Consider the following 72,089-nt stretch of genomic DNA (forward strand, 5'->3'; position numbering starts at 1 on the left):
GCAGACGCTTAACGACTGAGCCACCCAAGAGCCCCTATGGTGCATTTTCATGTAAAAGAATTTTAAAATTTATCTCTTTGTTTATATTCGTTCATTTAAATATACTCATATATCTCCTTGTACTATTTGTTTATTTTTAAAATTTAAACACTTAGGGGCGCCTGGGTGGCTCAGTCGTTAAGCGACTGCCTTCGGCTCAGGTCATGGTCCCAGGGTCCTGGGATCGAGCCCCGCATCGGGCTCCCTGCTCGGCGGGAATCCTGCTTCTCCCTCTCCCACTCCCCCTGCTTGTGTTCCCTCTCTCACTGTATCTCTCTCTGTCAAATAAATAAAATCTTTAAAAAAAAAATTTAAACACTTAGCATACTTAAAGATTTTTAAATTTTTAGTTAACATTAGAAACTGGAGCTCTCAAACTATTATTTATTTATTTATTTATTTATTTATTTATTTATTTTTAAAGATTTTGTTTATTTATTTGAGAGAGAGAGAATGAGAGACAGAGAGCATGAGAGGGGATAGGGTCAGAGGGAGAAGCAGGCTCCCCGCTGAGCGGGAAGCCCGATGCGGGACTCGATCCCGGGACTCCAGGACCATGACCTCAGCCGAAGGCAGTTGTTTAACCAACTGAGCCACCCAGGCGCCCCAAACTATTATTTTTTTAAATATCATGCCAGTCTTCCAACATTAATTATTGAATTTTTCACTAATCTGAAAAGCCAGTTTATTTTTTCCTAAATTTTATTTATGTTTGACTCTATCTATTTGAATTCATGGATCTGTCCCATTGCTTTATTATTTAATATTTAATAAAATGTTTTTAAATGAAAGGAAAATGATTTCCTGCCCCATTTTCTTCTTTCTTTAAAATTACATGGTCTTCTCTTTCAGATTCACCTTAAAATCATTTTTATATTTTAACAAAATTTTATTTTAGAATATAATCCAATCTGCATTAAGTATATTGACTAAGATGGATTCCAATCACATTTTTCTGGCATTAAGTTTTCACATTCAAGAAAGCAGTGTGTCTTTTTTTTTTTTTTAAAGATTTTATTTATTTATTTGACAGAGAGAGGGAACACAAGCAGGGGGAGTGGGAGAGGGAGAAGCAGGCTTCTCGCTGAGCAGGGAGCCTGATGTGGGGCTCCATCCCAGGACCCTGGGATCATGACCTGAGCCAAAGGCAGATATGCTTAACAACTGAGCCACCCAGGCACCCTACAGTATGTCTTTTTTTTTTTTAAAAGATTTTATTTATTTATCTGAGAGAGAGAATGAGCTAGAGAGAGCGAGCACATGAGAGGGGGGAGGGTCAGAGGGAGAAGCAGACTCCCCGCCGAGCAGGGAGCCCGATGCGGGACTCGATCCCGGGACTCCAGGACCATGACCTCAGCCGAAGGCAGTCGCCCAACCAACTGAGCCACCCAGGCGCCCCCAGTATGTCTTTTTTATTCATTCAAATTTCCTCCTTCATGTTCGTTAGTAAAGCTTTGTTTTTTTCATAAATATCTTTTAAGTTCTTTGTTAAATTCATCCATATATATTTGATATTTTTCCAACTATTGGGAATGGAACTGTTTCATTTATTTGTTTTCACCAATTTTCATACATGTTCCAGGTACTTGCTTCTTTCTGGAAAATTTTAAACCAATTGCAAAGATTTATTGACGTACATTCTCCAGCCTGACTAAATTACTTGAAATCGACTGTTAGCACTCGTTGCTGAAATTCAGCCATGACAACTTCTTCATTTTCAGGTGGTTTGTGATGTTACTGAAGATCCCACCCAACTGGGTCTGGGGGAGCCTGGTGAGCGTGTCCCTTGTTTTGGGGAGGCTCCCATCCTTTCCCAGCCACTCATTTCAAACAGCTCCATATTCACTTTTACTCTGTTCCCAGGACAGTGCCAAATGATTCCACTTGCCTTACCTTACCTTCTCCCAACAATAGTCCTGTTGTTGCAGGATCACAGAGTTCTTGTCTCATGGAGTGGAGGAATGAATCTTGCGGACACAAAAGGGTGAAGTAGAGTGAAAGTTTATTAAGTAAAGGTGAGAGCAGAAAGGAAAGGAAAAGCTCTCTAGAGTGAGAGGGGTCCCGAATGGGTTGCCACTGAGGGTTTTTAGGCTGGTCCTTTATTGAAAACTTGACTAGAGAGCTTGTGACCTTGAGATTCTTGTGCCATCTTGGTTTGAGCAAGAACTATTGATAACACCTTTAATGACTTATTTCTTTGAGGTTTGGTCATTTTCTGATTACATTGTAGCCGTCGAAGAAAATTTCTCCCCAATATCCCCAGCCAGGTGGTCTGCTCTATTCCGTCATCTCCGGTTCACTCTGGCTAGTGCTTCAGCCTGCCAGGAAGAGTCTCAGAGCCTAGTTAGGGGCCCCCTATCTCTCCCTGCCTATACCTTAACCCTTTCCTTACTCACTGTGAGGCTAGAAACATTTTTATTACTCTGAGGAGATCAATCTGTGGCTCAGCATGTATATCAGGGTCAGGCTGATCTTGTCACATAAGATATTTTGGCAATTTCATCCATTGCTTCAAAGAATTGGGAGGAAATAAAAAGGATAGTTTGAGTTCTTTCATGGGGTTAAGCCTAGCTTTATGCAGCTAATTTACTCCCACAAGAAACTTGGGAATTAGAGAATCTAACCTTAGCATGTGTGCTCACAGAAAATATGCAGCATAAATACTGCCACTAAACACAGCGTGTTGCTCCAGCCCATATGAGGAGGTCTCTTAGTCCATTCTGAACAACTGATGCTCTGTTCCCAATTATGCTATTTGCTTATTGAATAAATAAGCATTAAAGTCTGTTGATCTTCAATTAAGAACCATTCTTATTTTCCTAAGTGGCAAATTATACTCGTATATTCTCTTTTTTTTCTCCAAAGCTAATTGCTGAGTGAATGTGATTTTTTGTAAAAGAACTCTGTTTTATGTGTATCATATTTTAATGAGAATTGCCAGGGCCTGACCTATAAGGGCTTGAAGAAATAATCATTAGTTTAGAAATAGAAAAGCTTAAAATGACATAAATCCATGAGTATATAACAGAAGAAATTGAGTAAGGGTCAGTTTGGGTTTTGTTTTTATTTTTTTTAGCAATATTCTCATCTAAAGATATTATTAGTGAAAATTTAAAAGTCTTTTAAAAAACAGAAGAATCGGGTCAGCCTATATGATTTATTTTCAGTGGGATGGAGATAGCTTTTCAGTTTTAAAAAGAAAATGTTACTACTCAACTGTTAATACCTGTCATTTCTGTCACTATGATGAAGTAAAATAACATAACTGAACAGCTCTGTGTACCAGATGCTTCCAACATGAATTTCCTCACCAAAACTTCAGGATCTAAGCCTCATATATTCTGCTTTTGGGAGCGGAGAAGGAGAGAGAAAGGGATTCCTCTTTGGTCTTGACAACAAATCAGTCTCAAATGGAAGATTGTACAGTACATGGGGAGAAATTCTATTCTCTGTCCAGGAGTCAATCTCCTCTCCCAGACCCTTTTGGAACAGTGTAAGCCTTTTGTTCAAACCCCAGATATGCTGGAAGTGACACAGAGAAACCAAGCCCTAAAAGACAAATTCTGAAATTTAAGGCAGAGACAAGCTGAGTTCACATCGGGAGCTTAAGAGCCTGCCCCACAGAAAGCTCAAAGTCAAAGTATGGGGACTCATATGCTTACCCAAGGTCAGAAACTCCCAAGGCCTGGGCTCCTCCTAGCAGTTCATTCCCTAACCACTCTGAAGGAGTCTGGAACTAAGGTGAAAGGGGAAGGGTGGGAAGGGGAGGTAGAGCCTGAGAGAACCATCCATACCTCTCTGGGTTTCCCTGGGCTCCCCTGGGATGAAGGGATGTTTTAAATGGTACCCACAAGCCTAGGTCAGCAGGGAAGATGGCTAAGAACTGACAGCTAGAGAACTCACCGAAAGGATATTTTAATAGAAGCCCAAGATCCCTGTAGCAGAAACTACAGAGTTGGGAGTTCCAGTCAGGGTCCAGAGAGGAAAAGGCTGAGCCTTAGAAAAACAACACAAACTGCATGCTGAGATAGGGCTGAGCCCAGAGAGAGACCAGCAAGCTCCCTGGAGAGGTCCCCACAGTTGCCTATGTGGCAAGGGTTTACTTTCCTTTCAGGAGCTACCTTAACCAGGAACCCAGGGATTCCTCCCTCAACCCTGGGGCCACACACAAAGAAGTAGGGGAGAGGTGAGAGAGAGCCTGTGGATTTAACAGAGAATTTACCCCATAGAGACCTTTAAACTAGAAGTGGATTGAGTTATCTCAAGGTGGCAAGATTAAGAGTTTTGCCGTGAAAGAAAATGGAAGCTTCTGAGCTAAATTAAGTTCAGTGACAAAGAAATAACAAATGTTAGACATTTGCCCTGACAAGTCCAGGAAATCATACAGAACGTACCAGATAAGAAAGCTCTTTCTTTAGTAAAAACAAGTTTTATGGTCTTTCTAGCTCATCAAAACCACATGGCAAGCCTCAAATATTTCTTCCATTTCTTTTTTCAAAAAATATTTATTGAGCAGCTAATATGGATGATAGTTTGTGTCCTCAAGAAGACTAGTGAGAGATTGGCAGAGGAATAGTGGATTCTGATAGGTCTTCCAGAAGAGAGTGCTATTTGAGCATAAAGGAAAGGGTAGTTAAACCCTAAGGGAAGAGGTGTTATTCAGGGAAACCATTTAAAAAGATGTGACATCACTTAAGTTGGGACGAAGGAGAAGGAGATGAAGCAGAAGAAGAAGAAGAAAAAGAAGAAGGAGGAGGAGAAGGAAGGGAAGAAGAAGAAGAAGAGGAAGAAGAAAGAGGAGGAGGAGGAAGAAAAAGGAAGGGGGAGGGAAGGAGAGGGGGAGAAGAAAGGCAGGAGAAGAAGAAGAAGGGCAGAGGAAGAGGAAGAAGGCAGGGGAGGAGGGGAGGGCTAGAGGAAGAAAAGAGTTAGTGGTTAGCCAGCCAAATTGAGGAGCAGTGGGGACTCATTCCAAAAAGAAGAAATGGCACATACAAGCAATGAGAGGCAGGCAAAGGAGAAGCGGAGGCTGTCTGTGGGTGGGAGGTGGGTGATGGAGACCCGGGACAGAGCCCAGCAATCAAAGGCTGAGTGTGATGTCCACAGAGAAGACACGGCTGTGGACTGTGAGAGGCCGGGGGGAGAAAGCTGTAAGAAGGTGGACTGGTAAGCACAGCCCAGATCATATGTATAAGCTAGATTTGGGGGACCGGGACTTAAATGGAGGAATGATGAGACCAAGAGCAAATCTCAGGCATTGCAGAGCTGGTCATGGCAGGCGTGCTACCTTCCATCTGGTATTCTTTTTTTTTTTTTTTCCTGAAGATTTTATTCATTTATTCGAGAGAAAGAGCAAGCACAAGAGGGTGGAGGGGGCAGAGGGAGAAGCAGGCTTCCCACTGAGCCGGGAGCCCGATGGAGGGCTCGATCCCAGGACCCTGGGATCATGGCCTGAGCCGAAGGCAGACGCTTAACCAACTGAGCCACCCAGGTGTCTGTCCGTATGGTATTCTTGCTACTGGGCAGGAGGCGTCACCTTTGCAACAAGTACAGACCTCAATATGCTTTCACAGTTCACTTGGTCCTTCACTGATTTTGACATGAGTCTTTTGCAGATAGACCTTGCTTTTTTTCTGAAAATGGCCTTTCTAAGGAACTTCTAGCTAATTACAATTTATACTGAACAATTATGCAGGGTTTTGTTGTATGTGTTTGATTTTGATTTTTTTTTTCTAGTGTTCAGCTTTAAGAGATTTCAACCTGCTTCTTAGCCTTTGAGTGGTTTTGAGACTCTAAAGATTTGGCTTCCTATTTTCTACAGAGTAGGGAAAAGATTCCCCAAATTAGGAACACAGTGGATAGAAAGGTCTAGTTTCTAAAAGAGAGACCAGTTGGAAAATTGTCAAAAATGCTAGTGGAAAGTTCATCCTGTTCTCATATTTCAGAAACAAACATTTACTAACTGCAGTATGTGGGCTACAAGGTGCTTGGAGACTCTTAGAATGTTCGGAGTTTTCTTCTTCACATCTCGTTTCCTTGAGAAACACATAATCTTAGCTAAAGGGAAGGCAGACTAGAACAGATGAAGGTTAAATACAAAAATAAATGTTCTCAATGCCCCCAAAGGAGGGAGGGAGTTGTTGAGAGCAACAAAGACATTGTCTTGTCTGGTGTGGTACAAATCCAAATAAAAGTGCAACTTGGTTTCTCTTAAGTACAGCAGGCAGAAAACTTCATTTGTTTTTGATATTCCTCTAAATCAGAATTGGAAAGAACTCTGGTTAACAGGCCTAACATGTACCTTTGTACTTTCCGTGGAATAAGAGCTTACAAAGCAATCTAAAACTGTAAGCAAAGGAAATGCTAAAAGCTCAAAAGTATTTTAGGGCAACCTAGAAAACCACTTTATATGTAAATTTTGTTCTGAAACACGAACATACTCATAAATTATCCATTTTTCAAAGTATTTACTTACGTAGGGGGTTCTCTTTCCTACCCAACAGCATTTGCAGTGTACTTAATGTATTTCAAAGAAATTAAATAAAATGTCTTAATGCTTTAAAGTCAAAATTTTTACCTTATCAAATTGATCGTTACCAAACTTTGCTCTACAAAGGATTTGCAGACTAGGCTGTAGAGAGATAAGCGAAATCTGTTAAGTGAAAAAGTATACAGCCCACCAAAGGACTCCCCAGCATGTGTGGGTCACAGACACACCAACCACCGTAAGGCATGTGACAGTCTGGAGAAAAATTAACGCCACCTGTATATAAGCTATTCTTGATGCAGATACATTCTCCTTTAGTCTGACAATTATTCCGAACTTGTGCTAAATAATAGTAGAGTTTCCTATGTTATCAGTTGATTGGTGAATCATTAAATTTCAGCACGTTTGACCTGAGTGTCTACCAGTTTATTGGTCATGCGTTGAATGGCGGTCCCCCAAAAAGATATGCCCTCGTCCTCAGAAGCTGTGAATATGGTTTTAAAAAAAGTGAGTATTACCTCATGTGGTCCAAAACTGTGATTAAGTTAAGGATTTTGAGAGGGGTCAAAGCTGGATTTTCAGGGTGGCCCCTAAATCCAATGACAAGTGTGTTCATTAGAGGGAGGTAGAGGAATATTAGACAGATGAAGAGAAGGCAGTGGGACCCCATGGCAGGGATTGGAGTGATGCAGACACAAGCCAAGGAATGCTGGCAGCTGCTAGAAGCTTGAAGAGGCAAGAACAGATTCTCCTCTACAGCTTCCGGAAAGTGGAGGCCCAGGCAGCACCTTCATATTGGACTTCTGGCCTCCAGAACTGGGACAGAGTAAATCCGTGTTGCTTTACGCCACACGGTTTGTGGTAATTTGTTATAGTAACCCTAGGAAACGAATGCAGGGTCTCACTTTAGAGGTGAGGAAACCAAGACCCAGGGAGGTCTCTGCCTCCAGTCACACAACTACTTATGATGGAGGCAGAGCTCAAAGCCAGCCACCTCTTCCCACAGCACTCACATCAACACCAGAAGCCACCCCCTGCTACTTGACCTTTCTACCACGTTGAACAGGATTGGTGTTTTGCTCCCATGTACCGAGCTCTCCAGTTTGCCTCCTTTCTCTGACCTCGTCTTGTCTCTCCCTGCTTCTCCCTCTCCCTCTGCTTCTGCTTGTGTTCCCTCTCTTGCTGTGTCTCTCTCTGTCAAATAAATAAATAAAATCTAAAAAAACAAAAAAACACTTACTCCATAGTACTGTGGCCATTGGGTTATGTGTTTTTCTCTCTAAGTTTGACAGTGAGCACAATGTTGACCCATTCATCCATCCATTCTACATGTCTGTTGAGCACCCACCATTTGCTAAAATTAGGAACCATATGAATGGATACAATGGATCCTGGCCTTCAAGGAGAATATAGTCTCTTGGAGGAGGTAGACCAGTGATCAGACAAAATTCCTCATTCCTGTCTTAAAATATGGAAATATATTGTTGGTAGCACAGAATACAGAGCAAGTAATTCTGTGAGGGGACTTAAGGAAGGCTTCATAAATGGTGCTATTTAATCTGGTTCCTACGTTAGAAAAAGAAAAGAAAAGAAAAAGAAATAGTAGACATAATTGAAGTAAAAGGGTATGTTTCTCCCCAAGAACTAGGAGGTATTTGTTAAATTGAATGTTGAATGGAGAGAGTTTGGAGACTCAAATGGAATGCCAGGGGTGGCTATTAAGTGGGAAATAAGCCTGGAATGGAATAGCAGGTGAAGAAGGGAGCTTTTCAAAAGGCAAGACTCAGAACCACTCAAAATGCAGCCTGCAGACCACCCCCGTAATGTGTATGTGGCGGGGGGTGGGGGGCAGCTGAAGTGCAGGATCGTGGCCTCAGAGATCAGAATTTCTGCAGGTGAGGCTCTTGAATGGGGTTGTGTGCTAAGCTTCAGCACATTTCAGTTCTACAGCCCCTGAACTAAGCTGAGAAGACAAGGTTGAGAATGCAGAGTGAAATGAAAAGGAGGATTAATTAGGCCTAACGGAAAGATACCTGAGGTGCTCATGTTTGTAAAAATTCCTTCAGCAAATATTTACTGAGCAAGGATTATGTCTTGGGCACTCTGCCAGGTGAATAAAGAACAAAAAGGCTCTAATCGCTGGAAGTGTCCCTTCCAAGGGGGCATTGCCTAAAGCAGGCACATAGAGAGTGGGATCCGCTTATGAGGCAGGGGTTCCGTAAAGGACCATGGAGATGACAAAGCCAGCATGTGACTGCTGGGGGAGAAGAGTTAACACTAGAAAGAGCAGGGACAGCAGCCTGAGGTCAAGAAGAGCTCAGCCTACTGGAGGGTCAACGTGGAGGTCAGCGTGGCTCAAACCTAGAGAGTATGTAGCAAAGTGAAGTGGGATGCACCTGGAGAAGTAGGGAGGAGATGAAGTCATCAGAGTTTTGGGTGACCGACCATCCTGGTCTGTGGGGATAAGGGGTGTCCTGGGACACAGGACTTCCCTAAAACCAATTAAGTCCCAGGCAACCCAGGACAGGGTCTAGGGACTTTTAGGAGTGGTCATTGTAAGACATTTGCATTACAAGAGCAATGGGCTTAAATTAAAGGGTTTTAAGTAGGTCCAGCATAGGCTATGATTTACATTTCCAAGGACCCGACAGAGTTTTGGGTGGAAGATGGATTGGGGAGGGGGCAGCCAGAGAGGACAGTCTTCCTGGATTTGCACTCGATTGTTATGGGACTTGGTGGTAGTAACAGAGATGAAGAGAGGTCAACAGGATCAAGGAGCACGTTGAAAGTAGAAAGCAAAGTTGCCAATCACAGGAGAGAATGAGGAAAAAGGGAAGAATCCCGAAGGGCTATGGAGCTGGAGTGGGGAGCCCTCAGGATGCCACAATGTTAACGGGAAGATACACCTTCAAGGGGGTGTCTCGGATAGGCAGCTGTGTTTATGGGTCTGCAGCCATAATTCTTGTCAGAAGCCAAGTCTGGCCTGATGAAATGTCACGGAGTTGAGGAACTCACCGGATTTACCCGCAGGCAACCCCTCTGGCTGCACCCATGGTCCAGTACCCTCTGGCTGCACATCACCTCGGCTCTGGTCAACTGTAGCCACGTGTTCACCCACCCACATGACAGGGCTGAGGCTGACAGAGCGCCTTGCCCGCCCAGCCCCACACCCTGCAGGCAGGTCAGCTGACAGGGCGACTCTATCCTGAGTGAACATACACACCACTGAGGGAGGACGCCATCAATGCCATTCAGCGCCCAGCATCTGCCTTAAAAACCCTCCTTCGTGTTCCACCTTCCAGCCTGGAGGGAGAGGAAGGGGATGCACCGAGAATTCCTGCCTTCCTGCAAAAAGTAGCCTTTTCTGCGTGACTCGAGGCCACAGCTGAATGACAGAACATGGAACCTGCATCCATGCATGTTTTATGGAGCCTCAAAGCATCGCTCTTCTGTCCGATTTTCTACCTGAGAGTGCAGAGGAGTAAGATTTGGTCAGTTTGCATAGAGACAAAATAGAAGGACGTCCAAAACTGTCAGCCTTTTCAAAGGCCAGCCTCATAATACCCAATAAAAAATAAAAATAAGCTCTTTCCGCTTCTGAAACAGCTTGCATTGTCAATAGCAGTTCGAATGATCCAAATGTTTCCAAAATGATTCCTCCAGGTGAAGTGGTTTTTCAGTTTAAAGTGATTCTTTAAGATTGCCTACTGCTTTTGCTGCTTAGACACAGCAGTCTTCCAAATCCATTTTGTTTCCTCAAAGGCTTCTTGTTTCTCTCCCCCTCTGCCCCTGAATTGAGATATCCTGGTGAATTTTGCTAGAAGCTGTGGGCATTCTGATCTCCTGGACTGGAATGAAATTAATCAGTGCCCCACTCCTGCTGCACCATCTCCTCCCTCTTAACTGCCCTGTCAAAAGACAGGTCGGGCCAGACACAGTCCTCACAAAGACACACCAGCTGCTCCCCCTAAAAACAGTTTACCTCAAACATGATTCTTCAAGCAAACTCTTAAGTTAGAAAGTATACCTGGGAAGTTCAACCAGCCGAAGAGGGTTATGACTAGCGAGACAATTTCTGTTGTTTTCAATTCTGACTTCAAGATTTTGGAAATTCAGACCCAAACTCGAAATAGGGCTTTTTTTGCTCATCGGTGTAGAAAGAGTGATGCTCTGCTTCCCCTATGTGGTAGAGCTTGATACTTCACTCTCTAGAAACCAGATTAACAGCCAAGACAAAAGGAGGAAGCGGGCGCAGTCAGGAGGTTTATTTATTTTTATTTTAAATGACCCATATCACGAGTTCCTTTATGAACAAAAGAAGCCAATAGCGATTTCATAATATCCTTAGAGGAATTTCCTTCTTATTTTCCTTCTCAATTTTGAAAGTCAGCCAGGAGCCCTCTCTAACTGTGAAGATGGAGAGTGTTATTTAAGGTTTTTTTTTTAGCTCGTGCGACACTTAGGGGGAAGCCAATGGTAAGTTCAAATATCTCTCCAGATCCTCTACTTTGTAAAATAACAACAATAATAATATCTATATAAATAAAGTCAAGTTCCTATTCATCTGAAAATGACATATATGACATGCATAAAATGGAAGTTTAAGTATCCTGGGAGTTGGGACGGTACCACCCGCTTTGGGAATCTCTCTCTGGAGCCCGTGAAGCTGAGGGCAGGCAGCAGGGTCTCTTGGGTGATGTAGCCTGAGATACAGGCTCTGTGGCAGGAGCAACACCTACTGTGGGGGATCCAGGGAGAACCACACAGAGATACACCATTTTCTTGAGCCTCGAGTCTCTTGGGTGTGCTTCCTTTATGGGCAGCACAGCGGATCCCTGGGAGCATTTTGGAAATTCGGCCTCTCCACCCACCCCAGACCCAACCGATCCAGAGTTGGCACTTCAGGGAGATTCCCAGGTGATTCACATGGACTTTAATGGGTGAGAACCGCTGGGCTAGAACAACTGGAACAACCAAGACCCACAAACTGGGAAAGCGGGTGGTGGGAGAAAACATCTGTGGTTAGAATGTGAGCCCCAGACTAAAAAGGGACCTTTGGGTAGGCGTCCAAACTGCAGGGGGTGGTTTGCAATCTGTCTCCGAGGGCCAGTGCAGAAAATTCCAGGGGGACTAGAAGCAGGAATTTGTTTATTTAGCAGTGATGATGAATTCTCCTGAGCTATCCCACCCAACTCAAAGCAGTAGAAGTCATGGTAAGAACAGGAATGGTGGTGATAAGGATGATGGTAGAATTAATACTGATAAATACCTAGTGAGCACTCCGCATTGCTGAGCTCTGTGCTGAGGGCTTAATGTGCATTGTTTAGTTGGACACTCGCAACAACATTTGAGGTAGTGAAACTGGGGTGCACACTGGTACTATTGAGCCCAGATCAAGGAACTAAGAAGTGGACCAAGTAGGATTTGAACCCAGATTCTTAGTTTAACGTGGATTAAGCCAAATTTGTGCCAGAACATAATATTAAGCTAAAGAAAGAAGCAACTCTCAAACTTTAGTGCATATGTGAGAAATCCTTGGAAGTATGTTCAAATGCAGATTCCTGGGCCCTGAAGCTAAACCACAGGATCTGGGAGTGTACCGCCGGCCCATGAATCTACCACTTCAAGTATCTCCAGGTGATGCTGAGGCGAGTGATACAAAGACAACATTCAACAAAACACTGCTCCGGTGACAGTGGAGAATGTTGGCTGCAATCCCTTTTATAGACTACATGTAAGATATTATTTTCACACAAAGATTCTGCAGTTAAAAGATATTTGAAAATTAGTCTTAGCTAAACATTCAAAGTCCCTCACAACCCACCTCCCAGACCCAGCGCCTGCCATGCTCAGCCTAGAACGTGGCATTCTGCAGTGTGGCTCTTGTCTTTACTGAGAGGCTGGGAAATGGGCAGAGACAGTTGTGAGTTTCAGGATACTCCATATCAGATTCTTTGCTGCAGCCTCCTACTAACAGATTCATGAGTATCTGCTGGACTCTCTTTCCTGAAGATGGCTGCTCACTACTATTTTTCTAATATTCAATTTCTCGTTTTGGATTAAATATTCATCTAAATATGCTCATAGTCCTTACATAAAAAAATACACCAAGGTCTATGAATTTAATAAATTGAGTATCTCAAAGCATTTAAACGCTAATTGAAGCTTAAAGTTTTCAAAAACTGAGTATGTCAGATCCTTTGAAATACTTTTAATTCCTTAAAAATTAATCAAAAAACTCATAAAGGATTACAATCATGGAAAACTCTTTCTGGCACTAGAAATGCTACTTCCATGGTTTTAGAGTACTTCTACATAATCTCTATCTCATTTTTACCATTATCCTAGTTCTTCCCAGGTGTATTATTATGAGGTGCATTGCCTCTATACCAAAATTCCTAATACCTCATGATGTTGACCTTATTTGGAAATAATGTCTTTGCAGATGTAATTAGTTATGATGAGGTGATACTAGAGCAGGGTGGGTCCCTAATCCAATATGGCTGGTGTCCTTATAAAAGGGAGAAATTCGGACACACACAAGGAGAATGCCATGTGAAGTTGAAGGTAGAGATCAGAGTGATGTTCTACAAGCCAAGGAACGCCAAAGATTGCCAGCAAACACCAGATACTAGGGGAGAGCTGAGGAACAGACTTCCGTTCACATCTCTTAGGAGGGACCAACCCTGCTGACACATTGGTTTTGGACTTTTGGCCTCCAGAACCATGAGACAATACATTTCTGTTGTTGAAGACACCTAGTCTGTGGAACTTTGTCATGGCAACCCAAAGCAAACTAATGCAGGTGTAATTTTATTCCCTGGACCAGAAGAGTCAGGGCAAAGACTCCAACTAATCAGGGCTGTGGGTTCAGGTTGGCATAGAACAACTGAGTTCAGAATTGAACAAAATATTTATTTCTAAGGATAAGGAGTACCTCCCTGGAATTTTTACAATCTTAGAAATTGCTAACACAGAAGTCAAGAATATTAAATAAACAAATTTATAACCAAGTTTTTAAAAATGCCTTTTTATTTGCCCATTATAATAAAGAATTCTTAGGATGTAGGCCATTTTTAAAAAATCACTTCTAAATGTTAGTGCTTTGAAAGCATAGAACCTTTAATGTCTTAACCCCTAAAGGACTGTTTTCTGGTTCCCTCTTAACTCTTGTGGTTGGCTTTTATCAGAAATATCATCTCTGTTCCCACAGTACTTCACCATGGACTCAAGTCCTCCCAAAGGAGGGCTGATGTTGACTCCAGGGCATTCCTGTCTTCATCTGTTACCCATTTCACAGGGCTCTTTCATGCTTACTCTTTGCGTGTTAGATTAAGAATTATTAGATCTGACAAATCTGGAGTATTTCATTTTTTTACAACCTCAATCTTTACTAATACTTCATCTGAGTTCATCCGCCCTATTGAAAGCCCACAAGAGGACTTGGGACTCACATTCTCCTCTTGTCAGAATGAGGCCAACCCTTCATGCCAACATTAGGGATAAGCGGGAAAGAAGGGGAATCTGGCCTCTGGGCACCCAGTACTCAGCACACTCAAACCTGCAGTGTTCACTGTTTTCCACTTGCATTCCGCCTGGTCCACTGATCTCCACACCGGTTTCTACATACCAGCAGGGGGCACAACCACTCAGACCAACATAGTAGTAATGACTTTTTGCCTCGACTCCAGGAAATCTACAGAAAAAGGATCAGAGATCTTGGAGAGGGATATAAATTCTGAGCATAAATACAAGGGTGCAGGCCAATCTGTGTATCTTCTGCCTCTCCCCAGCCCAATCCCTCACATAAGAGCAAGGTGCCAGGAAATTGGCTGTAAGGCTTTAGGCAATGGAGGACACAGCCTGCTGCTGCAGAGTTGGGGTGTTGTTGAGACCTGGGCCTCCAATCAGGAAAGAACAAGTGAGAGATCTGAGGGGACAACAGTGGTCAGCTGCTCTTTGCAGATGGGCACTGGCTGAGGATGAGTGGAGTTCCTTCACCTCATCCTCACGGATAAATCCTTGATGAGATTTTAGTAGCCACTGTTTTCTCTGTCAGATTTTCTTCCTTTTCTTAACAGACCCTGGCTTGTCCCTTGGACAGAGAGTTTAGGACAGGCGAGGGCATGTGTCCCAACCAAACCTACCACCGTCCTTTCCAGGACGTTCCTGTGAAGTTAGTATAGAAGACTGTTGCATGCATGTGGGGACTGCTGGAATAATGTGGATCTGGGCTCCCTGACAGCCATGTTCCCCACTGTGTGGAGCAAGACAGTCTTTAGAGGTGGATGGGCACAACACACTAGCAGATAGGGAGAGCCGAGGGAGAGGGAGAGAAATGACCACATCATCTAAACGGTCCATCTTCTCATCCCTAACTTTGTCTTTCTCAGACACTTGAGCCAATAAATCATTTTTGGCTTAGGTTAATTTGAGTTAATTTTTGTTTCTAGAGAGCAAGAGAGTCTTGCCAAATAAATACAGCATGGAGCAGAAGCCTTCAGATCAGACAATCATAAAAAAACTCAGGGGGCCAGGCGGGGGTAGTGTGCATCCTTTAGGGCTTGCATTAACTATTCTCTGATTGTTCTGTATTTTACTTCATTTGCTGTTATGCCCCTTCATGTCTGACTGCCTTGCCCAAGACCCTATGAGAGCTAATGAGAGACAGAAGGGTATTGAAAGGCAGGCGCCACTGCACCAGGGTCCCGGCGGTGACCTTCCCTACTCAACACTCTCGTCGCCGGGGGTTCCCAACTCCTGTCTCTCACGCTGCTCGATAACCCATTTGTTGCATGAAACATGGGCCACAAGTTTCGCAGATCTACCCTGTCACTTTCCAGGGGTCCGGGGCTGAGGGTGACTTATCACTACTGGAAATTCAGCTCTTACTGTTAGTGCAGTGTCATTTTGTTGTCTGACATAGTTTACAATTTTAAATGTTTCCTTTTGTTGAGATATTTAATCTGCTGAGGTTTCCAGGACCTTTGGCTTGCTGTCCAAAACAACCATTTGACACACCGAAGAATGTTTTATCACTTCTCCAGAGAATGAAAAGTGTATTTGAGAAAGATCATTTTCCTCCTGCCCCATGACACTCCGCTGCTTACCTACTAACAGCTGCTTTAGGCAAAATTACATCCACTTTTTAAAATATTTTCCATGACAATGTTCTCTTTGAAAAATTAGGTCTGGTCTTCTGCCAGTTGGAGATTTGATGTAACCAAAGATCTTAATCCAGCTAGAGAACTAAATTCACTGAAAACAGAAAGAAAAACTTTCACAAATGTGCTGTTTGCATTCCTACTGTGAAATAAGATCTGACCCAGTACTTATCTGGGAAGAACTCCCACCAGAGCTGTGGAAATCTTGTTTTATGATCAGAAATCTTGTTTGGGAAAGAAACCACTCTGCTCTCTGTCCAACAAGATGGACTCCTTCGTTTCCCAATGTTCTCATGTTGATTCCCAAAGCACGATTGGCTGGTAAACAGCACTGGCTGGGAGGAAGGGATAGAAGTTCTAGAGAGTAAATGGAGACCATGTGAGGTGCTGGACTCCATCAGTGAATTCACTGTGAATCATGTTTTTTTGTCATTGTTTTTCCTCCATGGTCTGAGTTCCAAACTGAGCGAGACAAGTTAAAATTCTCAGAAATTGCAAAAAATAAAAAACCATATTTAATCTCTGAAATATCAGGTGGTACTTGGCACTCATAGGGTCACTCCTCTTCTGGGACAACTTGAATCCATGCTGAAGTGCTTTGGAAACTCTGAAATGATATTCCTAATGAGAGCTTCCCAAAGGGGTACCTGGGTGGCTCAGTTGGTTAAGCATCTGCCTTCAGCTCAGGTCATGATCTCAGGGTCCTGGGATCTAGCCCCATTTCGGGCTCCCTGCTCAGTAGGGAGTCTGCTTTTCTCTCTCCCTCTACCCCTACCCTGCTTGTGTGCTCTCTCTCTCACAAATAAATAAAGAAAAACTTTTTTTAAAAAAAGAGCCACCCAAAAGTTAAAAGGGAGAAAGAAAATAATCCTTGAACTTATTAAAGAGCTGAGACATTTAAAAATGTTTCTGTGCTAATCTCAGATTTCAAGATATACTACAAAGCTATAATAATCAAAAGAGTATGGTGCTGGCACAAAAAGAGACCCATAGATCAACGGAACAGAATGGAGAGTCCAGAAAGAAACCCACACTATATGGTCAATTAATCTACGACAAAGGAGGCAAGCATATACAATGGGGAAAAAACAGTCTCTTCAACAAAAAGTGCTGTGTAAACTAGACAGCCACATGCAAAAGAATGAAACTGGACTACTTTCTTACACCATACACAAAAACAAACTCAGAATGGACAAAAGACCTAAATATGACACCTGAAACCATACAACTCCTAGAAGAAAACATAGGCAGTAATCTCTCAGACATTGGCTTTAATAACATTTTTCTACATATGTCTCCTCAGGCAAGGAAAACAAAACAAAAATAAACTATTGGGACAACATCAAACTAAAAAGCTTTTGCATGAAGAAAGAAACCAACAAAACAAAAAGGCAACCTGCTGAATGGAAGAAGATATTTGCAAATGGCATACCTAATAAGGGGTTAATATCCAAAATATATAAAGAAATTATATAACTCAAAGTTGAAAAAACAAATGATCTGATTAAAAATGGGCAGAAGACACGAACAGACATTTCTCCAAAGAGGACATCCAGTTGGCCAACAGACACATGAAAAGATGCTCAACATCCCTTCTCATCAGGGAAATGCAAATCAAAATGACAATGAGATATCACCTCACACCTGTCAGAATGGCAAAAATATAAAACCCAAGAAACAAGTGTTGGCGAAGATGTGGAGAAAGAGGAACTCTTTTAGCACTGATAGTGGGAATAAAAACTGGGGTAGCCATTGTGGAGAACAGTATGAAGTGTCCTCAAAAAATTAAAAATAGAACTACCCTAATAATAGTGCAATAATTGCACTATTGGGGATTTACCCCCAAAACATAAAAACACTAATTCAAAGGGATACATGCACTGCTATATTTATAGCAGCATTATTTACAATACCCAAATTATGGAAGCAGCCCAAGTACCTATCGATAGATGGATGAATAAAGAAGTGGTATATATTTACAATGGAATATTACCCAACCATAAAAAAGAATGAAGTCTTGCCATTTGCAACAACATGGATGGAGCTAGGGAGTATAATGCTAAGAGAAACAAGTCAGTCAGAGAAAGACAAATACCATGTGATTTCACTCATATGTGGAATTTAAGAAAAGACAAATGAACAAAGAAAAGACACAAACCAAAAAATAGACTTTTTTTTTTTAAGATTTTATTTATTTATTTGACAGAGAGAGACACAGCGAGAGAGGGAACACAAGCAGGGGGAGTGGGAGAGGGAGAAGCAGGCTTCCCGCTGAGCAGGGAGCCCGATGTGGGGCTCAATCACAGGACCCCGGGATCCTGACCTGAGCCGAAGGCAGACGCTTAACGACTGAGCCACCCAGGCGCCCCCCAAAAATAGACTCTTAACTATAGAGAACAAACAGATGGTTACCAGAGGGGAGGTTGGTGGGGGATGGGTGTTATAGGTGATGGGGATTAAGGAGATCACTTGTGATGAGCACTGGGTGATGTATGGAAGTGTTGAATCACTATATTGTACACCTGAAACTAATACAGCACTGTATGTTAACTAAACAAGAATTTAAAATTAAGAAAAGGATCTTCCAACTCTAATGTTCAGGGTTTCTTAAAAAAAAGGGGGCAGAGGAACTGAAAAAACATTATTACAAAGAAGACATACAGATGGCCAACAGACACGTGAAAAGCTGCTCAACATCACTAATGATCAGGGAAATGCAAATCAAAACAATGAGATACCACTTTATACCTGTCAGAATGGCTGATATCAAAAGGACAAGAAGTAACAGCTGTTTGTGAGGATATGGAGAAAAAGGAACCCTTATGCACTGTTGGTGGGAATGTAAATTGGTACAATTGTGGAAAAAGGTATGAAGATTCCGCAGAAATTTAAAAATTGAAATACTACACGGATGCCTGGGTGGCTCAGTTGGTTAAGTGTCTGCCTTCAGCTCAGGTCATGATCTCAGGGTTTTGGGATCAAGCCCTGCATGGGGCTCTCTGCTCAGCGGGGAGTCTGCTTCTCCCTCTCACTCTCTGTCTGTGCTCTCGTGCACGCTCCCTCTCTCTCAAATAAAAATCTTAAAAATTTTTTTTTAATTAGAAATACACATAAGCCAGTAATTCCACTACTTCATATTTACCCAAAGAAAAAGAACACTCTAATTCAAAAAGATATATGAAGTCCTTTGTTTATTGCAGGATTATTTACAATAGCCAAGATATGGAAGCAACCCGTGTCCATTGATAGATGAAGGGATAAAGAAGATGTGGTATTGTATACCATGGAATATTACTCAGCCTTAAAAAATAAAGATTGCGATCTTGCCTTTTGTGACAACATGAATGGACCTAGAATGTATTATGCTAACTGAAATAAGTCAGACAGAGAGAGAGAAATACCATATGATTTTGCTTATATGTGGAATCTGAAAAACAAATGAACAAACAAAAAGCAGAAACAGACCCATCCCATAAATATAGAAGACAGATTGGTAATTGCCAGAGGGAAGGAGATGGGAGAATGGGCAAAATAGGGAAGAAGAGTGGGAGGCACAGGCTTCCAGTTATGGCATGAGTAAGTCACCAGGCTAAAAGGTACAGCATAGACAGTGTAGTCACTGGTATGATAATAGCACATGGTGACAGTAGACAATAGCTACCCTTGTGGAGAGCATAACACAATGTACAGGGTTGTAGAATCAGGGTTGTACACCTGAAACTAACATAATATTGTGTCAACTGTACTTCAAATTAGTTTCTGTGCTTTCAAAATACTCAGATTTTAGAAACGATTTTTAAAATAATGGTCTATATCCTAATTTCTATTAGGATGTAGAATAGAATTCTCTATTATTTATTTATATGAATAAATAATATACCTCTGCTGATGCTGAAGTCCAGGGTGTGAAATAATCAAATTCATAATATGTGGCTGATGACATCTTTTTATAAGACTTGAGGAAAACAAAAGCCTTGGAGATCTTTCTCATCATACTGTTTCTATTACTCCCTTTCTATAAATTTGTCCTTGTCTTTGCTTCTTTTGCTCTTTTTCTATCCTCCATCTTAAATCTAATGAAGAATGCAAGATGTAGGGGTGCCTGGGTGGCTCAGTCATTAAGCGTCTGCATTCGGCTCAGGTCATGATCCCAGGGTCCTGGGATCGAGCCCCGCATCGGGCTCCCTGCTCCGCGGGAATCCTGCTTCTCCCTCTCCCACTCCCCCTGCTTGTGTTCCCTCTCTCACTGTGTCTCTCTCTGTCAAATAAATAAATAAAATTAAAAAAAAAAAAGAGCACGCCTGGGTGGCTCAGATGGTTGAGCGTCTGCCTTCGGCTCAGGTCATGATCCCGGAGTCCTGGGATCGAGTCCCGCATCGGGCTCTCTGCTCCTTGGGAGCCTGCTTCTCCCTCTGCCTCTCTCTCTCTGTCTCTCATGAATAAATAAATAAATAAATCTTAAAAAAAAAAAAAAAGAATGCAAGATGTAATTCTGTTATGACTATTTTTGCCTTGTATACCCCTTCTCAAACAGATGCCTTTCTGTACATGGTGAGAGAATCTCAGAAATATTAGTTCAAAAGCAGATGCATTCGTAAGAGAAAGCAGAAGAGTTCCATGGGCTGAGGTGAAGGGGGAATGGGGAGGGACTCAATGGGTAGTTTGTGTTTGGGATGATGAACAGGTTCTTCAAAAGCATTGTGGTGACAGTTGTCCAACATTGTGAATGTATTAAATGCCACTGAATTGTGCACTTACAAATGGTTAAAATGGTAAATGTATGTATGTATATGTTACCCTAGTTAAAAAAAAAAAGGGAAAAAGCAGATGCAGCACACCATCTCTTTCAGACATGACCAATTTATTCAGAAAATTCAAATTTCAGTTTGGCAAAGTATATCCACGGGCAGAGAGTTCGGGATAGTCATTTCATTGGAAGCAATCACATTTTCTAGAGCTAAATGTCCATGGGGTAGTTAAAAATAATTTAGTGTGCAAGGGGTGATAATCATAAATATTTGCAGAGTCAACAAAACAAACAATCAGCTTACACAACCGGGGCATGAAAAACGCTTATGGTAGTAGTACTCCTTTATTCAATTTAGTGCAACACACATTAAGCCCCTAATTTATTCAAGACACTGGGCTAGCTGCTGGGGTTGAGGTGGAAATACAGAAATCACCAAGACACAATCCCTGTCCTTAAGAAGTTTACAACAGCACATATAAAAATGAGTGCGGTACAAAATAACTGCTCTAAAAACATGGAGAGCTTACTTCTCCGTAGAGGTTAAAGTCAGGACCCCCTTAATTTTGTGCTGTGGGTGAGGGAGGCAGGATACAACATGCCAAGAGAAGAAAAGTCTGGTGTCTAAGTATGGCTTGGGAACAGGACTGGACTAACTCCTCCACAGCTTTATGTGTGTGAATAGGGCAGGAGTATTCAAAAGTATTCTTTTATTTTAATTCCTCTCATCAGTGTTAGCCCATTACAAGGAAGTGATGGACAGGAAGTGAGGTCTATTAAAAAAAAACAAAGTTTGAAGAGGCAGGGACATGAACAGGAAACACCATTTCATAGTTTCGTGTAAACTCAACCCGTGTGTATATACATCTAGTAGCTTAAATAACATCATCAAATGGGGGGAAAAATCCATCCGGAGCACCATAGTTCATCATGGCAGAACACAGTCTCTCTTGTTAGATTCTAAGACTAGCTTTGGCTCCCGCCAGTGGAGGACGTAATGCTACAGGGAAATTGGAAGTCCGTATTTTTACACATGAATTAAAGTCCTTAAAGGTTACCTCCTCAACTCAGCATAAATGATGAAGAGAGCTTAGAAGAGATAATTTGGGGAGAGAGATTTAAGTCTTTCTAGGCTAACTGATCTAATGATGCCTTGGCATGCTGTATTTCCTATTTAAAAAAATACAGGATGAGCAAGTCTTTCCTGAATAATAACTTAACTATGTGTAGAACATACTTCAAGAGGAATTTTAACGGAACATACTACTAATCAAACATCAGTTTCTGCTTTTGTAATTTACACAAATTACCTTAATTATAATACCTTAGGGAACACTTACAAACACAATTATGTAACGTTGCTTTAATACTCATCAGCCTTAACTTCTAAAAGTTTGGCTTATATGATTTTATCTCAAAAAAAAACCTACTTATAAATCTCGTTTTCCCACAGAATTAATTCACCATCCAACTTTAAAAATAACTTTTAAAAACAGAAACCAATAGTAAACTGGAATGCTAATACCTGCCAGGCTTTGATAAAATAAAAATAAACAACTTAAATAAACAGCACCTCATAAAACCAAAACCTCCTTTTGAAATACAAAGTTCAATTCTTCTTGCCTTCTTGGTAACTGCTATCAGAATCCCCAATTCTCCCCCTCCCCACTTCAATCCAGGAACTGTTCTGGTTTGTTAAGTCACATAACACAGTATTTTTTAGCATTAATAAATTATTGATATGGTACCATGAATAGCTGTTTTTAAAAACCAAAGTTAACTCAGAAGACCAGTAGAACAGATACAATAGCACACTAAAATGATTTAAAAGAAAAAAAATTTTTTAAATGTACCTTATCCTGGTCTTGTATTAATTCAAATTAAAAACCAAAGGATGAAGTATCATTTCAGACCTATATACATCAAGATGCCAGTTCTTATAAAAATGTACTTTAGTTGTAAATGCTAGGTTATGCAAAAATAAGTTTATATCAATTGTATTTAACTTTAATGAATTTTCCCCAACTCTGATATTAAAAATGCTAAAAGAACTTAAATTTTAATGGCAAAAAGTTCCTATTTTCCCCATCTATTAAAAAAAGATTTTATTTTCTCTTATTAACATACAATGCCCTATTGTTAAGGCACAACTTTTTTTTAGGATAAAAATGAAACCATAGACTAGGTTGATTTTATACAACAGTTACAAGACAGAATTTTTATAGGCATATACTGAAAATAATATACCTCAAATTCAACGAAGATCAAAAATGAAAAATCAGTTTCTATCCAGGACCAGTCAACACATAGCCAAGATAAATAGTTGTAGCTAGAATAACCCAAGTAGATTCTATTTTTAACCTGCCAAAGATTGTCTCCATAAGGCCATTTTCAAGGTGTTATCAAGGAGAGGCAAGCTGGATATTTTCTTTTTTGAAGAACAGGGGGGTGGTGGCACCCCAGCTTTCTTTACTTATGCTTTGCTATCAGAGATCGTTGTCACCTTCAAAGCCTGGGTGAGATCAGTTTTTGAACATCTGAGACAAGGGCAGAGTTCCTGATCCTAGGGCTCAAGGCAGATGTTTGCTCTGCATCCTCCCTCTGCTACCCTTCCCTGGAGCTTTCTTCCTTCCCACCCTCTTTTTTAGCCACTGCCCCTCCCCTACTTCCTCTGAACCCAATTAGCACAATATTCAAAGGGAGCACTCAGCAAACAGAATTTGCACAATTGTTACTTAAAACACATGAACCAAAACACTTGTTAGCTTCATCATACAGCCATAAACAATTCATCTGAATGTTGATTTAAATCAAGAAAAAACATTAGAGGACAGAGGACAACTGAATACCAAACAAATATGATCCTTGTAGGCCCTTTGTAATCTCAACTGAAATAGGGACACAAGTATGAAAGCTAACAGAAAAAGCAAGTTTTCTTAAGCAGGCTTATATACCTAATCCTTGTATTTTCTGCATTTTCATTCTGTGAAGAAAGGATCTAAAGAAATGGTTTGTAAAACAGAAGCACTGGATTAGACTTGACTGTGTAAATCTTTGTGGTTTTGAAGGTGATTTTGCTTTACCTTTTGAGAACAGTCTTTGAGGAATAATGGTCAACCAGAACTCTTGCCTGGCTTCATCTCCCCGACCAGGAACTTAACTCAGTTCTACCATAAGATCTCAGTAGCCAATCTTGAGAGAAGTAGGTCTAGGAGAGAATTCAGGGGTTAAGTTTTGGGGGAGAGTATGGTCCAGAAAGGGGCAGATATAGAACAACATCAACGGGCTGGGGAGCCAGGGAATGAGGTAGAGATGAAGGGCAGAGCAAGGGGACAGCTAATAAGTACTGAAGTTATCGATGCCACTACTTTTACTAAATGTGATGTGTAAAACTCTAAAGTTTAAGGGAGTATTGTGCTCTAAATGATAGCAAAGATAAAGGAAAGGGAAGACCAGGAGTTGGGGAGGTGAGGCTCGCTAAACGTTCAACTTTATTTTGCTGCATTTAGAAGTAATTCTGGGAGACAGTACATGCCTCACTTATTCATGATGTTTTACTAATTATGTTCTGGCACAATAATGTCTCACATAAATAAATATAAATATTGTTCTTTGTACTTATATTAGTTCTGTAATGTATATTGACTTTTAGAAACAAAAAAATTAAAAATGAATTTTCTATAAAAGCACTTAAAAACCATTAGTAACTAGACTATACCCAACAAATTATAAAAATAATGCATTTAACTGTCAGCCAATATCTTAACTTTTGCACATAACACCAACCCTTCGCAAAGTCATTATCTACATGCAGATTAATGGAATTAAAAATAAAACCAAAGTAATCATGCTTGCTAATATGATCTAGTTTCATTTCCATTAAATTAGAAAGTTTCCATGTAATATTGAAAAAAAAAAACCCCTCCAATTAAATGCCATTTCTTAATATGCCAGTCTTCTTGCCCCATGTTTGACACATTACAATTAAAACAAATGCTTATACCATGGACTCTGGAAATAGTATATGCCTCTGCCATCTCTCCTGAGGAAAAAATATTCTCAATTCATTGAAAAGTAAAAAGATGAGGTCTCCAATATTCTGTTCTGAACCCCTAAGTCCTGTTTAAATATCAAGTGTTCCAACTACCAAAACTTTGTATGAATTTTCACTGAACCTATCAAGGCCCACTACACTATCAGGTTTGTGAACAGTTGCTAGAGACTGGGAATAAACATGTGCTTTGTACTAAATTCAGTTCCCGAAGGAGGAATGAAAGGACCCTGGAGACCATGTAAAAGGCAGACCTAAAGCTGTATGCACATTCCACTATGTGAGGATGTCCATTCTTTGGTCAATTTTACCTCCATGACAGGAAAAGAAATGGAAAGTTGTTTTGAAGAAAGAAAAGAAGAAAACAATGAGCAAGCCCCTCCCCCTCTAATCAGTATGTTATAAAATACAAGGACATCAAAGTCACATGAAATAACGGTATTGTTTACACGAAGTTTCCAGATTCCAACATTCCAATGAAAGTTCACAAAGCAAGGTTCTAATTACAGGGACACAGTGAATATGCCACTCCCTTTCTTCCAGTCAGATTCTGCCTACTGAATTAAAACAAAAATTACTCAAAAAGTAACATTAACCTTTGTTATTTTAATCTGAAAGGAAACTTTAAAGTATCTTAAAAGCTACTACTTTGAGATTAGATTAGATCCATTTATTAATGGTAAAAGCAACCATAAATCATTCTTGATAAGGTGAGAATCTACATACAAACCTGGCAAAGTTTTTAAAAAGTACTAAAACAAAACTTGAGAATAACGAAAGCTAGCTCAATTTGTGTAGTATCAAATGACTCAATTAACAGAATAATTTATATTCTTATAGTGCATAATTTATCCCTAATGAGAAAATGTACCAAAATCTTAGTGCTAACCCTGAAACCTTAATCCAAACCTTACATGTTAAAGACTAAATGCTGGTTAGGAGGGAAAGGATGGGACCATGCAATGTCCACAGAACAAACAAAAATCAACAGTAAGGTGGCAGAAATATTGAACCCATGGATACAAATACACTTTTCTGTACAAAAACAAAAAGCAAAAAACAAAACAAAAACACACACACAGAAACTACTATTACAACGCAATCATCATATAGCTATATTCTCGACTAGCTGGTGAACCTGTTAAAATTTCAAAGAAAAAAAAAACAAGCTTTTTCTATTTTAATCCATTAAGAAATATTCAGTAACAACAGATAAATAGAGCATTTGTTGCATATTAATGAATGTGTAGCTTCTTGTGCTTTCCATCTGAATTAGGGGTAAAAACCTCCAATTACTTTATTTTCAATGAGATACAATTGTAAAGTAGTATTAAATCTACACAAAATCAATCCTTTCTTCAGCCCTATTCTGTATGAAAGTACTAACAAATAGTGAAGATTCATGATGTTGTGTGAAAATTGTGACTCATAACAATGTAGACTCAGCTATAGATTTTAATTCACAAATATATATATATATGCGTGTATATATATATATATATATATATATATATGCGGCCTTGTGTATGACAACTGTACGAAAATAGTCTCAAAAATAAAGACAATACTTGAGACACGAAGCAACCCACTTTCCCTGATCTTGCATCCTATTACAGGGACAATAAGTCTCTGATGCTTCATAAATACTTTAAAAAGTTCTGGATGGCCTTAACCATGCAGTCTCCACCAAAGCTTTGAAGACCCCAGCGTTTCAGGCTGACTGCTCAACTCAGGAAGAGCTGTGACCTGTGATCACCTTTGCTTATTTATGTCCTGTCTTCTCTAGATCTGGGAGTTTTCTGACTAGAGCCTGGTGGTTCATTCTGATGCTAGCAAGGAGCCCTCCTTCAATGCCGTCGGAACCAGTGTAACTGATTTCTTCACCACTCAGGGTAGTCATATGCCCCCCAAGGGCTTTTAAGATTGCATTGCCAGCACATATATCCCATTTTTTGATGTATGTCACATGGATATATAGATCAGCTTTTTCTTGACTCTTATCAGGCACATCCAAGAGTGCTAAAACTTTATAACCTAAAAGAGAAACACAGAATTTAGGTTACTATTCAAAAGATTTAAAGAAAGTAGCTTACTTTTTTTTTTCTTTTTTTTTAATAATTTTATTATGTTAGTCACCATATATTACATCATCAGTTTTTGATGTAGTGTTCCATGATTCATTGTTTGTGTATAACACCCAGTGCTCCATGCAATACGTGCCCTCCTTAATACCCATCACCGGGCTAACCCATCCCCCCATAAGTAGCCTACTTTTTAAGAGTACATTGTGAAAAATAACAGCACAGGATAGGCAGAAGTTCTCTATACTATCTTTGCAATTTAAAATAGTTTTGTTCTTTTTTCAAGGAAGTTAACAGTGCAGACATCGAACCCAAATGAGCAAAAAAATATACTGTAAAGGAACTTATGAAGCTATTCTCAAGTGTAACCAAATATACTTCTATAATCCTTTAAATTTAAATCTACTTTGTGGTTGTTTTCTATGGAATGATACAGTCACTGTGTATCCTTTCCTCTGGAATACTATACTGAAGCTATATACCCATGGGTTTCATCTGAATATCTAGGAACACTGGATTTGAAAGAAGACAAAATAACACAACCTTAAGCCTTTTCTGTAATGAGGCAGAATTTTTAAAAATTTAAAAAATAATAAAATAAAACAAACAGAAGAAACCAGGTCTAGAATCTGATTTATCCCATTCATACTGGATATTCTGAACATTACCTTCCTAACCAACATTAACAGAGGGCTTATAGGAAAATATATTAAGTAAGGTACATACATGTAATCATGTAAAGGTTTTAAACACATGTTTTTCACCATAATTTGTTATTTATTTGAATTAAAACACTTCTGTCATATTAAAAAGCACTCAAAACAAAGGTGAGCAAAGGCCTGTGAGCCAAATTCAGGCCATGCACTGTTTTTTGTATAACCCTCAAGTTATGAATGGTTTTCTGTATTTTTAAAGGTGATAACAAACCAAAAATCCAAGAATAGTAGACAGTAGAGTCTACACGTGGCTCATAAAGCCTAAAATGTTTACTATCTGGCCTTTTAGAAAAAGTAAGCTGACCCCTGATCAACAACAGGTAATAAAATAGTGCAGAATATACAGTAAGCTGGGTGGCTACCAGACTCCAGCTCATCCCAGACATGCAAGCTGAAGAGCTCAGAGGTGTTAAAAGTGCCCAGGGATTAGCCATCCTAGTAACACTTATGAGGATTCCTGACATCTTTCTGCCATAGGAAGCTTCGTAATGTGCTTGATCTTCCCTTCTCTCCCTGATATTCCTACAGTTACGCTAACAGCACAATTACTTTGAAATTAGATCACATATAAAACCACTACTGACAGTACATCACTGACATGAAGATGCTTTTGTAGTATTCAAGGAACAGCAGTCACTGTTGTGAAACTATTGTCCTTACTGTGAGGCTGTTTCTTTCTTTCCTTTTCTTTTTTTTTTTTTAAAGATTTTATTTATTCATTTGACAGAGAGACACAGCGAGAGAGGGAACACAAGCAGGGGGAGTGGGAGAGGCAGAAGCAGGCTTCCCGCAGAGCAGGGAGCCCGATGTGGGGCTGGATCCCAGGACCCTGGGATCGTGACCTGAGCCAAAAACAGATGCTCAAAGACTGAGCCACCCAGGCGCCCCTTTCTTTTTTTTTTTAAAGGTTTTTTATTTATCTATTTGAGAGAGAGAGAGCACAAGCACGGGGAATGGCAGGCAGAGGGAGAGGGAGAAGCAGGCTCCCCATGGAGCAGGGAGCCCGATGCGGGGCTCAATCCCAGGACTCCGGGATCATGACCCCAGCCAAAGGCAGACGCTCACCCGACTGAGCCACCCAGGTGTCCCTGTGAGGTCATTTCTAACAAGAAGGCATGTGTGGCTGAAATCCCACCCTCGAGATAACCAAGTAGGAGACCATACCTGTCTACAAAGTACACTGTCTATTCTCACTTTTTCCCCAAGCACAGGACAACCAAATCTTTCTCCCAACATAAGCCTTGACCATGCGGGGGACACTGTCCCCAGGCACAACAGGGGAATAGGAACATACCAGCACCACCAGCTGGGATAATTGTAGTCTGGTTTCCAAAAGTCTGAAGAGCAACCTGTTTGACCATTCCTGAATGCGAGCGTGACACAACGATCCTTGGGGTCTTCTCATTGTAGGAAGTGCGGGCTTTCACGTTGGACCCACCGTCTACCATTGCCCAAGCTGAAAAGCAAATATGATATCCATTAACAGCACTGAAGGCTTTTGAAACAGGAACTCAAAGGACCAAGAGTTGATTGACAAAATACCCTTTTCCGCAGAATTACTTGTTTTTCCCCAAAACAAAAATGCTTTTTTTCCTGAGAATGAGAGTGATATTTAACATTTTTTGCATTAAAATAGGCAAATATTAAAACAAAGCTTAAAAAGGTCACATAACCCTGCCCAACCAGAGATAATGACTTCTAAAAACTTGGCTTAAGAACTCCCAGGCTCAAGAGCTCCCAGTGAGGTGCTGAGTTCTCACTGGGATTATACTGCAACTCAACATCTCTCTATACCTAATCTGGCTTCCTTCCCTCTCTTACACAACTTTGATCCCAAGGGCACTCTTTCCTAAACATCCTACATGCTAATCTCCATCTCAAAAGTCTGGTTTCTGGGGAACTCAACCTGTGACAACCTAGGACATAAACACAACTAGCTACCCTGGATAATTCAAAATTTAAAATAGGTTTTCCTCCTACTATTTTCTCCTCCTTACTATTTCTCCTATTTCTGATATATTCATGGTTTCAGTGATAAACATAAAACAGTTAAAGAGGTGAGTTAGATTTATATATCTGCTTTATCAGAGAATATAAAAAGAAAATGCTATAGATTTCAAAATAGAACAGAAATTTCTAAGAAGATGAGGAGACCCTAGAAATGGCTTGAAATCTTTTTCTTGGTTTGGAAGTTTTCTTCACTGACTACCAACCTATTCAAGAAAATAAACTTACTCAGAATTATCAAATTAGACTGTTGCTCTAGCAGTCACTCACTATGGGGTAAAACACAGTCCACCATGGCTAGCAACAAAAGCAGATGCATTATTACTTACTCCTGGCTGCAGGGAAAAAATAAAAAAAATGAACAGAATGTCCAGGTTCTGAGCTAAGGATGGCAGTCTCTTGGACTCCTCTCACACTTCTTTCTAAAAACCACACATTGCAACAAGGAGAACAAGTAACACCCTTAATCAATAGCTAAAGAATAAGGAGGAGACGAAGAATAGTCACAAACACAAATTTATGAGAAAGAAGGGAAGTAAATACTGAAGATCAGTAGAATAAGTGCCATAGTTGACCTCAGTATGCCATATTCTCATGGCAGGAGCTTCACAGAAGTGCCAAGAGGCTGGAGGCCTCTCAGTGGTGGTAGAACTCAGGGAACAACAGCCAGGATTTCTCCCCAGAAGGAAAGGGTCCCATCTAAAATGAGAACTACTGCATGTAGGCCTGAGATGTGGCAACAGAGCAGCAACAAGAGGAGGCCTAGAGAAGACACGGAACCAAAGTGAAGTCCTGACAACAGACCAGACGACATAGAACACCTTTCAGAAAGTCTCAGCATGAGAGGCAACTGGAAGACAGCAAACAGAACTGAAGAAAAAGAAGGCGTTCAAGATAAGGGCCTTACTGAAACAAGACAGGATCCAACAAGACAGACGAAAAGTGAAAACAAAAAAGATGCCTGATAATAAAGATAATGCCTTCCTTGTCCTAATAGAAAAGAAATTTCCTGAACTGAGAACCACCCAAACTCCTTTTCTGCCACCACCTTCCCACCGACTGCACGGTGGCCGGCCCAAATGTGAGTAAGAAATATGTACAACTGCAATGTCCACTGAAAAGTACAAGAAGAAAAGTTAAAACATTTCAGGCTACTTGAAAATTTCTATAAAGCAGAGTAAAACTGTAACACAACATTCAAAGACGATTAAAAATAAATAAGCAACAACAACAACAAAAGAACACTATGGAACAAAAAAACAACTCAGGAAAGATAAATAGGAATATATGAAATGGGAACTCATATAATACAGGAAAGAATGCAAACAACAACAACAACAAGACAAAATCACTTAAGACTTAGTTCTAGATCACAGGATACACAGAAAGGCAACAGATTGGTCGAAAAGCACAGTAAGCAATGAGAAAAGCAAAAAATAAGTGAAACAAGCAAACACATAAAGGGGACCAGAAAGAAGGTAATAGATACAGAAGTCAGTGAGAGAAGAGTCAATATACATATATTAGGAGTCTCTGCAAAAGAAAAACAAAAACAATGAAATAGAACTAATCTTTAAAACTTTGATTCAAAAAAATGTTCCTGAAATAAAAGAGGACTTGAATATCCACACTGAGAGACATACTATGTAGATATCTGCCCAGAATCCCAACTCTGAATCTGAGATATATCATAGTTCTATTATTAGACTTTCAAGATAAAGCTCTTTGGCGTTCCAGGCAAAAATACCCGAGCTACTTACAAAGGAAAGAAAATCGGATTATCAGCTTTTCTGCCTACAAGATTCAACATGCACCCACACAGATATTATACCAGTTCAACAGTTTCTACCAGTTAACCAAGAAAAAAGAGTATATAGTGAGTGAAATAGTGTCCTACTAAAATTCCTGTCTCCTGGGAACCTTCAGAATATGACCTCATTTGGATATAGGGTCTTTGCAGATGTAGTTCAAGTTGAGGTCAAACTGGATTAGACTGGGCCCTAAATCAATGATTGGTATCCTTATAAAAACAGGAGACAGAGAAAAACAGACCGAGAGAATGAGAAGTGGAGGCACGAACTGGAATTATGTGTCTACAAACCAAGGCATGTCAACGAACGCCTGGAGCCACCAGAAGCTGGAAGAGGCAAGGAAAGATTCTTCCCTTGAGCTTTCAGAGGGAGCACGACACTGCCAACAACATGATGTTGGATTTCTGGCCCTCAGAACTGCGAGAAAATAAATTTCTGTTGTTTTAAGCCCTCTAGTTTCTGGTAATTTATTAGCGCAGCCCAAGGACAGAGGGCTAAACCAAAGAGTCTGTAAGTAGCTGAGAGTCTTTAAAGAATCAAGGCTACAGAAAAAGCTTTTAAGGGCGCCTGGGTGGCTCAGTCGTTAAGCGTCTGCCTTCGGCTCAGGTCATGATCCCAGGGTCCTGGGATCGAGTCCCACATCGGGCTCCTTGCTCGGCGGGAAGCCTGCTTCTCCCTCTCCCACTCCCCCTGCTTGTGTTCCTGCTCTCGCTATCTCTCTCTGTCAAATAAATAAATAAAAATCTTTAAAAAAAAAAAAAAAAGCTTTTAACATGTAAGAACTCAGGTAGCATGACCTGGATGAGCTAGCTCTCCTGAAGTGATCTTTCAGAGGACAAGTTTTATCCAACCAAAGGATGACTGAAGAACTCTTAGCAAAAGCACTGTTGGTCAATACTGAATAAATTTAACTGTGGATTTAAGAGGAAACCAAAGATAGGAAAATAGGTGGAAGACTAAAAGTGTGTAAATGTTATCTCACAGCTGACTGGTTGAGAGTCAAAGGATACCATTTAATCTGAAAAGCTGAATAATAGAAAGACACATATCAAAAAAAGGTATGATTGACTAAAATGGGATGGTAGTCAAGGAGGCTAAAATAAGCTGATTTCACTGTTGCTCATAGGGGAGAACCAACAGACGAGACCTAAAGCACAGGACCATATAATGGCATTTAAACAAAAAAGGCATATAAAAGGTGTTAGTAAAAGTGGGCAATGAAAAGAAGAGACTTAACTTGAAAAATAATACCTGTAGTTTGAATAGCACTGAATATAGAAAAATCCACGAGACCTTAAGGATATCAAAAAAATAAAGGCAAAAGCCTGCTCTTCCCTGAAAAAATAACATTCATTTCCCTGGAGGTAGTTTTTACCCAAAGTCCTTACTTAGAAATTGGTGAAGAAAAAAAGTTAAACATGTATTTTGTCTTTCTAATAGGAACTACCTTTCAGGATAAACAAGTAACTCCAGTTGATGAAGAAACTTCTCAGTAGAAGAATTCTAGCTAATATATGTAGAAAATACAACAGAATTAGAAAATCCCATTTCACGTCTTTATAGATCTTAAAACTATTATGCGAAATGTTTGATAGAATCCTGATCTCAAATGGTGCCAAAATATTTCTCCAGACTACTTGTTGATAGCAAGAGAATCAAAATAATTTGTAACAGAGATCTGGTCATGACCATTTTAACCATCTTACAGCATCATTAATAATAAGACTAGATATTTATATATCATATAAAATGATGCAGCAGGAAGTACATGAAGAATATCTACAACGTGTTCTTGACAAAAATCCTTAACCTTAATCCAATCAAGGCTTCAGATCTAATTTGCACTTTATAAGAAAAAGAAGATGAAAAGTAAACAAGTTAAATGACACTCTTAGGAAATAATCAGAAGAGTCCCAAAAGCAGGACATTATGTAACAACTAACTTGATCTCAACAAGTCAATGTCATGGGGAAGAAGAGGACTGGAGGGTGTTCGAGATTAACAGAATTTAACAGAACAACCAAAAAAATGCATGTGACTTGACCAGATCTTGGTTTGAAGTAACCAGTTGTAAAATCCACTTTAGAAGCAACTGAGGGAGATGTGAATATGGGATCAATTAGGGAATGTTAATTTTATTATTATATTCAAAATAATAGTATTACATTAATAGTATATTAAGAGATGCATAGTGAAGTGCATAGGGGTAAAATGTCACGATCCTTGCAATTTTCTTTAAAGTACATGAAAAAAAAGAAGGAAGCAAATATACAGAAATGTTCAACTGTTAAATCTTGATGAAAGAGCACATGAAAATTCTGTACAATTTTATGTTTGTTTGAAATTATTCAAAATAAAAGTTAAAAAATGACAAAGAGAAAAAAAAACTCAATTCTTTTTAGAAATAATCAGAAAAAACATGGTTTTACTAAGAAGTGAATTTACAGTGCTACATCTCTAGAGGTCACTATTGTGTAAGAGAATAAAGACAGCGTATCTCAGTAGATAGTACCAGAATAATTTTATATAAGAATTAGTAATTTAGTATTTTAAAAATATATTTCATGTTACAGAATTTCAACAAATTCTGTCCTAACACGTACATGGACAAATTATTTCAAGCACTTTAAAAAAATTCAGTAGCTGCTTAAATAAATGATTGATGGTAATGAGGTAATCATGAAAAGGTAAAATAGCAGCTAACAGAATGTGTTTATTCTGAAGATATGCTAAAAAAAAGTCCAGTGGGTAATAAAAAGTGGTACTTTGCTACACACTTCAGACATTGTAACTTAGCTACAAATTTCCACTGCATGGATATATTACACTTACACATTTATACATTACTTTGTTAAAATACTATTTAAGTACCTGTTGCTTCTTAGAATTTCAAACTCAATGAATTAATTCTAATTAAGTCTGGTAAGAATTTTGATCAGTTTTGCTCTCCCTGCTGCCAACAATACTATCTAGCTCCCATTATAATCAAGTGTAGTTAAATTCTGGTAAGCATATAATACCTGATAGTTTGTACTCTGCCAACATCAATATACAGTCTGGATCTGAAAATAACAGTCCAAAAAGAGGACACAAGCCAAACAAACCTTCGATCCAGGAACAGAAGGTCAACCCACACCTAATTAAGGACTTACTGATTCTTTTAGAATGTCTGCAGACTAGCAAGCACCTTTGTTCCAGCGTACTGGGCAACTCAGCAGCATCACAGAACAACAGACATTTTCTTACAACTTACAGAAACCATTTTGGAACACAAGCTGTTCCTAAGTTAGAAACTTTTGGCTTTTTTATTTTAGAGGAGGTAAGACTCTAGGGGGAGAGGATACGTAGTCTTATGGAATAAAGTTGTTTCTTTTTAAATGGGCATTTTATGATCCTTATTCTCCCCACCCCTAAAAGGAACAAATGTGGAAATTAGGGCCCAAAGAATGTGAATCTCTGCCTACCCAGTATCAACTTCCTCTTCATTTTCTTTATTAAGATTCTAATTCTCTCTGCACTATCAGGCTGTTTGCAGCTAAGGGGGCCATGTGACATTTGGCCAATGAGATGGAGCAGAGGGCTTCAAGTTATTCTTTCCTAACACAAAGAATATCTGGGATAGATCTTTTGTCCCTCTTCTTTCCCCCTTCTTCCAGACTGGAAGAGAGCCATGGAAACTGGAAGCACCCATCTTTGTAAGCATGAAAACAAAAAACTACCTTCTAAGACAAAAAAGCAAAAAGAGGAGTTAGGTGCTTAACAGTACCATAAACTGAAACCCCTGCCCTTTGCCCATCTTATCAGGTGAGAAAAATAAAACCTATATTTGTTTAACTACTGTAATCAGATTTATTTTGTATACAGATAAATGTAACCCTAACAGATATAGACAGGCAATCAGGAACCATGTCGAAGAATGAGTCAACTACACTTCAATTAAAAAAAAAGAAAAGAAAAGAAAGTGAGAGAGGACTTCAAAGACTTAAGCCCTATACTTAATCTTTATATGCCTGTTTTCTCTTTCTTTAATTGAAGGTCACTATAATTCCTCTTTTATAGTCTTTCCAGAGTTATTTTTTTTTTCCTAAAGATTTATTTATTTGACAGAACAAGAGAGCAGGAGAGCACTAGCAGTGGAAGTGGCAGAGGGAAAGGGAGAAGCAGACCCCCCCGCCGAGTAGGCAGTCCAATGCGGGGCTTGATCCCAGGACCCTGGGATCATGGCCTGAGCCAAAGGCAGTCGCTTAACTGACTGAGCCACCCAGGCGCCCCTCCACAGTTATTTTGAAGCTGAAATGAATTTATGCCAATACATTTCATGAACTGTGAAAATACTAAACAAATGTGAGATATTAATAAGGAGTGGTTAGCTCTTGCTGTAACATTTTGAACTATGTTGCTTTCCTAAGAACTTTGCTAAGCCCCTTTTCTCTTATAAAAAACAAAAATAACAACACTTATCTTTGTCTCACAGAGTTATCACAAGGTTCAAATGAGATAACTTAGTTTACTGCAAATAGTTAACCACTATACAAATGTTGGCAACTGTGGAGTTATTATGAAAGTGGTGTGATGTACTGATTTGCATAAAATTCCTGAGGTTGCTTCCTCCTCTAATTTAGCTGGATGACCTTGAGGAATGTATCAAACTTCTGAGGCTCATTTTCTCATCTGTAAGTGGGAATGTTAGTAAGTGTACCCCTCCCTCATGTGTTATACTAAGTGTAGCAATACTGCTAGGTTAAGTTATGCTCCAATAACCACTTGCCCTCTTCTCCCTAAGTGACAGAACCCCTGAACTGGGTGCTTGGATGGCCACTGAAAATAAAGACTACATTTCTTAGCCTCCCCTGTGGCTGGGTTCAAGCTACATTTTGGTCAGTGGGATGTGAGCTGAAGTGATGCGTGCAACTTATAGGTCAAACCCTTAGTGGAAAATGTCCTCCACGTCTCCCCTTTGATCCTCTTCAATGGTGAAATGTGGTTGAAGCAGAGAGCCATCCTCAGTCATGCAGAAGGGGGCACCAAAATTTAGCACAGCGAAGCAACAAGAGAGAATACCCTGCATGCCTGGTCTGTTTGTATACAGCTGTTAGAGAAGAGAGAAATCAGCTATTTTGTTCAACCTCTGGTATTTTGGTGCAATGTATTACAGCAGCCTAAATTAGTAGCCTAACCTATATCCTCACTTATTCAGTAAGGATTAAAGGAAACATGTGAAAGCAATCCACAAACCATAAATCAACTATATAATTAATTTTAAGGCACACTGTCTCAATAATGACTTAAATCTTTTACAGCTCATCAAATTGTCAACTGTAAAAACTATCTGAATTATGAAAAGACATAAGGTCAGATTAACACAAAACAGATTAGGTCTTGAAATGCAGAGCCAACACTCAAGTATATGTTCAGCCTATCTCAGAGGAGCTGGAATTTGGGATACAAAGTATTCTGCAAAGCAAATAAGTTTTAAGAGTAATCAAAACTTAACCTTGTCTCCACTTATGTCTACTTGACAGCCAGCCTTTTTATGCAGTGTCAGCCACACCACTGAGACACAGTGAGAAGGGTGGAGTAAACAACAGAGCTGTATGGATGCTGGGTGTATTCGTTTCCTAGGGCTGTCATGACAAATTACCATAAACACGGTGGCTTAGAAGGAGAGAAATTTATTTTCTCATAGTCTGGAGGCTCACACATTTCACAGTTTATGAATTGTACTGGCAGTCCAGAATCCAGATACTGGTATTGGTAGGGTTTATTCCTTCTGGAAACTCTAAGGGAGAATTTATTCCATGCCTCTCTTCTAGCTTCCATCAACTGCCAGCAATCTTTGGTGTTCCTTGGCTTATATGCATCACTCCAATCTGTGCCTCTACCATCCCATCCTCTTATCCTCTGTATGTCTCTGTAATCCCAGTTTCTTATAAGGATACTCTCATTGACTTAAGGACCTACCCTAATTCAGGATGATCTTATCCTGATAATTACCTTAATTACATCTGTAAAGACCTGATTTTCAAATAAGGTCACATTCTGAAGTTGATTGTTATGAGTTTATAGTCCCCCAAAAGATAAGATGAAGTCCTATTCCCCAGCATAGTAGAGTCTGACCTTATTTGGAAATGGGTTTATTGTAGATGTATTTAGCTAAATGAGGCCATGGTGGAGTAGGGTGGGCTCTTTCTAATATGACTGGTATCTTTATAAGAAGAGAAGTGACACAGAGACATAGATACATAGGCAGAATGCCATGAGGTGCTGAAGGCAGAGACTGGAGTGATGTGTTCACAAACCAAGGAACACAACAGACTGCTGTCAAACTATTAGAAATTAAGAGAAAAACATGGAAGAATTCTCCCTTATAGGTTTCAGAGAGCACATGTCTCTGCCAACACTTTGACTTTGGACTTCTAGCCTCCAAAACTGTGTTAGACTACATATCTGTTGTTTAAAGACATACAGTTTGTGGGTTTTCTCTTTCTGTTTTTATGGCAACCCTAGGAAGCTAATACAGGGGTGAACATGAATTTGAGGGGGGCATGATTTAACCCACAGCACCTTTGCCATGAGGGCTGCTTTCAACACTGGCACTGGCAAATGGATCCTGTCACCATCAAGAACCTCATCATCTTAGAAAACAGTGGAACCAAAAGGCCATAATCCTTGCCCCATGTTCTTGATGGGAATGACTAATTAAAAGTATGATGAGTCCCTTCAGACTGTCAGTGATACTTCTTACACCACTAACTCTTTCCCTCAACTTCTCCACCCGGACAACTCATGGCATCATTCTAGACTTGTAACCACAGGCCACACTATCACTGCTATTCAGAAGACCATGGCTAGCCTCTCTGGCAAACTACAGCGTAATGGTTGTGGTGATGCCAAAATGTCATGCCAGTATCCGCTAGCACTGGCAAGGCTTTGGGCGAGGTCATCCTGAGCTGCATGGGAAGCTCTCTGGCATGGTCTTCCACACTCCCAACTCCCAACGTGACGATCAAAGATCTGACTTGCCATCTGCACAAAGCTAACAAACATGACTACATCAAAAAGGTGGGGTAGACAAGGGTCAAATGGAACTCTGAAGAGTGTCCAGGGCTACACTAGAGTTAGCCTGATTAGTAAGACTTTCACCATAACACCATCCAATTTTGACGCTGAGGTTGCCAAGTTGCCATTGCCCTTAACCACCACCACATCAAGCTCATTTCCTGATGTGACAACAGATTTGGCTAAGGCCCCTTGATGGTGGATCTCAGAACCCACATAGAATCCAATGTGTAAGAGCCCTGGACCTTATCCCCAGCAACAGCACAAGAGAAACAGAGAGGAACTCAGCTGCTGGGAAGTCTGTGCCCAACTGTATTCCTCGACATTATCTCTCATTGTCAGTCAGTTTCTATCCTCTAAAGAAAGGTTAGAAAGCTCTGCTTCATCAGATAGTATCATATCCAACAACAAAATCCTCACTGTATCCAATGAAAGAGTGAGGTATGCTAGGGGACTGACTTTAATAATTAGTGAGCTACAGCTGAGATTGTGACAGGACAGTAAGTACTATAGATGAATGATTTAATAACATTAACTCTTGAAAGCTCTAGTGCATTTCTTACCTGTATATTCAGAAAATGGCTTATGTATCACTCCTAGCACAGGTTTACCATTCACAGCCACACATACCATAGTAGTGACATACTTTCGAAGATCCTCTATGAAGAAAAAGAACACAAAAAGCCAGTAACAGAAATTATTAAAATAATTTAAAATTTTAGTTTTAAATTTGAAAATAAGGTCAAATACTTAGAATAGTCCCTGCACAAGGGATGCACTCACTAAATATTATCACTAGTATATGATCAGGCCAATTTCGGTTTAGGAAAAATTATTAAAAAAACGCTCAATATTCCCTATTTCTATTACCTACTTCTGCAAAATGTTTTCTAATTTCAGTTACTATTAGACACCTTGTATCTTCCTCCTATTCTCCAAATAGTTACCTACTGACTGTCTATTACAGTCAAGTTCAGTGCTTAAGGACTAGAATACAAAGATGAAAAAGCGGAAGGCCCCACATTCAGAGAACTTACTATCTAGAAGGAGGGCACATAGATAAGCAATTAACTACCATATACAACAACAAAAGAGAGAAAAAGCAGGAATTGGTTATCTCTGGGTAAGAAACAAGGCATTAGAGAGGAGCTACAGAAATGAAATCTGAGCTAGGACTAGGTAAAAAAACAAACAAAAGAAAATGGAGATGAGGGCAGTAATTCTCTGTTTTCCTACTTAATTACCCCTGGGTGCCTAGGATTTACTATTCTGAATTCCAAAGATAGATGTATACGCAATAAAACCTAAATTCCCCAAATCACAAGTAAATATTGTATTCTGGCTTTATAAATAAATACCTGAACTCACACCTCAATATATAACTCCATCTATAAACAAACACTTCAATAAATAGATGTCTAATAGGAATGATTTTGCTGTGACTGCTAAAAATCTCCCTTCTCTGAAGGATCAGTGAAACAGTGAATCGCTATCATCAATAGGAGTATGCCACAATATACTGGTTTTGGGGCTGGGGGTAAAGGTTGAGAATAACTGATCCAGTTCAAAGGTTTCATATCGCATTGCGTTAATCCAGTTGTCTGTCTTAAAATCTAATTGGAAAAGTTGTGTAAGATCGGTAAAGTATTTACCACCAAGTATATACTAACTGCCTTTGTTCTGGTTCTCTAATATATAATGGCAATCTGAAGTTTGAGATCAATTTTTTTTTTTTTAAAGATTTTATTTATTCATTTGAGACACAGAGATACACAGAGAGAGAGAGAGCATGAGCAGGGAGAGAGGCAGAGGGAGAGGGAGAAGCAGGCTCCCCGCTGAGCCAGGAGCCCGATGTGGGGCTCGATCCCAGCACCCTGGGATCATGACCTAAGCCGAAGGCAGACGCTTAACCATCTGAGCCACCCAGGCGCCCTGAGATCAATTTTAATGTAAAGTCACCTGTATATTCCTGTGTAGCATCAAGTGGATCGATCCAGACAGTAACACTTTCTGCTGGTACCTCTTTAGGGGTGGCTATTTCCTTCAGGATGTCCTCAGGAATCTTACGATCCCATAAGATAACCTCCTGATCAGCTGCATCCACATGTTCCTCAGTATTTATCTGCACCAAAAATAGATGACAGTTAAAAAATTTAGAAAGAAAAAAATGCCACCTGAGAAAACACAAAAGAGAAAAACATTTCAGACCAAATCACACAAACTGAAAGTAGGTAAATCAGTATTTTTATTTTGAAGCATTTCACTGTAAAATGGACACATATAAAAGAAATTCCAGCAACATCTTGTCTTCAAGTACTTTCCAATCCAATATTCAAGCTGTCTGTTGCCGAAGACAGAGAATCCAATTATAGAAAAATACAGAGAAACTAAGAAACAAACTATTTAAAGCTTAATGATATTTATAAAAAATAGTAGATCTAAAGTGTGAAAATAGACTGACAATATTATGGAACATTGAACTGAATGCAATCAACTATAAGAGGAAAAGAAAAGGGACAATGGACTTAAAAGAAATATGCCTTAAAACAGAGAAATGATGAATGCTAAGAGACACAATATCCTAGAAAAGTAATCATCTAAAATATACCTTTGATCAACAGAAAAAAGAAACCTGGAAATAATGAAATAGATCATAAACTAGTACATTATAAAATGTAAACAAACTGAGATGGGTAATCCAAAAGGACAAAAAAAAGATCAGTCTTCTCTTCATTATAAACCAAAGGTATGTCACAGGATAAAATGCTGAAGTCAAATTTTCTATTTTTATTTACTAGGAAACAATGTTAAAATATAAAATAAATCTGATTTATCATAAGATATGTAAAGGTGTGGGTGAGTAGAAAACCACTGCTTTCAACAGTGAGCTGCTTAATGAATACTTAAAATACATTCTGGTTTATAAAACAATGATTTAATGTGTTAGAATTGTATTTACTTTTGTAAATAAAGGGCATACCAATGAGGCAAATCTAAGAACTGACTGTGTTTTAAAAATGAGGTTAATAACAGACTGTCAACCTTATTTAAATACTACCTTATCAAAAGACTCCCTCTATCAAATCATAACATACACATGCAAGAAAAAATGTCCCCAAGATGGGAATTTCCAGTAGGAAGACTGGAGCAGGACAGGCTTTTGGGTGCTATGCTTTCTGACAAGCTCCCTGTCTTTTTTTTTTTAAGATTTTATTTATTTTTCAACAGAGAGAGAGACAGTGAGAGAGGGAACACAAGCAGGGGGAGTGGGAGAGGGAGAGGGAGAAGCAGGCTTCCCGCTGAGCAGGGAGCCCGATGTGGGACTGGGTCCCAGGACCCTGGGATCATGACCGAGCTGAAGGCAGACGGACAAGCTCCCTTTCCACAGCAGATCACTGTGTTTATACTGCATGTGATTCCATGCCCAGACCCCAAACTAGAGTGTCAGAGTGATTATAACACTGACACCTATATAATTAAAAAGTCACACACGGTGAAAACCCCACAAATAACAGCAATGTCTGGAAAGTGCCTTGACATATCCCAAATTGTCAGGGAGAAAGTTAAGAATAGTAATATTCCAGAAACATTAAGCCACTTAAATCAAAAAATATTTTTAATACGGTATAAACATCCAATCCATCCATTCACTTATTCCTTTATCAATTCTGCAAATGTTTACTGATTGCCAGTTCCAGGGCCTGATGTATAACAGTGATCAATTTGAGACAAAAATCTCTGCCCTTGTGGAGCTTAGCAGAAATTCTGGAGAAGGAGATAAACAATAAACAAGATACATAAGTAAAATGTGATATGCTGAATAGTGACAACAAGGAGACATAGAATGTAGCAGGGAAGAGTGTGCTGTAGGACAGAAGAAGGGTTATTCTTTAAGATAGGGTGCCTGGGATTATTCATACTAGCCAAAAATTATAAACTACCAAATGTCCATCAACAGATGAATGGATAGACAAAATGTGGTACATCCATACAATGAAATGTTAGTCAGCCAAAAAAAAAAAGTACTACTCATACTATAGCACTGATGAACCCCCAAAATATGCTAAGTGAAATAAACAAGAAACAAGACATCACATACTAGATGATTCCATTTATGTGAAATGTCTGTAACAGGCAAATCTATGGAGTCAGTTGATTAGTGGTTGCCTGGGGTAAGGGCGGGAACAGAGATTAGCAGTAATTGGGCACAGGTATATCATTAGGGCGATGAAAATGTTCTAAAACTGATTAATGACAAAAGTTGCACACCTTGGCAAATCTAAAAACTACTGAACTGGACATTTGCAATGGGCAAATTATAGGATATGCAAAATATGCTGCAAAAAAGTTGCTGTTTGTTTTCAAAGATAGGGCAGCTAAGGAAAAGGTGGTATTAGAATGACAATTTAAAGGAGGTGAGCCTAGCAGGCATCTATCTAAAGGCACCTTCCAGCTCATGGGAGTAAAAATGCAAAGGCCCTGAGGTGGGAGTGTGCCTGTTATATTCAGAGCAAGCAAGGAGGCCAGCAGGGCTAGAGTAGAGTAAGCCAAAAAGAAAGGAGCTGAGTAAACCAAGAAGAAAGGATGAGGTTTGACAATAATGGAAACCCAATGGTGAAGAACACTGCAGGCATGACACAGAGTAAGCTGCCCTCCATCATAACCTCTGTTAACAATGTGCAGAGTATCCTAGCCATTGCAGAAAGCTAAAGGAGGGTGGCCTACGTAGGGAGGTACAGAGATAGAAAGGAAGAAGCGAAATCGTAACCTACAACTGGTGAAAATCCAAAAGAACTTGTAGATAAATTACAGAATAACACCAAAGTCTCTAGATATATAAGATCAATATTTAACAATCAATTGCACTTCTTATATACCACAGACAAATACTAAAAGTATTTAACATAAAAATGGAAGCCACTTAAACAAAAGAAGTAAATTCTCCAGACATAAAACTACCCAAGATGTGCAAAAGCACTATGGAGAACATTAATCTGTATGAAAAACGTTAATGATTTAAAAATGATAAAGATGTCAATTCTCCTATCAGTAAATCTATAGATTTATTGAAAACTCCAATCAAAACCCCACAGATTTGTTTTTTAACCCCTTCTTGGAAAAAGAGCAAGCCATTTTGGTGAAAGAAAGGGAAAAAAAAAAAAAAAAAAAAATCAAGGTGGGAGGACTTTCCTGACCAGATATCAAGACTTACTATTAACTTACTATGTTAGACTACTAAGACTGTGGCACTGGTGACATATTTGGCTCTTCCCCCCCCAGCTTCACTGAGAAAACTATACATATATACATACATATAAATATATGTGTAAAGTGTACAGTGTGATAATGTGATATATGTATATACTATAAAATGATTACCATAATCAAGGTAATTAATGCATCTATCACTTATTTACTTTTTTCTTTTGTGGTGAGAATGCTTAAGATCTACTCTTGAAGCAAATTTCAAGTATACGATACAGTATTATTAACCATAACCATCTGACTGTATATTTGATGCTCAGAACTTATTCATCTTAGTCATAACTAAAAGTTTACACCCTTAGACCAACATCTCCTCTATTCCCTCATTCCCTAGACTTTGGCAATCACCATTTTAATCACTGTTTCTATGAGCTCAACATTTTTTTTTTTTAGATTCCACATATTAGTGATACCACACAATACTTTCTCTGTGTGGCTTACTTCACTTAGTATAATGCCCTCCAGGTTCAACCATGTTATCCCAAGTGGCAGGATTTCCTTCTTTTTAATGGCAGAATAACATTTCAGTGTGTGTGTGTGTGTGTGTGTGTGTGTGTGTACACATACTTATGTGTATATATACACACACACATACATACATACATATATACCCTTTTTTTTCTTTATCCATTCACCTACTGACAGACACTTAACTAATCATTTCCGTATTTTTGCTATTGTGACTATTGCCACAATGAACATGGGAGTGCAAATATCTCCAGATACTAATTTCATTTAGATATATATCCAGAAGTAGAATTGCTGGATCATATGGTAGTTCTGTTTTTAATTTTTTGAGGAACCTCCATTCTGCTTTCCATAATGGCTATACTCATTTACATTCCCACCAATGGGGTAAAAATTCTTTTCTCCACATGCTTGCCAACATTGACCTCGTCTAATAATAGCCAACCTAACAGGTGAAGTAATATCTCAGTTGTAGTTTAGATTTGTATTTCCCCGATGATTAGTGATGTTGAACACCTTTTCATATAACTGACAGTCATTTGTAGGTCTTCTTTGGAAAAATGTATATTCAGGTCCTTTGCCCATTTTTAATTGGATTACTTATTCTTTTGCTATTGAATTGAATGAATTCCTTATATAATTTAGATATTAGCCCATCAGATACACTGTTTACAAATATCTTCTGTCATTCCATAGTTGCCTTTTCCTTTAGTTGTTTCCTTTGCTGTGCAGCTTTCTAACTCGATGTTGTTTCACTTGTTTATTTTTGCCTTTTTTTTTTTTTTTGAGGGTGGGGCAACAGAGAGGGAGAGAGAAAATCTTAGGCAGGTACCATGCTTGGCGGGGCTCAATTTCACAACCCTGAGATCATGACCTGAGCCTAAATCAAGAGTTGGATGCTTCGACCAACTGAGAGACCCAGGTGCCCCTATTTTTGCTTTTGATTTCTGTACTTTTAGTGTCTTTTCCAAAAAAATCATTGCTAAGACCAGTATCAAAGAGCTTTATGGTTTCAGGTGGTATGTTTAAATTTTTTGTGCATTTTAAGTTAGCTTCTGTTGAGAGGTGTAAGATAGGGATCCAGTTTTATTCTTTTGCATATAGATAACCAGTTTTCCCAGCACCTTTATTGAGGAACCTATCTTTTTCCTGTAGTATGTTCTTGATGCCTTGTCAAAGATTAGTTAAATGTGTATGTGTGGATTTATTTCTATATTCTATTCCTCTAGTCTGTGTGTATGTTTTATGTCACTACAATACTGTTTTGATTACTATAGCTTTGTAATTAATTTTAAGTCAGGAAATGTGATGCCTCCAGCTTTGTCCTTCTTGCTTAAAATTGCTTCAGCTACTTGGGTCTTTTCTGGTTCCATGTGAATTTTGGATTATTTACTCTATATCATTGAAAACTGCCATTGGAATTTTGATAGGGATTGCACTAAATGTGTAGATTGCTTTGAGCAGCATGGACAATTTAACAACACTAATTTTTCTAATCCAAGACATGCAACACCTTTCCATTTATTTGTGTCTTCTTAAATTACTTTTACCAATGACTTAGTTTTCAGCATACAGATCTTTCACCTCCTTAAATTTATTCTTAAGTATTTTATTGTTTTTGATCCTGGAATGATAAATTTGATAAATGGAATTTTCTTAATTCCTCTTTCAAATAGTTCATTGTTATTAATACACAGAAATAATGATTTTTGTTTGTTGATTTTGTATCCTACAACTTTATAGAGTTATTATTATTAGTTCCAATAGTATTTTGTTAAAAATTTTAGTTTTCCATATGTAAAAATCATGTCCTCTGCACACAATTTTACTTCTTCCTTTCTAATTTGGATGCATTTTATTTTTTTTATTTACCTAACTGCTCCAGCTAGGACTTCCAGTACTATGTTGAATGGAAGTGCTAAGTGGACATCCTTGTCTTCCTGATGTTAGAAGAAAAGCTTTTAGATTTTCATGAATGGGTATCATGTTAGCTGTGGGCTTGTCATATATGGCCTTTATTACATTGAGGTGTATTTCTATACCTAATTTGTTGAGTTTTTTTTATCATGAAAAAATGTTGAATTTTGTCAAATGCTTTTTATATTTATATTGTTATATTGAGATAATCATGTGATTTTTATCTTTCATTCTGTTAATGTGGTATATCACACTGATCAATTTTCATATATGTAAACCATCCTTCAACCCAGGGATAAATCCCACTTGATCATGGTGTTTGATCCTTTTAATGTCTATTGAATTCAGTTTGCTTGTATTCTCTTGAGGATTTTTGCATGTTATGTTCATGAGGAATAATGGCCCGTGATTTTCTTTTCTTGTAGTGCCCCTGCATAGCTTTGGTATTAGGGTAATGCTGGCTTCATAAAATGAGTTTGGAAGTATTCCATCCTCTTCAGTTTGGGGGAAGAATTTGAAAGGACTGGTATTAATTTTCCTTTAAATGTTTGGTAGACCAGTGAAGACATCTAGTTCTGGGATTTTCTTTACTGGGAAGTTGATTAATGATTCAATGTCCTTATAGGTTGGTTCAGGTATTCTATTTCTTCATGATTCAGTCTTAGTATGTTGTATGTTTCTAGGAACTGATCCGTTTCTTCTAGGTTATCGAATTTGTTGGCCTATAATTATTCATAGTAGTCTCTCATGATCATTTGCATTTTGTAGTATCAGGTGTAATGTTTATGCTTTCATTTCTGAATTTATATATTTGAATCCTTTTATCTCCGACTAGCTAAAGGTTTGTCAATCTAATCTTTTAAAAAAAACCAGCTCTTAGTTGGTATTTTCTATTGCTTTTCTAGTCTCTATTTCTGCTCTGACCTTTGTTACTTCCTTCCTTCTGCTAACTTTGAGCTTAGTTTGCTCTTTTTCTAGTTCCTTAAGGTATAAATTAGTTCATTACGTATAATGAAATCTTTCGTTTTTCTTAATGTAAGCATTTATCATTATAAATTTCCCTTTTAGAACTGCTTTTGCTGCATCCCATAAGTTTTGGTATGTTGTACTTCCATTTTTGTTAATTTTTAGAGGAAGAAAGAGAAAGGGGGAGGCAGAGGGAGAGAATCTTAAGTAGGCTCTGAGCTGAGTGCAGGACTTGATCTCACAACCTTGAGATCATGACGTGAGCCAAAATCAAGAGTCGGACACTTAACCAACTGAGCCACCCAGGTGCCCCTTTTTTGTTAATTTCAAGATTTTTTTTTTTCATTTCCCTTTTGATTTCTTCTTGAATCCATTGGTTGTTCAAGGGTATATTGTTTAATTTTCATATATTTATGCATCTTCCAGTTTTTGTCCTGTCATTGACTTCTAGTTTTACACCACTGTGGTCAAAAAACACTTATGATTATGATTTTTTTTTTTTAAGATTTTATTTGAGAGAGTGAGAGAGAGAGACCACAAGAGGGGGGTAGGGTCAGAGTGAGAAGCAGACTCCCCACCAAGCAGGGAGCCTGATGTGGGACTCAATCCTGGGACTCCGGGATCATGACCTGAGCCGAAGGCAGTTGCTTAACCAACTAAGCCACCCAGGCGCCCTCTGATTATGATTTTAATCTTCAATTTGTTAGGACCTATTTTCTGGCCTTACATGGTATCTACCCTGGAGAGTATTCCATATGAGCTTGAGAAGAATTTGTATTCTGCTACTGTTGGATGAAATGGTCTGTATATATCTGACAGTGCCTTTATCAATTTGAAGTGTAGTGCAAGTTATTTCCTTACTGATGATCTGTCTAGATGATCTATCCATTGGTGAAAGTGAGGTATTGAAATCTTTACTATTATTGCATTGCTGTCTGTTTCTGTCCTCAGATCTATATTTGCCCAATATATTTAGTGCTCTGATGTTGGGTACATATGTATTTATAATTGTTATATCTTCTTGATAAACTGACCTTTTTATCATTACATAAATTCTTCTTTGTCCCTTGTCAAGAGTTTTTTACTCAAAGTCTATTTTGTCTGATAGCAGTATAGCTATCCTGTTCTCTTTGGGGTTCCATTTGCATGGAATATTTTTTTTCCATCCCTTCACTCTGATCTTACGTGTGTCTCTAATGTGTTTCTCTTGTAGCCAGCATGCAGTTGGGTCTTTTTTTTTTTCAATCCATTCACCTGCTCTGTTTTTTGATTGGAGAATTTAGTTCATCTACATTTCAAATAATTATTAGTAAGTGTGGACTTACTAATGCCATCTTGTTAATTGCTTCCTTGTTTTTTGTAGCTTCTTTGTTCCTTTCTTACTCTCTAGCTGTCTTCCTTTGTGATCTGATGATTTTCCATTGTGGTATCCTTTGTTTGTCTATCAGAGGTTTTTGCCTTGTGGTTATCATGAGACTTACATAAAATATCTTATAGTTATAACAGTCTATTTTAAGTTGATAACAACTTAACTTTGATTGCATATGAACTCTTCCCTCTTTTACTCCCTCCACAACATGTTTTTGATATAACGTATTTTTATATATCCATTAACAAATTTTTGTAGCTATAGTTTTAAAAAATACGCGTCTTTTAACTTTTATATTAGAGTTAAATGATTTACACACCACTATTACATTAGAATATGCTGAATTTCACTATATACTTACCAGTGAGTTTTATACTTTGTTTTCACATTATTATTTAGCATCCTTTCATTTCAGCTTGAAGAACTCCCTTTAACATTTCTTGTAAGGCAGGTCTAGTGGTGATGCATTTATTTGTCTGGGAAAGTCTTTATTCTGCATTTCTGAAGGAGAGTGCTACAAGGTAAAGTAAGTGTTCTTGGTTGGCAGGTTTTTTTTTTTTTTTCCTTCAGCACTCTGAATGTATCATCCTACTCTCTCCTGGCCTATAGAGCTTCTGATGAAATATTTGCTGATAGCTTTATGAGAGTTCCCTTGTATCAGGTGAGTTTCTTTTCTATTGCTTTCAAAATTCTGTCTTTGATTTTTGACAGTTTTATTATAATGTATCTCAATAAAGTCCTCTTTGAGTTGAATTTGTGGACCTATGAGCTTCACGTACCTAGATGTTCCTATCTCCCCTGATTTGGGAAGTTTTCAGCCACCATTCCTTTAAATAAACTTTCTGCCCTTTTCTCTCTCTCTCCTTCTCTGGGAGTCCCAAAATGTAAATAGTTATACTTGATGGTGCCCCATAATGCACACAGGCTTTCTTCACTTGTTTTGTTTTCTTTTTTCTCTGTTGACTGGATGATTTCAAATGATCTGTTTCTGAGTTCGTGGATTCCTTCTTCTGCTTGATCAAGTCTTCTGCCGATTCTCTCTACTGCATTTTCATTTCTTGTATTCTTCAGCTCTAAAATTTCTAGTGTTTTTTTTAACTTCTCTTTGTTGTTATCTCTCCTTTTGTTCATGTATTGTTTTCCTGATTTCTTTGAGTTGTCTATGTTCTCTTAAGCTCACTGAACTTCCTTAAAACAATTATTTTGAATTGACAATTTGTAGATCTCTATTTGGGGGTTGGGGGTCTAGTTACTAGGAAATTATGTTCCTTTGGCAATGCTGTATTTCCTTACTTTTTTTTTGTATTCCTTGAAGTCTTGCATTGCTGCCTTCACATCTGAAGAAGGAGTTATCTCCCCTAGTCTTTACTGACTGGCTTTGGGAGAGAGCTCTCTTACCTTGAGTCTGATGTGGGATTCTGAGGCTTTCTCTGACCTCTTCTATGGATGTGCCTTCTACACACTTTTTGTTCCCTCCTGGAGGGCATTAAGATTATATGCTTTGTCTCAATCCCACAAAGCCAGGCCAGGCTTGTTTTCTCTAGCGTGGTACCCTGAAATACTCAAGTTTGTGAACCTTTTCCTAATTCCGCAGTTATGCTGGCTTTCTGCACTTGTTTGCCAGCCATTTGCAAAGGCTCTGTCTCACCGTCTACAGGAGCACACGCTAAAATCAGGCCAACGTGGGTGAGTGGGGTGGATTTGGGCAAGGCATATAGAGTGTTGAGGGGGACTGTGAGCCAGTTGAGGGGATCTGAGGGTAAGGACTCCTCAGTGGCTCGTGGGCAGCCTTCCTGATGGGTATCTATGAAGAGATTCATAGCATCCCTTTGGAGTTCTGAGCCCTGGTTTATGTGCCCACAGCCTCTCCCAACCCCTCAGCCTTACAGATCACTTTAGTAATACAGGTGACAAGAGACAGAAGTGGATTCCTTGGGCAGTGTCCTGCTTGGCTGGGAAAGCCAGGACTCACTCACACACTCCTGTGGGTGAAATTGCAGGCTGCACGGGTCTCTCCTGGCATTGACCTTGATGGAGGGGTGATGCAAGCAAAGTGAAAATCCCTCTTACTCTCATCAATGCATCTATTCTTAAGATTTAAAAAAAAAATTTTTATTTTTTTGGCCCCAATGGTATACTGGAACTTCTCTGCTGGACTCCCAGACTCCTACAAAGGAACTCTTGTCTGTGAATGAGTACCCAAATCAATGTCCTGTGAGGGTATGACAGTAGAGAACCCCTATTTTACCATCTTGCAGACATCAATTTAAAGTACTTTGGATTTAGGGCCCATGCACTTAATAATAAACAGTGCTAAGCTACATCAGATGAATGAATGTAAGAGTAACACCATGCAAACACCACAGAATAAACTTAAACAACAAATGTGACTATCAGAAACAACGAAGTAGTTTACAAACTACAAACCCCTGCAGTTTACAAAAATGGCAATGCCAAGTCTAGGAAGCAACTACTGTGCCTTATGATCAAGATTTTTGCCTAAAGTTCAAGTCAGCTTCTCCATATCCTTTCAATGTAGTATGACCTAACAAATTATAGAACTGTATTTGAAAACATCTTTCCTGAGAGTCAGGTTAGTAAGAAACAAATGGAGCAAGAGAACAAAAACATCAGCACGATGTCCTCATCTACTTTTGCACAACTGCTATTTGTAACCTGCCACTATCATTACACACCTACAAATTGAATAAATCCTGTAAAGAGCCTTGAAAACAGCTGGTAAGATCAAGATCAGTAAGTCTATCTCAATTCTTTTCCACATTTCACCAGCCAGTAAGTCCTGGAAATTCTACCTCCCAATTCTAAATACATGAAATTATGTATACCAAGCAAATCTTGATTTAAACCACCATCTATCTCTCACTTGGATTTCTAAAATAGCCTTCGATCGCTCTGATCTCCTATAATGGATTTACTGATGCATTCATTCATTCATTCATTCAACAACTATTAATGACCACATATTCTAAACTTTTTTGGGCACTAGGATAAAATAATGAACAAAATGGACAAAATCATTGCCTTTATGGAGCTTCCCTTTGCAACCCAGCAACATGCCATCTTCCTAAATCAGAGTATTGTCACCCCCTGCTTAAAACCTGCCAACAGTTTCTCATTACACAGAAATAAAATCCAGACGCCTTACCATCATCTACAAAGTGAGGCCTGGATGATTTGGCCCCAGTACCCTTTCTCTTTTGGCATCCTTATTTCCTACACTCCAGACATGTTTTTTCTGGTCCCTTGGCCTCAGGGCCTTTGTACTTGTACTCTTCTGCTGTATACACTTTTCCCAAATCTCTTCATGCTGGCCTGCTTCTTATCATTCAGATCTCAATTCAAATGACAGAGCCTTACAATGGCCTGCCCTGACTACCATGGCCAAAGCAGAAGCGCCCACTCACTCTCCTGATATGGTTTTATTTTTCTTCTTCAAAACCCTTATCAGTATCTGAAATCAGTTTATTTGTTCACATGTGTACCATCTATTCTGATCCACCAGAACTTAAGTTTTATGAGTTCTAGGACACAATTTCCTTCACACTGTAGCCACATCCCACTGCCTAAGCCAGTGTCTGGCCCAGTAGGTGTTGAATAAATACTTCTGCATTGACAACATTATTCTTTGCCAATGTACTTTCATTTCTTCCCCATAACCATTTCCGTTCAATCTGTTCTCCCTCCCTCATTGCTACTGCCTATCTGTCTCAGTCCTCAACAGGGAACTGAAGAATAGGAAAGCAGGACTTCAAAACACACTTAATGCTATTCACATGAAATTGCGGGTACTTTGGGGTCTTCTTGAAGAGGCTTTTGGTTAATGCTTTAAGAAGGCACCAACTACTGCATTTCTCCGTAAATCATAAGATCATAAAGTTTTTAGATATAGTGCCTCGCACTGTGCCTATCACACAGCGAACATTCAATAACTATTTTCTAAACGGATGTCTTCTTCCACCTTTTTAGAAGCATTTTACTATCAATACCATCTTTCAAACATATACCTATAATTAATTAAACATGTTCTAGTGTCTCACATCTTAAAAACACCAAAAAAAAAAAAAAAATCCATAGAAACTTGTCTTAGTCCCATATAAGACCCCAGCCAAGCTCCTTAGAAGTCCAATTTCTTAAAAGCTTTGTCTTTACTACCTCCATTGTCCCCTGTCCCATCTTTTTCAATTTTGCTCCCTTTCCATCAAGCCACCAAGCAAGCTCTCACAAAGTTCACCAATGACCATTCACCATACAGGACCATCATTAAGAGTATGTTCTGTCATTGGCAGCTCCTCAATTTATTGGGAATGTGACTTACCTAGACTAGCCACCTAATCTTTCTGAGCTGCTAGAAGTGGATGATACATACATCTTCCTACTGGGTTCTCTGGATGAATTAATGAAATAGAATAGGTAAAACAAACAAGCTTAGCATAGTGCTTAACACAGAGTAAGCATTTAATAAAAACTGGCTGCTATTATTATTAAATGATTATTTTCTATTTTGTTACCCTTGGCCTTAGGCCCTTGATCTTCCCCTTTCACACTATATTCTTTCCATAAGCAATCCTGTCCACAATGGGTTTCAATTAATATCACAACAATAATGACTCACAAATTCATATTTCAAGTTCAGATGCCTCTTCAGAGCTTCAGACCCAAATATTCAAATACCTCCTTAACATGTCCCCTTGGCCATATCAAAGACAACTCTACCTTCATAAGTCTGATAAGATGGCACTCATGATCTGCCCCCTTGGACATGTCATCCCTCACTCTTCTTTATCTCCAGCAACACACCAATTGCAAAAGCCAGATACAGATATAGAATCGTATCCTCTGTAACATCCTTAGAAATTCTCTCATCTCTTTCGAATTCTATCTTCTCTACAAACATACCCCCAATTTAAAATGTATCATCTCTCTCTTGAAAAACCCTCCTAACTAGTTTACTCCCTCCAAACTATTCTCCAAGCATCAACCCTGAGGCCTTCTAATCATTCAAAATACTGCAGGTTAGTTAAAAGTACACTGTAGTCATACCTCCTATTCCACCTTAATATATAGAATTAAACAGACCTGAGATGATTCTAAGACCATGAAGTGAATCTCTCTGCAGGCCTAAAATTATTTTCAAGCTGTCTAAAGTTTGGTAAGTTATTTAGCCTCTCCAAGTCTCAATTTCTGTATCTGCAGAATGGAGGCAATAGTACTTGACTTCCTATATTGTTGTCAAGAATACATTAATAAAGGAAATAAAAAGCTTAAAAGCTTAATTCAGTGCTTGCTACTTACTGAGAACTAAATAAATGTTAGCTAGTAAATCAAGCTGAGTATAACTTTCCCATTGCCTGAGTTCTGGTCCTCATCTCCTGCACAGCCTATTTTAACATACCCCTAACTGGTCTCACCCACCTCCAAATGCCCACAGCCCAAACAAAGCATACTGCAGGCTTCAAGAAAAGTCAGGTAAATCTGGTCTTCTTTAGTACTTTAGGATTAAACTAAAGATCAGGTCCAAACCTCTTTGAGTTTGGCATACCATCCAGCCCCTGCTTACCTTCCTCATTTCTTCCAGTCATTTCCCCCAATGTGCATCAGATTCAGACCCATCAGGACACTTGAATTTATTATACTACCACCTCTATTGGGCCAGCTCCTTTCAACCTGATTTTCTTCTGTCTGCGATGCTTATGTCTGCACTAATTATCAAATTACCAGTTATCTAGATTTTAAAGAAGAGGAAACTGTAGCTCAAAGAAGTGAAATGACTGGCCAGGATCACATAGGTGGGTGACTGGCCAAGGCAAGTGTTCCTTTTTTTTTTTTTTTTAATTTTATTTATTTATTTGAGAGAGAGAGGGAGGGAGGTAGAGCACGAGCACGCACAGGCAGGGGGAGCAGCAGGCAGAGGGAGAGGGAGAAGCAAGCTCTCCGCTGAGCAGGGAGCCGGACAAGGGGCTCGATCCCAGGACCCTGGGATCATGACCTGGGCCGAAAGCAGACCTTTAACCGACTGAGCCACCCAGGCGCCCCTCAAGATAAGTGTTCTCAGCAGTATATTAGCACTTCTCAGACTTTTCCAATGAGCAGTCCTATGGAGAGAAGACTTTAACTCCCATCCTAGAGGTCAAGGAAAGCACAGACCCAAGACTCCAACCAGCTTGGAATACCATGCTTTAACTTCAAATAAAATGAATCATTTTCAAAATCAAAAACTTTGAACAAGTAAAGTTGAGGACATAGAGCTTCTCACATTGAGAGTTCCGTGTTAAACTGAAACTATAAATCCAAATTTGTATGTTCTGTGGCTATAAATCACTCCAAAACCTATGGTCAGCCTTCATTTTCTTCACTACTCAAAAGGATATAATTACAGACAATATCATACAAATGGCTGCAGTTACTATTACTTTCTTACAATAAAATCAAGCATAGAGTGTTTAGGAAGAGGAGAAAGACTGCCCTGAGGACTCTCCCAAAATCCCTAACATAAGAAAGGCTGAAGACAAAAGGAAATCCAGGGACAAACTTGGGAGTTTTCTTAGGAAAACACTCATTTCTGCAGAGTAGGGCTTCTCAACCAGGGCACCAACTGAAAACTTAGGCTAGATCATTCTTTGTTATGGAGAGCTGTCCTGTGCATTGTGGGCTCTTTACGGTCTACCTACTAGATGCCAATAGCATTCCACCCCCAGTTGTGACAAGCAAAAATCTCCAGACTTTGCCAAATGTCCCCCAAGGGTAAAACCACTCCCACTTGAGTACTCCAGAGTGTACAGAGATATACATCTGGTATATCCTTGTACTGAGAAGTAAACATCAGGAGAGCTCAAGCTTCTGATTCTACACAGGAAAATCGTGGAGAAAATAAGAGACCTCTCCCTATTTGCACAGGGCACCAGGATAAAAGAAGAAAGTATTTGTGGTTTCTCAATGCTAATTTTCCATAAGGAAGTCAACTGAGTGGGATTTGACTTAAATTCCTTAACAAAAAAATCCAGGTGAGGCTTCAAAAACAACCAGACATTTAAGACTGTATTCTGGGTACTGCAGGACAAGAGGGAAGAAAAGAATCCAGGGCTGAGTTTCTACTTAGATGACAATATTTGGCCTCTAGTCTAACAACATAATGATAAAAGGAGGCAGCTCAACATGACACCACGCTACTTTGACACTGTATAAATGAACATAACCTCCTCTACTCCAGCAAAAGTCCAACACTAAAGATATACATGTGAACATTCAAACAATCACAAGAAAACAAGAAGTTATTTTACATAAAGGCAGAGCCTTCAACATCTGCAATTCTGAAAGCCTAGCTTTTATGTTTAATAAGATGCAGCTCACCACCGTTGGCAGCTATTCCCTTAGCATTTGTTAATAAGTGAGAAAACAAATGCAGAATCCTGTGGAGGTTACCCAAAGCAAAAGGTTTGGTAGGGGTGGGGTGGAGTGGAGTTCACATGTGAATACACATGCACACACTTCCCTGTTTTTGGTATTTAAGAATATTTTTGTTTTTACCCTTAAAAAAAAAAATTCAACTCTGCTTGATATATTTTATTATTATTGCTTTTTAATCTTCTACAATTTTATGTTTTGCCCCAGGAAATTATACTATAAATTTGAAGTAGCCTCCTAAAGATCTAGCTAAAATGAAGAATTAGATAGTTCATGTAAACTATGGAGTGTCATGAGCCTCGGATTTCCCATCCGTAAACTGGCATAAATAAAATTTCTTTCTTTTTTTTTTTTTTTTTAAAGATTTTATTTATTGGGCACCTGGGTGGCTCAGTTGGTTAAGCGACTGCCTTCGGCTCAGGTCATGATCCTGGAGTCCCGGGATCGAGTCCCACATGGGGCTCCCTGCTCAGCAGGGGGTCTGCTTCTCCCTCTGCCCTCTTCCCTCTCGTGCTTTGATTTTATAAATAAAATCTTTGATTTTATTTATTTATTTGAGAGAGAGAATGAGAGACAGAGAGCACGAGAGACAGAGAGCACAAGAGGGAAGCAGGTCAGAGGGAGAAGCAGACCCCCTGCTGAGCAGGGAGCCCAATGTGGGACTCGATCCCGGGACTCCAGGATCATGACCTGAGCCGAAGGCAGTCGCTTAACCAACTGAGCCACCCAGGCGCCCCTAAAATTTACTTCTTAAAGTTGCTGTGGTGATCAAATGAAGTCCTGTATGGCCATTATCTGGGTGCCTAAAAGACACTCAAGAAATGGTTACCATTTCTACTTTTTTAACTATTCTCCATCAGCTTCTCTGAAACTCCTGTTTCTTCCACAAATTCTGAAAAGAACACGTGTTTTGGACAAAGAAAATACTTTAGAAGCACATCTTAACATCTATGCAAATACAAGGTAAGTATTATTTGTGATGATAAAGTAGGGTAGGGCAAAAGAAAAATAAATGTTTGGTGTTTTGTTTGAGAATTCTCCTGTCAATTACAGCTGATTGCCAGCAGCTCACCATATGAAGCCAATGTTCCTTCCCCTGCAAAAAAAAAAAATTTTAAGGAAATAAAAAGTAAGAAAAAATGACAGAGGACAGAAGAGAATCAAAGTAATAATATGACAGATCGGAAGGAGGGTTACACAAGATAAGTAAATTCTACAATGACAATATTCTCCTAACTCTTCCAATAACAACAGTAAAAGGTCAGATACCTTCCAAAGAAGCTGGGGTTTAGATTTCACTGTATCTAATTAACAGAATTCCACTGGAAACAATTTTTCTTCCCAGTAGCCAAAATCTACTGTCAGGTGAGTTAACACTATACACTCATAAAGTATTGCTACACTATGCTAAGCTCTTCCTCTGGAATTATAACTTTTTTTTTTTTTAAGTTTTATTCATTCAACAGCAGCTCCCCTAAAATGAATTTTAAAAGTACTAATAACAAATTCAAAATTCTGGATTTATCTAAGAAAATGTCAATTTCTTCCCCCAGAAACCTACCCAAATAAAAGGCAAAGGTTCTTCAATTCTCATTCTCTGGAGAAAATAACAGGTAGACGGCTGAAATGAAGTTGCTGGGAAAAATACTTCCAAACACTTCTTTAAAGAGCCCCCAAAATACATGCCATTAAGAGATCATTCTACAGCTAAAGTAAATCATGAGCATACCCCCCCACAAATGCCCTGCATATTAACAGCTCCACAACAAGACTTCCACAGTTCTTGGCCCTCAATCAGCTCCTGGTAGGTCCGGCACAAAACGTGTATTCCATAGTCACAACCCTTCCAGCAATTACATCAAGGAGGGATAGAGGGCCATGGGGGCTCTAGCCCAACCCTTTCGTTTTAGAAAAGGGCCTGCAGTAAGGAATGAAGTTAACTTTCACAGCCTTTTGATATCAAGGCCCACCCAGAACCGAGAGCTCCAGCTCCCAGGTACAAACATGAACACATAGCCCGGGAGGGGCCAGAAGGGCAAAGGCTCCGAGTCAGACTACCGGCAACCTCACCCACCTCACCCGCCAGCTGTTTGTACGACCTTGAGCACCTAAACTTCGCCTCTCAATTTCCACATCTGCAAAATGGGAGTCAGGACCCCACGACCTGGGGCCGTCGGAAGAGTCAAGGCGCTGGGAACTCGCTCCGAGGCTCCCCCGCTCATCCGCTCCCAGCGCGCCCAGCGCTCGTGGCACCCACCTGCACGTTAGGGAAAGCGGTCTTGAGCAGGTAGAACATCTTGCGGTTGGACAGCACGTCCCCGCTGGTCATCTTGTCCTCGGCTCCCTCGCGCGTCTTCCCCTTGGACTTCTCGTGGAGGACGTTGCTCTCGCGGACGCGCCTCACTTCGTCGCCGCCGCGAACAGCGGCCAACACCGACACGGCCAGCATCTCGCGGAGGTCCACCGTGCCCCCATCGGCCGCGGCTGCGGGCCCCGCCGCCCCGCCGCCGCCTGGCTCGCCGCCGAGGCCGAAGAGGCTGAAGCGGCCGGCCAGAAAGCCCGAGTACAGGTGATAGAGCACGCCGAGCCCCAGCAGGCAGAACACGGCCACCCCCAGCGGGGACAGGCGGATGCCCATAGGGGCCATGGCGCGGGAGGCCGGGGCTCGGGGCGCCGGCCCTCACAGGCCTCCCCGCGCCCGCCGCCGCCGCCGCCGCGCTCCCGGGCCGGGCGCCGCGCGTCCTACACCGGCGTCCGCTCGCCGGCGCCCGCGCGCCCCATTGCTCCCTCCCAGGAAAGGCCGAGCCGCGCCGAGAAGCCCACCGTCGCCGTGCCGCGCGCCCAACTGCCCCGGGCAGCGCGGTCCCGGCTTTTCAGCCGGCCAGCGAGTCTCACTTCCACGTTAGCCAACGGCTACGAGGTGAAAGGGGAGCGTGGGTGTGTATCCGGGTTACGCGAGGGGGGCGGGGCGGGGTGGGGCGATATAGGCTCCGCCCTCGGGGCGGGGTGACCCTGGGGGCGGGGCGGCGGGCTGCGAGCCTGGGGAGCCGCCGGATTGCTCCTCCTCTTTTAGTCAGGATGGAGCAGTGTTTGGGTTTTTGAATCGTTCTTGCTTGTGACGGGGCAATTTTCCATGCAGGGAAGGTGCTGAGTGTCTTGTGCAATTTTAAATTAAATCTCTCTTCGAACGAAGATGTATGGCTGACATAAGTTCTAGCCTTTATTTTAGTCTAGACGTCCCATCACTCTCAAATTATTGACGAACGGAGGAAATTACAAGCCATTTTCAGAGAGATCGGTATCCTTTTTTCTCCGGCGCTTGTGTAGGTAGACAGAGCCTGTAGCTTTAAATCGCTTCTCTGCCCTGGGAGAGGTGGGCAGTGAACGGTGCTAGAGAATTTCACTTGGCTCTTTGGTGTATTGGTCTCTCTGTGGTTATCTAAATGTGCATGCATTTACATCTGTATGTTTATATAGATTTTTCCCTATACCTCCATCTGCCAGACTATAAACCATCCTTTATGCGACTGAAAAACATGGCTTGATTCTGGACTTTCATAATGAAAGAAAACGCTCGGAACTTCTCTCATTTCTTTTTTCTTTCTTTCTTTCTTTTTTTTTTTTTTAGGATACTTTACACGTACTTCACACGAAGAGGAAAGGTCTGCGAAAGCCCATTTGATATAAAGATTATCACAGGATGGTCAGTCAATCTAGAATACGTAACCTTTGAGTCAATATAGGCCCTCCAAATGTACTTGCAGAAGCCTGTAACAGATATAACTGCCTTCTATGCCACTTAAATTAGCAGTCATAGTGAATACTTACTAAATTTTAGCAAGTATTATAATAATCATTAAGTTTATTTTCCATCTCACAGTGAATATTAAGATGTGCAGTATCATTCTCAAGTGTTAGAATATTTATATTAAATCAACTTAAAATGCAGCCTATTTTACAGTTCATAGCCAAAAGTCAGTGGTTTTAAGTGGGCTTTAATAAACATTAATGACCTTAAAAACTGCAAGTATGCAGAATAGATTCTGAACAGCCTTTGCTAAGCAAGTCCATAGAGACAGGCTGACCTTCACCACTTCCTTAGAGTTCAGAACATCTGTAGAATTCGTGTATGGTTATATAGACGCAATAAACAAAGACTATTGATTGCTTGGTTTCCCTGGCAGCAATCTGTAACTTAAAAATAATCACATCACAAAATCAAGTACAAATACAGATCAATGAAAGAACAGTCTCTGGAGTGTTGACAGAACCAGATCTTAGGAACTGGCACTGTTCTTGTCAGCTTTTGAGAACAAATTCACAATTAAGCAAAGCTGCTTTCAAAAGAAATCTGAAAGTGAAGGTCACAGGATAATTATGGCTACCAAATCCAGAGATAAATATAAAGATCAGGGTTGAAGTAGAAAGGCTTAGTTCAACAGAACCACCTCAAACTATACTGAGATCAGCAAAAGATACGGGCTGAGGAGTAGTTGTGAAAATATTAAAAGCATCATTAGAAAGTATGGATGAGGTTTGTAAAAATAAACTGAATAATATTTTCCAAGGATGTTGGAAAGGACTATTGGGCCCCATTCATTGTGGCATTATAAGAGAGATCCTGAAAGCTCTAGCCATTTATACTACAGGGAAGGGATTAAAGAACCAAAGGAGAAGATGCCGTGAAACAAATGAGTGAGGTTAAAGATCATAGTTCCGATAAATAAATAAATAATAAATATCGCAGTTCCAGAAGGAGCTCTAGTACCCAGGTGACCACAAGGAATAGGTAATAGATATTGATAAAATATAACATGTAATCATTTAGAGAAACTGTATGATGAAGAGAAAATGTAATTAATTACATGTAGGACAGTGATGTTGTCTTAGAACCTTCACAGGAATTTGATTGCAAGAAACTTGCTTTTTCAGTAACAAGTTGTCAGAGGCTCTAAAGAATGCATACATACTGGGGGGCCTGGGTGGTGCAGTTGGTTAAGCATCTGACTTTTGGTTTCTGCTCAGGTCATGATCTCAGGCTCATGAGATCAAGCCCAGCCTCGTGTCGGACTCCCCGCTCAGTACAGAGTCTGCTTGAAGTCTGCTTGAGATTCTCTCTCCCTCTGCCCCTCCTGCTCACTCTCTTTCTCTCTCTCCAAAACAACAACAACAAAAAGAATGCTACATACCAATGAAAATTATATGAAAGTAAATGTAAACTAATAGGTTTGTGAACTGAGGCAAACGACTTTCAAAAATAACCTTTTTTCTAGGTGTTGAAGAAGATGAGGACCACCTATATTCTGTATAAATACTAATAGCAGCAAGAATTGACACACAGTAGAAACTTCTTTAACTACTTTCCACTTCACTGGCTTGGCAGACTCCCTGCTTGCCGCCATCTGTGTGTTTACACCTAGTAAATGCCACCACCTTTTGGAGCACTGTCCCCTTTCACTACCACTACTAGAACTTTAAATACTTCTTAAGAGTTAGTTTTGTTTATTTAAACCTCATTTTGCCATTGTGGTTATTATTATAAATACATATAAGTTAAATGTTATGTAAAACAGTTGAATATGAATATAAATATAAAGCTGAAACCTTTGAATGACTTGATACGGGTGAGTCGTTGAAAACAAAAATTACTATCAAATTAAGTGTTGGAGCAAAAATTGTATCCAATTGTGAAGAAAAAGGATCATAAAAGCTCAAACAAATGCTGAAATCAGATTGCTTGACTTTAAGGCAACCAAACTGGTCATCTTAGATAATGCATTACTCATGTGTTTGAAAGTGCAACTAATGAATATACTCAAAGAAAACCCTTTGCCTTATATTAAAAGATAGACAAATGATTATATATTTAGATATTTACATCTACAACCCACTCTTATCTTGATTATATCAGACAAAGGACCTCCCCTTAAAGTCCGGATGTTGCTACCTTCCTACAAATACCACCTTTCTTTATGCTCTCCATTATGTGTGAAATAAATAATACCCATTTGTAGAACATTATTAAGATCTTAAATGATGAGGATATTTTGATTTGTCTGAATGACTCCTGACCCCAGAGTTAATCTTGGAGAAACCGTGTATGTGTGTGCGTGTGCGTGTGCGTGTGTGTGTGTGAAATCTCTGCCAGCTAGTTTTCTTGTATGATTTTTCTTTTGAAAGAGCATTTAAGGGGGACAATGAAATTAATTAAGTGTTCAGGCTAGTTGAACCCTAGGGAAAAGTGGTTTTAATACTTTTCTGAGAAAGCAAGAAAAAACAATGAACTGATGGCATTTCCTCATGTTTAAAATATTCCAAGAAGAATATTATTTGTATATTCTTACTTTAAATGATTTGAGCCTATAAAAACAATAATTCTGTTTTGTAATAGACCCAGTGATATGGTGCTTGGTTCTGCCATTGAAGTTCTCTCTTTAGCTGATCATACAATTCTTGGGACAATGGCTTTCATATGTTAAGATTTCCAATTCCTGGGCACCTGCGTGGCTCAGTTGGTTAAGGACTGCCTTCGGCTTAGGGCATGATCCTGGAACACGGGATCAAGTCCCACATCGGGCTCCCTCCTTGGCAGGGACTCTGCTTCTCCCTCTTGTGATCTCTCTCTCACTCTCTCTCTCAAATAAATAAAATAAAATCTTAAAAAAAAAGATTTCATATGCCTGTTTCTAAAACATGATCTATATCCATTCTTAAAATTGATTTTCCCAAAGATTTAGAAATACTCAATTTAAATGGGTAAATTTTTCAATTAATATAAAATAATGTGTTAGCACTGTAACCTTCTACTGTGGCTCTGATCTTAGCAATAATAACAGCAAATATTTATTTTAAATAGAGGCAACATGGTAGGTATATAAAATAGAAAATTACATATAATTTCTACCCTTTGAAATTGTAATCACTCTAATCCATATGATCCACATGAAGTCAGGTAGGTATTTTACATATCTTTCTAGCCTCTTGACCTTTTGCATATATGAATGAATTCAGTAGGTATTTATGAAAGTGGACTTTTAAAAACTAGGTTTTTTTTAAAGATTTTATTTATTTATTTGACAGAGAGAGACACAGCGAGAGAGGGAACACAAGCAGGGGGAGTGGGAGAGGGAGAAGCAGGCTTCCCGCAGAGCAGGGAGCCCGATGCGGGGCTCGATCCCAGGACTCTGGGATCATGACCTGAGCCGAAGGCAGACACTCAACGACTGAGCCACCCAGGTGCCCCTAAAAACTAGTTTTAATGAAATTTTGTCTATTGTGTGAAGTGTTTTTAAAAATCTTGAATTTAACAAATACATTAAAGAACATTAATTTTGTCTGTCCAGAACTTTCATTTCATAGGCATACGAGTCAGATGAAATAAATATTTGCTTTGGAGCTGTTAAGATGTCAAACATTTGTTAATTTTTGTGTGTGCTCCTTATTAAATCCAGTGCTTGGCAATCATCAATTCAGTTAGTAATGTAAATTTTCCCATACTATATTTTATTCCCTGAGTGGTCCAAACTCATACTACACATTTTGCCCGCTATCTACCTGCAACTGGAGGTAAAATTTATCTTCTTAAAACTCCATTTAGTTAAAAAAAAAGCCCACAATATAGTATCTAAAATTTCCTAGTCTCCAAAAATAGCAATTGAGTGTGTTTATCAATCACGATTAGAATATGTAGTTTATGGCATTGTGTTTATGATTTATATTACAGAAGAACCCCAACATAATACATATTGCTATTACACAGTTCTGGGTAAAGTGCAAGCCAAGTCATGTCTCCCAGAATGTAAGAACTCAGTATATTTAATAATATCTTAGCCAATGTGTCTCAAACTTACTGTCAATGAAAAAAAGGTGAAAAAAAATGTTTTTAAAGAAAAATTTCCCTAAACAATGCTTACCCTACTACATGAAATATTCTTCTGTGTGTTTAAATCCCCTAAATTGATTTCGTGATTCTATTAGTGAGTCACTGTTTAGAGACAGTTGTCTGTGAGTCTCTGTTTCTCTTTGTCTTTCCAGCAGAGGCACTGACTCCCCTTTCAAGAATGCTATCCTTTCAAGGCTGTTTGTACAGCAAACAGCCTTGAAAGACAGACATGGTGTCTTCCTCCAGAGAAAAGGACAAGTTTGTTTCCCACACATTAAAATAAAGATAATGGCAGACAGGCTTACTGCCAATTATAAAAGTTTAAAGTCCCTAAGCTCAAAGTTCTCCTCCTCAGGACCCTCTTAGTGTCACTCTGTGGGAAGTGAGGCCTGAGAAACAGGGGCCATTGCTGACTCTGAATACCACAATTGTCTTGTCTCTGAGCCAGGAGTCTCGTGTCTTCTGCCAACAGCATCCACGAAACTGGTAGGCTAACTGGTTAGCTGCAGGTAGGGTGAAATCTCAGACAATATTCCCACATTATCAATTTAGCCATAAAGCCAATTTTGCCGATTTATTTCTTCACCTTAGTCCCAAAGCAAATAGAAAATTTATTTTTCTGCAGCTTCCTCTAACTAATACTGCATTATGCTACAAAGTGTCTTCCAGAAGCACCTCTTCTTTTAGCAGAATGAAATCTCTTACTCATCTGTCTTCACCCAGGAGCCTCACTTAGAGCTTTCTGCCTACCCTTGGGACTTCCATAGTTAACAGAGATGACACACACCCAGATTGCTCTAGATGAGAAGGGTTTCTGTAAGACTAGCTGCAGTAATGGAGAACCCCTGGAACATTCTCAGCAACTTAGATTCATTCTGTGTCTCAGTGCTTCTACGACTATAATACTCTTCAGATTATGAGGTGCTTCAAGATTGACTCAGAGTCCTGTAGAATGCAAAAGCAGTTCCAGTGACCCATGTTTCTTCCATGCATCCTGTTTACACCAGCAAGAAAAGCTCCGATTAAGTCACTCATACCGGCAGTATTTCACGCCAAGTTACTTGTCATGTGGTTACTTCTCACATACATCTTCCTGGGTGCCTGTGGCTCTGGTCCAGTCATTCCAGCCAGGATAAATAGGGTTACTTTCATTGGACATCCGCACACATGGCAAAAGCATAACCACTTGAAGAATAGCCTGATGTTGCTTTCCTTTGCAGAGGGCCATGGGCAGATATAGTCATCAGTGCCCATCTATTGGTGCCTCAAGTAACATCTTAACATCCTTATGCCTCATTACCAAGTTACAAACACTTGCCGGGTGAACATCGAATCAGAAAAGTCTAGAGGTTAAAACACTAGTGAGATCATTTTGCTCCATCTCTTGATTTTGTAGGCGAGTAAGCTGAGTTCCCCCAGAGCTAAGCCAAATCAGAACCCTGGTTTTCCACTTCCTATTCAGCACGAGTTCCACACAATGCCCACATATGGGCGACATATCCTTTCTTCAGAAGGCAGCAAGAGTATTAGCCCCTCAAATGCAGAGCCCTCGTCTTCAGACCCTGCCACAGTGACCGCTCCGTGGCGTGGCATTTACTTTCTCTCTCCCTGTCTTTCTCTGTCTCTCTTTTTCTCTCTCTCTTTCCCTCCCCACCCCTCCCTCCCTTTTTCTCTTTTCAAATTCAATTGAATCACCTTAGATTTGCATATAATCTGATTCAGATTGCATTTTTAATTTTTCTCGCTTCTTGCATGCTTCTGCATGATACCACTTAATTTTAAATAGTCTCCAGTTTCTACTTTATGAATTGCTTATCACCATGAACAACCCCGAGAAACAAGTTCTCAGGTTTTATACTCTTCATGATTTTGAAGCCTGGATACCACAGTTTCCATGAGGCTTCCCTGATGGAAGAATGTGTGCTCCAGTAGCCAACGGGCATTATCTGTCATTGCCTGATCCCACCATCTCATCACTGCCTGGTTACCTGGCTGCCTCCCCTACTGAACTGAGAGCTCCTGGTGGACAAGACCCACAGCTCATTCTAGTTTGGTATCCCAGCCCTTGGAATACTTGATGCATGCCCAACAAGTGGTTTATAATGCATTTTGTTCACCCCACCCCATTTACACCACCATTATCCCTTCTGGTATTCCTCGATTAGCTTTGTTCATTACTTCTTATCTCTTCCTATTCCCATAGGGCAATAGAATAAGGATAACAATCTCTCAGACACAAAATCTTACTAAAATCTAACCAAAAGATAATAGGAAGAGCTGTAGGAGGGAGAGTTTACTACATTTAATTTCAATGTACATTTCTTTGTCTTTAAGCTCAGCCAGCTCTCTGTCAGCCCCAGACAGATGTCAATTACAGTGTCATCTCTTTGGAAACATGGACCAAATTTATCTATGATATTCGTGGAGCAAGTCAACACACACAATGAGTCCAGCTGCTAATAAGTGGCAAAAGATGGACAGATTTTAATGATTCCTGATTCTTCGGGATGCCAATTAGGAAACGACCAGCAAAATGCAATTTCTGTAGATTAAGAACAAGAAGCCTCAGGGGATATTTATGTGACCATGCTCTTTTTAGGCTGCTCACATCCCTCTTCATATAGAAAGGGACCAAGTGTGTCAGGGGCAGGGCTAGGAGAAGGGGGTCGACAGCAAGAAGACCTGAGGGAACATCTGGGGTGACAGAAATATTCTATATTATTACTGTAGGGGTGGTTCCCTGACTCTATATGTTGTCAAAGTTCAGCAAATCGACAAATACTTAAAGTTGGCAAATGCTATTGTATATAAAGTATACCCCAAAACACTGATTTTTTAGAAGGAGAGAAGGAAGGACAAACAAATCAAGTCAAGAAATAGATCCTGTATGTGATAGTAATGTACCTCTTTGGAGACAAAATAGGGCAGGGGGAGGGGAGCTGACATCTGATCATACTATAACTGCATGTTCCAACAAAATTGTCTTGATGTAATGTCTTAAGAGGATAAGAAATCTACTCTTGTCTAGCATGATCTGCAAGCTCATTCTCCCCACTGACTTGTGCAGGTAGAAGTAAACACAGAATAATCGAAGGAGAAAAGCTAGCCCTTTGGCTAGTCAAACTAGAACTCAGATGACTGGGGAGGGGGCAAACTGGTATTTCTCTCCAAGGGGCACGCAACACATGAATGTAAATCATGAGGGTGAATAAAGTTCCCTGTCTGGCTGGACTTGTGACCTAAGGTCCTTCAAACATTGACCTGGATAAGAAAAACTAGGGCAACATTTGAAAGTGAAGTCACATGTCTACATCAATCACAGCAAGGCTCCAGCCAAATAGAAGGAGGATACAAATGCATGCTGAAGAATCTAGAAGGGTGCTCTGCTTGCATCCTAACTAGAGCACTTGGGGCAGACTTCAGCCAAAGCTTCGATAACCAGGACAGGGCTCCTGAGGCTGAGACTACAGAGGGAACAAAGATGCAAACTCCTTTGCTTTCCCTGAATGATTGTGTGTGCTTTATAAGGACTGATGTTTCTGTCTTGGAAGCTGTTTCCTCTTCTTCGGTGCATCCTCCTGCCCTTCTGGGCATTGCCAGATCTCCACCAACCTCTAAGCCCCATGCAGTTGTCCCTCCTCCCTTCCCAGTGTCCTCCCAGCAGTTCAGTCTCTGAATTTCTTCTGCGCTCCTACCCTTTCTTGTTCAGCTTAGCACTGCACGGCCTTCCTCATTGTTTCTGCATAATATTCCTCATGCTCTACCAATGTAGTCTAGTCTCTTGTGCTTGAAGAAACACAGCCCAGCAACCAAAGGATCATTTCCCTCAAATTCTCATTCTTGACTTGCACTTCTAGTACACTGCAAAGTCCATGCTTTGCTCGCTTTCCTCAGTTGCTGGGCACACATTGGCTCTCCTAGGCTCTCTCTGGCTGAGGAAGGCCGTTAGCCTGAGGATGAGGAACTCTGTGGCCTGTGGGCCCCTGGAGTGGCTGAGACAGGGAGGCATCCTGTATCTGCACTCTCCAGGTTATCCTGCAGGTACAGGCTACCCCCTGCTTCCCCTCCTTGTGCCCTCTCCCTTCCCATGACTCTTGCCTCTGGCCTCCGGGCCACAGTTCTGGGGTTGTCAAGGAAAACTCAATGACCATGGAGGGCATCACCTCCCTCCACACCCCTCCAAAGGCTGGGCCCTCAGAGGCATCTCCCCCATCCCTGGTCTGACCAGCCTAACTGGCTGTGCCAGGGGACACAGGTCTGCTCTCACTCAATGTGCTGTGTTTTAAATGGACACCCTTTGTTTTATTTATTGGGATGATTAGTTCTCAAAGGCTTGTATTCTAGTTTTTCTTTATAACTTCCTGCCTGGCATAGACCTGGCCAGTATGGTGGTTGATTGATTACATGATGCCTTGTGCCTGGAGGGAAAAAGAGAGGGAGGGGTGGTTCCCAATTACATCAACCCTATGCAACAGGAAGCTAGACGTAAGTTTTCTCATTGTCTTGCAGTTTTCACTGAGATTCAAAAGCTAAGAACAATGAGGAAATGATATATTCTCAAGAGAGGTGCTTGCCAGCTCATCTCCCCAGAACTGTTGTCAGGACCCCCGAGGAACAGGGCCAATCCCTCCCTTCTACCACCACATAGACCAGGAGCATGATCAGAAAGGAAAGCTGAGTGAGGATCCATTTAATGCTAGTTGCTGAATGCAGTTCTTACCTTGACGATGCCCCACCTCTGCCGCAGACAGAATGAGAGGGGTTTGGGTGGAACTGTTTGGAGCAAACATCCGTGTGCCCTTGACTGTGAGGGCACAGGGGTAGAAAAGTCTAAAGATAAGAGGTTTTCCTGCATGGAGTGGCTTGGGCTTGGAACCAGCCAAGACAAAGAGCTGGGTTTTCTGTCCTAGACAAAGTAGCTGTCCAGCAAGTAGCCAGGCTGGGGCTCTCTTGAGGCGATGCTGTCCACGAGGACTGCCTGCTGGCCACACCAAGGGGATGGTGACATACGCCTCTGGCAGATGAAGCTTCCAAGGCAGACTGCAGAGCATGCCACCCACCCCAAGGAATCCCCACAAAATTGAGCTTGAAGGTACCTAGCAGGGGATTGGTGATAGAAGGCTTCAGAGAACCCCCAAAAGTACCCCTGGAGAGAAAAAGCCAGAATTGGACTTCCACCATCCCGAGGGCAGCAGTGCCAGATTACGACACCACCGTATAAACGTTTCTGTATGCCACCGCTTTTCCTCCCTGAGCCTCAAGAGAGTGGGCAGAGAATGAAGACCACCTGAGCCTCCCTCTTCTCCCTGTAGGTGTCTGGGTCTGAGGCCAGCCTGAAAGGTCCAGGGGTAGAAAAGTTAACCTAGGGGCACTTGGGCGGCTCAGTCGGCTAAGCGTCTGCCTTCAGCTCAGGTCATGATCTACATGTCCCGCATCCGGGCTCCCTGCTCAGCGGGGAGTCTGCTTATCCTTCTCTCTCTGCTCCTCCCCTACTTGTGTGCAGGCTATCTCTGTCTCTCTCCCTCTCAAATAAATAAATAAAATCTTAAAAGAAAAAAAAAAGTTAACCTAACTCCTAGAAGTGCTTCCTTGGACGTGCATCTTCTTGTTTGTGCACATACCAAGTAAACAGCAGGGATGTGTTTCAAACACATAGATTTACACGCATTACATTTATATACACTATATGGAGAAAAGAACGAAAAGCAAAACTGAGGGAGAGAAAGAATGGGAGATTGAAATGGGCAAGAAGGCAAGAGTTTGTCTCAAGGTTGTGGGTTCAGCTAATGGCTTGAGTTTCACTGTGTATTACGGTGATGCAGGGTATCCCCCACCTTTCAAAGGTTCACGTGAGGCCACTTGACTTTTACCACAGACCTACTCCATTTGTACCTGTTTCTGCTAAACAAGGAAATCTGAAGAGGACTTTTACTTTTACAAGAAAAGGCGAGAAGCGATATAAGGTATCAGTAAAGCCTAAGAGAGGTTAAGTTTTTGAGTCTGGGAGGGCTCACAAGAATTTTCCATATACATTAATAGCAATTCCTTCTTCTCTTCATGGCTGTTTCGGCTTATGAAAGGTTTTGTAGGAATGCTCGGCTTTTGGATAGTGGGGGGGGGAGGTTGGGGGGGATCTGTGCTGCCCAGCAAGCTGATTTGACATGGTTATCACTGAGGTGGGCAGGATCTAATTGTCATCTTTACCGAAGTCAGTGATGACTTTGTGCAAGTGGTTTTGCAGTTTTTAAACATAACTACTTTTGTTAGGTAGGAAGCTAGGCATGAGCGACAGGAGGATGGATGTCCTGCTGTCCTGAGATGTCCTGCTGGAGAGCTCCCATCCAGGACTGCAGTGGGACCACCCCATTCCACCAATCTAGCCTTCAGTTTGTGGTTAACAACATCTCCCCAGAGGAAGAGTTAAGTTTGTTGTGTGCTTGTTCTTACTATGTAACCTATGTCCCTAGAATAGAAATAATGTTGCGATTTCCTACCCCATGCAGGTATTTTAAATACATTTTAGGAAAAGACATGCAGAGTTGGCTAATTATTATACAATCCAGGCATGTCACTCAAATGTTGGGACCTTAGGGCCCACCCAAAAGAAAAAATAAGCCCACACCCCAAAGTTTCCCGTATTTTTCTCTTTCTCGACTGGCTGTTCCTCCTTTGGAGTGTACTTTATTTTTATTTATTTATTTTTTAAACATTTTATTTATTTGAAAGAGAGTGAGAGAGAGCACGCATGAGCAGGGGCAGAGGGGGAGGGAGAATCAGACTCCCCACTGAGCAGGGGGCCTGAGGTGGGGTTCAATCCCAGGACTCTGGGATCATGACCTGAGCCGAAGGCGCCCCATTAGAGTGTACTTTAATAAAACTTTCCTCTGTCTCGCTTTCATTTCCCCTTCCCATAATTCTTTACTATGGCAGCGAAAAGAACCAAGGCTTCTTTCCTTTTCCATCTCACTCTCTGTAACACTTTGATGAATCTAAATATTTCCTTCACCTCAATATTGGAAGATATTTTGAGAGGCATACTAAATCTTAATCTATAAAGCCAGAACTCCATGAAAGAAACATGATATCCCACAGCTGTGAGATGCAGTGGCAAAGCACGAAAAAGGCCAGGTGAGCATGACAGGTCCAGGTCATCAGGGAAAAGTAAAAATATTTTGAATTTTTAAATAATGCAAAATGTTCAGGGCCTTTATCTTTTTCTTCTGGACGGTCCAGTACTAATCATAAGATTAATAAACACAAAAGAAAAATGGTGAGAGGATACTAATGCCTAAAGTAAAACACCATCTTTTTACTTTTTAACCTTAAAAATAAAACAACCAGTTATTTTACCAGCAAAATGGGTTTATTCAGGACTAGCAGGGAATTGCAATTCAGAACATGGAAGTTACAACAAAACCACAGGCAAGTCCAACAAACGAAGGAAAAAAAATGTTAGTGGTATGGAGAAGAAGGAGGAAGTTGGGAGGGGTTGTTTTGAATAAAAGTCAACTGGAGAAAAGTGAGGGTTCAGGGTGAAGACTATTCCCTATTGACTGAGTTGCAGGGATAGTCCCTTTCTTGTAAAGGATGCAATGTACATCTCTTCTGTAGAGGATTCTTCTGTTGGAGTCTGTAATTGACAATTCTTCCTGTAATTGACATTGAGTGGTAGGGCTCCCCCTGCCAGCCTCCAGACTCTAGCTTAGTGAGGTTTCCCTTTATTAATTTTCTTTTTTTTTTTTAAGAATTTATTTATTTATTTGACAGAGAGAGACACAGCAAGAGAAAGAAATCAAGCAGGGGGAGTGAGAGAGGGAGAAACAGGCTTCCGGGGGAGCAGGGAGCCCAATGTGGGGCTCGATCCCAGGACCCTGGGATTGTGACCTGAGCTGAAGGCAGACACTTAACGACTGAGCCACCCAGGCGTCCCTCCCTTTATTAATTTTCACATACTTATTGGGTTATTTATGGATTTCTCATAAATAAACTTTTAAAAATTTCAGGAGGCTTTACCTATTTTTAAAATGTATTTATTCCCAATATAAGGACATAGTCTTGATGCCATATTTGTTCTGGTACATTGGCTTCTGGTAACATTAGTAGCTGTCTGGCTTTATGTGGGAAGGACAGTCCTCAGAGGATGACACTAATGAAAGGGAGCCCAGAGATCAGAAGTTCCTGAAGCCAGAGAATTACAGGTGACCCTTGGACAATGAGGAGGTCAGAGGCACCAACCCCTGCATAGTCAAAAACCTGAGTGTACCTTGCGACTCCCCAAAAACTTAGCCTACTGCTGACCAGAAGCCTTACCAATAACATAAACAATAGATTAACACATATTTTATATATTATGTACTGTATTCTTAAAGTAAGCTAAAGAAAATGTTATTAAGAAAATCATAAGGGAAAAAAAAAAAGAAAATCATAAGGGAGAGAAAATACATTTACAATACTCTACCGTAAAAAATCTGGGCATAAGTGGACCCACAGAGTTCCAACTTGTTTTGTTTAAGAGTCAACTGTATTTCTTTAGAGTCACTGATGCAGAAAGCAAAGTTGGTTTAAGTCCAGACAGTGTGGTTTAAACAGAACACATTGTCTGACAGCATGTGACTCAGTTTAGGTGACCAAAGTTGCTTCA

At 40.1% G+C, this 72,089-nt stretch overlaps 1 protein-coding gene across 1 annotated transcript; it reads right to left on the reverse strand.

Annotated features, from left to right (window-relative positions):
• Positions 1 to 20,531: 20,531 nt before the first annotated feature.
• On the reverse strand, positions 20,532 to 58,343 carry BPNT2 (3'(2'), 5'-bisphosphate nucleotidase 2). The gene is made up of 5 exons (XM_021688592.2): positions 57,824 to 58,343; positions 40,119 to 40,281; positions 38,723 to 38,818; positions 28,577 to 28,738; positions 20,532 to 26,519 (listed from the first exon to the last, which is right to left on the reverse strand). The coding sequence occupies exons 1-5, from the start codon at positions 58,211 to 58,213 to the stop codon at positions 26,248 to 26,250; spliced, it is 1,083 nt and encodes a 360-aa protein (XP_021544267.1). The 5' UTR covers positions 58,214 to 58,343; the 3' UTR covers positions 20,532 to 26,247.
• Between the last annotated feature and the right edge of the window lie 13,746 nt (positions 58,344 to 72,089).

This window comes from Neomonachus schauinslandi, chromosome 4, assembly GCF_002201575.2.
Source record: "Neomonachus schauinslandi chromosome 4, ASM220157v2, whole genome shotgun sequence".
In the NCBI taxonomy this organism is placed as follows: Eukaryota; Metazoa; Chordata; class Mammalia; order Carnivora; family Phocidae; genus Neomonachus; species Neomonachus schauinslandi.

What these genes read in the sequence shown, in the direction of transcription:
- BPNT2 (XM_021688592.2), bottom strand. Translation starts at nt 58,213, where the DNA reads ATGGCCCCTATGGGCATCCGCCTGTCCCCGCTGGGGGTGGCCGTGTTC. An exon ending in TGCTACACAGGAATATACAG is followed by an intron (nt 38,819 to 40,118) that starts GTGACTTTACAT and finishes TTTTCTTCATAG; the next exon opens with AGGATCTTCGAAAGTATGTC. An exon ending in TATCCCAGCTGGTGGTGCTG is followed by an intron (nt 26,520 to 28,576) that starts GTATGTTCCTAT and finishes TTTCTCTTTTAG; the next exon opens with GTTATAAAGTTTTAGCACTC.